General features: G+C 49.6%; 2 protein-coding genes across 4 annotated transcripts; both read left to right on the forward strand.

The window, feature by feature from the left end:
• The first annotated feature begins 4,617 nt into the window (after positions 1-4,617).
• On the forward strand, positions 4,618-33,415 carry Kpnb1 (karyopherin subunit beta 1). Its single transcript, XM_085829602.1, has 22 exons — positions 4,618-5,006; positions 5,105-5,163; positions 7,452-7,634; positions 10,485-10,685; positions 11,903-12,055; positions 13,777-13,836; positions 14,298-14,387; positions 15,371-15,481; positions 16,675-16,776; positions 19,318-19,542; positions 20,957-21,148; positions 22,658-22,788; positions 23,431-23,578; positions 23,791-23,862; positions 25,028-25,172; positions 26,613-26,695; positions 27,246-27,353; positions 27,617-27,760; positions 27,883-27,988; positions 28,713-28,827; positions 29,269-29,430; positions 30,443-33,415. Coding segments are annotated over exons 1-22 (2,631 nt in total). The 5' UTR covers positions 4,618-4,966; the 3' UTR covers positions 30,444-33,415.
• Positions 33,416-41,578: 8,163 nt separating this feature from the next.
• Tbkbp1 (TBK1 binding protein 1) lies at positions 41,579-56,926 on the forward strand. Of its 3 annotated transcripts, none has more exons than XM_029484140.2 (10): positions 41,579-41,629; positions 43,392-43,645; positions 43,941-44,063; positions 44,279-44,383; positions 45,389-45,569; positions 46,329-46,507; positions 46,601-46,662; positions 53,491-53,609; positions 53,779-54,491; positions 55,415-56,926. In XM_029484140.2, the coding sequence occupies exons 2-10, from the start codon at positions 43,421-43,423 to the stop codon at positions 55,541-55,543; spliced, it is 1,836 nt and encodes a 611-aa protein (XP_029340000.1). In that variant the 5' UTR covers positions 41,579-41,629; positions 43,392-43,420; the 3' UTR covers positions 55,544-56,926. The 3 variants fall into 3 exon arrangements, with proteins under 3 accessions (XP_029340000.1, XP_021032913.1, XP_085685729.1); XM_021177254.3 differs by lacking the exon at positions 41,579-41,629 and adding an exon at positions 42,262-43,023; XM_085829603.1 differs by lacking the exon at positions 41,579-41,629 and adding an exon at positions 42,262-43,023 and having other exon boundaries at positions 46,332-46,507.
• Positions 56,927-69,675: the final 12,749 nt, after the last annotated feature.

The raw sequence follows: 69,675 nt of genomic DNA on the forward strand, positions 1-69,675 counted from the left end.
CAGTGGAGGAAATGCTTTCTAAATGACAAGTTCTGTAAGGCAAAGATCACGTGCATCACTGTTTAAACAGTGCCTGGCACATAGTAGGTTTTCAGTGTGCTAATAGATAAAACAGACATGATTCAACGTGCAGCACATTCATGTGACTCACAAGAAAATGATTTGTCGGGCTGGTGAGATGGCTCAGTGGGTAAGAGCACCCGACTGCTCTTCCGAAGGTCCAGAGTTCAAATCCCAGCAACCACATGGTGGCTCACAACCATCCGTAACGAGATCTGGCGCCCTCTTCTGGAGTGTCTGAAGACAGCTACAGTGTACTTACATATAATAAATAAATAAATCTTTAAAAAAAAAAAAAAAAAGAGTACAATTTTTAAAAAAAAAAAAAAAAAAAAAAAAAAAAAAAAAAGAAAATGATTTGTCAAAGATGCCTTATAACTCGGGCCTGCCCGCCTCCCCCCCCCCCCCGCCCCCATCATTCATCTTAGCCCACAGGAATGTGTATTGAGGTACCTCCCACACTTCTGAGCCTCCCCTTGTCTAGAATTTTCTCATCCTTCTCTCTCCCTCAATACCGTATCCTTAATGGGTACATTCAACTACATTAATAGATTTGATGACTCCTTAAGTCTCCAGGCATTTTAAATGTATTTGGGAGGCCTGGGTGTGTAAAAGCCTTTGTAGCATTAGTATGAGGATCCTAGCTCAGATCTCTAGTGTGAGTCAACTGTAATCCCAGGGTTCCTGTGGGGAGGCGGGAAATGGAGGAGACAGAGGGCCAGTTAGTCCGGCATATGGGCTGACCTCTGGAGCAAGGAGTGACAGGAAGGAACCCGCCAGGTGGTAATTAAAGGCTCTGGGGTTACAAACCAAGGACCACTCAAGAACAGCTCAGTGAGCAGAGGCAAGAGGTGGGGCTAGAGAGGTTTGGGTCTTAAGTGTCTATTCCATGTGGATGGGTATTTTGCCTGCATGGATGTATGTGTGCCGGGAATCAAACTCCAAACCTCTGGAGGAGTCAGTGCTCTTAACTGCTAAGTCGTCTCTCCAGGTCTCGGAGGAGTGCTTTGTGTTTAAAGTCGGGTCTCTGCTTCTGAGAGCTGAAGATGGAAGAACATCTCTGCCCTGCTTCTCTGTAAGTCCTCTCAAGGCCCTACATTTCTCGGGAGAAGTGCTGTATGTAAAGATTAGTCTAGACAGGCAGGCAGTCCTTGGATGTCTTTTTGCAGCACCGAGAGACTGACAGGGAACCGTCCTGCTCGGCCACTTTGCTGTGGGCTCCTGGAGGGCTGGAAGGGACAGCAGTGAGCGCAGGGTTAGGCAGCATTCAGAGTAAAACTGAGAATCACGGGCTGAAGCGAGGGCTTAGTAGTTAAGTTCACCTGCTCTTCTTTTTAGAGGACAGAGGGTCGATCTCCAGAACACACATGGCGGCTCACAACCATTTGTAACTCCAGTTCCAAGGCGTCTAACACTCTCCACGATGGGACAGATGTTATGTGTGCTCAACCAGTGCTGCTTGCTAAGGTACATCCCCAGCCCTGTTAGCCCCATTTGACTGAAGTACATCTCACAGGCTATGGAGAGATGGGAACACAAACTCAAGCAGGTGCTTCCGCTATCTGTGCTCAGCACTTAATGCTGTGGTCAATGTGGTGTTGTGGGTATGCCTTTAATAGGAACTAGACAGCGCCATCTATAACTTTAGCTGAACAGCAAAAATACAATCCAGTTTGGTTTCACTAAGGATCTGACGCTCGATAGTAATTTTATTGCCACCCTGGTATCCTTTCGCCACCTCATGCCCTCTGACTGGTCCTATACAGACTGGTGCTGCGGCAGGGGTGTGCTCAGCAAATTGCAGGACATCAGTTTGTTTCCTGGAACCAAATTATGGGTCATCCTGCGTGGGCAATCTGTAAGAAAATGACAGGATTCTCAGGGATGTCGTCATGTCACTGAGTCTAACGTCTAGAAGAGGGCACTGGATCCCCTGGAACTGGAGTTAGAAGGCTGTAAACTGTCACGTGCGTGCTGGAAACTGAACCCAGATGCTCTGGAAAAGCAATTCGTGCTTTTAACCATAGAGACATCGCTCCAGTCCCTACTATTTGAGACAGGAATTCATGTAGCTCAGATCAGCCAAACATGACCTTGAACTTTCCTCCTGATCCTACATCTACTTCTCCAAGGCACACATCCCTGTGGACTGATAAAACTACTGAGGAATGCTAGTTAATGCACTAAGCAACCCTGATATACATTCCCAGCTTCCCTATCATTGACTTAAAGCCATACATACAGAGCAGTCCTCCTAGTTGAGAGCAAAAGGTTGGGGCTAGGGAGCTGGTAAGCCAGAGGAAATCACTAGGTAAATTACTGAAATACTGTATGAGGAATGATGGGCCTACATTTCTTTCTTTCTTACCAGGCTGGCCTCAAACTCAAAAATCTGCCTGCCTCTGCCTCCCAATGCTGGGATTAAAGGCATGCACTACCAAGCCTGGCTCTTTTTTTTTTTTTTTTTTTTTTTTAAAGATTTAATTATTATATGTGAGCACACCTTAGCTGTCTTCAGACACTCCAGAAGAGGGAGTCAGATCTCTTTACGGATGGTTGTGAGCCACCATGTGGTTGCTGGGATTTGAACTCAGGACCTTTGGAAAAGCAGTCAGTGCTCTTATCCGCTGAGCCATCTCTCCAGCCGGGCCTACATTTCTTGTTGCAAAACTTCAAGTTTCTATAGCATTAAGACTGCCTTTTGTCTTAAGAATCAAAGTTATGGAGGCACAGGACCAGCATGCTTCTGCATGTAGGTGTGTGCACATGCTTACAGTGAAGAGAGGGCACCATACGTAATTCCAGCACTCAGGACTCCAAGGAAGGGAGGCTACAGAAATATTGAAGCCAGTCTGAGATACATAGTGAGTTCTAGGCTAGAGATCCTGTCTGCAAGAGGCAAAACAGAATAAACTCACAAAAAAGAAAAATCGAATTACATTCTAATGAAAACATTACAATAGAACTCATTTCCTGGGCAATCTTGGTGGCCCACGCCTTTAAGCTCTGAAGGCAGAAGCAGGTGGGTCTCTGAGTTCAAGGCCAGCCTAATCTACAAAATGAGTTTCAGGGCAGCCAGGGCTACACAGAGAAACCACCTGGCTCCGTCCCCCCCCCCCCCAGGGGGAAACCCAACCCAACCAACAAATCACAGCCAAAGAAAAATTATGCTTGCATAGTAAACAAAAAAAATCTTTCTTAAAATCAGGATAAGATGTGGAAGTATTCAGAACATATGTATATATGAAGCCATTGAAAACATACATTACAGGCAGAAAATACACACAATAAAAAAACCCCACGAGGCTATGACTTTAAGTGTTTCAGAGACCACTAAATCCCAAGTTTCCAAAGTGTGGCTAGTGTAGGGCAATTTCTTTACACCTTAAAAACAATACAATTTACATGCTATTTGGACCCATATGCTCCTAATTCCCCCATGACTTGAAGTTCGGTATCCAAATGAGGGGAAGGGAATGTTAAGCAATTATATGCAACGTATTTTTATTTTGTTTGTTTTGTTTTTTAAACAAGATCTCGGACTGTAGTTCAGGCTTCGGGCTACTGAGATGGCAGGTGTGTCGCTACAGCTCGTCAATGCACACGTTCTTTATATAATACTATACAGATCTTGTAAACGAAGTCTGAACATCAAAGCTTTATGGGAACTGCTAAGTGGTCTAAGGACGCGCCTCCGCGAAAATTTGTTAACAGCCCAGGGCCCCGACGGGGGTTCCAAGGGCAATTAGGGGCGCCTGAAGCCAGCTCTGCTCGTGTCTGGAATGGGCTGTGTGACCTTGGACAGGCTCCACTCTCTCTGGGCTTCAGTTTGCAAATCCGCACGTTGGAAGGTGAACCACGTGGTTCTCACGGTCCGGCTCCGCACGGAGCGCGGCAGCAAGCCGACCTCACCATGAAGGCAGCTTCCTGTGGGCGCGGCGCAGGACTTTAACGGTCCCCGTCCCCGCCCCCTCCGAGGCCCGCGAAAGGCTCGCTTCCCGTACACCGCGGCGAGTCACCGCTCTCCGTAGCGCGCAGTCCGAGCCACTCGCGCGCGGCTCCGCCCCACCCCGGAGGCGTCCCGTCGTGCTCTGCGCCAGAGTCCTAAGGGCCAGGGCGCCTCCCGCCTTTCCGCGCGGCGGCGACCCCGAACTCCTCGCCTCAGTTCTCCCGGCGCCTCGTCCTATCAACGTCCAGGATCCCAGCCAATCCGGCGCGCCTGAGCCTTTACCTTCCGCCCACCCTCCTCCCCGCGCACAGCCGAGCTGAGCCCGAAGGCCTTTACCGGGCCAGCCCAATCAGCGGCGCGCTCTTACCTGCCCCACCCCAGAGCCCCTCCCCTCGACCAATAAGCACGCCCCATCCCGCTGCCCGCCCAGCCAACCGGGCCTTGAAGCCCACAGGCCAATGGGCGCGCGGCGGCCCTTCAACGCTAGCCATCCGGCCAATCGGGGGTTCCGCGTGGCCCCGGCCGTAGCCAATCGCTGGGCAGAGCGGTGCCGCCGCGGAGAGGTCCGGCAAGGATATCCCTCCGCCTCCCTCCCTCGATCTCTCTCCCTCCCTGCGATCCGCCTCTCACTCACTCACTGCCGCCCTTCCTTTCTCCCTCCGCCGCCCGAGCAGCAGCCGCGCTCCGAGCTGCCACCGGGGTCCCTCCCCCGCCGCCAGAGGAGCAGCTGCTGCCGCCTAGCACATTAGGAGGGCGGAAGGAAGGAAGGAGAGCGGGGAGGAAGGGGAGCCGGAGCGCCTGGCCAGAGGCAGCCGGTGAATGGGCTTGTGGTGACCCCCACCCCCCACCCCACCCTCCCTTCCCACCCGACCCCCAACCCCCATCCCCAGTCGGAGCCGCCGCCCGACAGGCCGGGCCGCTGTCTTGCGAGGAGTCCCCGCCGCCGTCACCTCCGCCATGGAGCTCATAACCATCCTCGAGAAGACCGTGTCTCCGGGTAGGACTCGGGGCCGGGGGGTCGGGCCGAGGTGACCGGGGTGGGGGAGGGGGTGGCCCCTCTGACCCCGCTGCCTCTCCCCCCATCTCTCCCGGCAGATCGGCTGGAGCTGGAAGCGGCGCAGAAGTTCCTCGAGCGTGCGGCCGTGGAGAATCTGGTGCGTGCCGCCCCGCCGCGCCCCATCCCGCCGCGTCCCCATCCCTGCGTGCGGCCCTTCCCGCCCTCCTGGAGGCCCAGGCCTCAGGAACCCACCCCGCCCCGGCTCGTCCCCCTTCCCCCCCGCCCGGCCCAACCTAACCCCGCCATCGGGAAGCCGGTGGGTGTGTCCCGCCCCGAGCCCCGCGTCTGGCCAATGGCGAGGCGCGACGGGGTGATCGCCGTCCAATCGCCACGCGGCCTGAGGGCGGCGGTGCTGCGGGAGGGAGAAAGAGGGAGGGAAGGGAAGTTAGGTTGCATGGCGCTGCGTGTTCAGCAAGGGTGGGGGTTGGGGAGCCGGGCCTAGGGGCCATGTGGAAGCTCTGCGCCCTGCCGCCTGCCTTGTACTGGCTGCGGCCGGCTTCTCCTTCCTGTCCCCTGGCTCCGAGGCTGTGTGCAACTACTTCCCAGAGCCCTACCCTTCCCCAGCTCCCTTGGTCTGTGCTCATGGCCACGCCTGGCACCCGACCACCTCTGGACCCATTGCCATAATTTTTTCTTTTTCTTGCCCATCATTATCCCATTCCTGGCCTAAGTGCACGTATGTTCTTTTTGGACTTAGGTTTTCAGAGAACTCATCTTTAGGGATCTCAATCTCATTTCTGAGATTGAGCCTATTCTCTGATAAATCACAAATGTAACCCTGTTTTTAATACTTTCGGATTTAAGAAGTACATTTGTGAAAAGAAAAAGTGACTGACTTTTGTATAGGAAAATGTGGGATTATTGAAGCAGCCTATTGCCAGAATGTTTCTCCTCCCCTTTCTGGGGGAAGGGGAAGGAAGGGTGGATGATATGGAAAGTCTCTTTAAAGGTAGGAAGTCTTAAAAAGTGAAAAAAACATTGTAACCAAATGTAGTTCTTTGTGATAGTTTTGCAAAATAGTAACATCCATACAGGGACAAATCTGATTTGTACTGACCACTTTTGGTAGAGAGGTAAGCGGCTTTGTGTTAGGGTTTTTTTATCTCACACCTTTCCAAGCATTTCCTTGTTAGTGTAGACTGAGAATTCTGCTCATAGTAAGTATATTCTTGGTTTTGCTTTTGCAACTTTGCAAGAAGCCCTTTTTCCTGCTCCTGACTCTTCAGTGGCAAGGAATAGAAATTGGAGAATTATCTTCTGAGCCTGTAGAGTTTGCTTACATTGAGAATTATCTCCTGTGTTTGAAGAGTTTGCTAACACTAAAAAAAGTGTCTACTTTGGCCTTCTATAACATCCTGATTGGACAGATCCCCCCCCCCCCCAACCTCCCACCGCCCTGTGTGTGCCTCTGGATGCTCAGAAAGAGGAAGGAGGGTGTTAGAGATGATTATCTTTTGGACCTGTATTTCAAAACATAGATTTTTGGATGATTCATTGTTAGTTCACATTAGGTCCAAAACACAATAGGCTCCCTGGTATGTTCGGCTTCTAAATAAAGCCAGTTTTTTTTTTTTTTTTTTTTTCTCTTTTTGGGGGTGGGGTGGGGAGTCAAGACAGGATTTCTCTATATAGCCCTAACTGTCCTGGAACTCACTTTCTGTAGACCAGACTGGTCTCCAACTCGGAAATCCACCTGCCTCTGCCTCTGCCTCCTAAGTGCTGGGATGAAACCAATTTCTCTTGACAATTCATCATTCATATTGTCATATTCTTTCAATTTCTGAAAACTAGTTATCACTTTGGCTTACAGATCCCTTTTGTTGAACATTCAGAACTAAAACACAGAGGACTAGGTCTTACATCTATGTTAGACATACATATATATGTTAGAAAAGATGCCTTATATGAGATCATAGGGCTGTCCTGATATTTTTGAACAAGATTTTTTTTTTTTTAAAGTATACTTTTCAAGTATTCTTTTCGTTGAGCAGATTTGCAGTACTGGACATTGTGGTACATGCTTGGAGAAAGTTGTCACTAGGATTGACGTGTCACCAGGTGTCGACTTGCCTTTAATTCTGGGGAGATATTTATTAGACTTGGGCTCAAAACATGTTCTTGATAGGAGGCATCTGTTTCTTCATGTAGCAGGTGACTTCATGTAGCAGGTGACTTGTCCTTGAAGTGGCTTTCGCTGCTTAGTCAGGCCTTAACTTTTTGAGCCCAAGGAAACCTCTTCAATGTTGAGTCTAGGCAGGTACCATTTCAAAGAGATACTTCCCCGTTTCCTGAGATACCTTGATTTGATCTAAATTTTGTGTGCTTCTCTAGTACTTTAAGCGCAGGGAAGTTGCTAATCCGCTTGCAAATGCATCTTTCCCGCAGCCCACGTTCCTTGTGGAACTGTCCAGAGTGCTGGCAAACCCCGGGAACAGTCAAGTCGCCAGAGTTGCAGCCGGCCTACAAATTAAGAACTCTCTGACATCGAAAGATCCAGATATCAAGGCACAATACCAGCAGAGGTGGCTCGCTATTGATGCTAATGCTCGACGGGAAGTCAAGAACTATGTAAGTTACTGTCCAATCCTTGCTGTCACATGGTCTAAGGAACAGCATTGTAGGGGAGTGTTCATTTGCATGGCGTAGAGCATGACAGGTTTCTGAGACTTTAACTTCAACTGAATGTAAAAATTTATTGTGATTAGTCTCTTGGCGTGGAAATGGGTGTTTGGTGTGATGTTGGGTTCAGCTAGCTAAAGTGACCTGCAGCAGCTTGGGAAACTTTAGTTGGGTCTCTTGATAGATTTCACTCCTGAAGTACTGGGGTTATAGGCATGTGCCGCCACACTGCACTCCGGTATAGTTTTGAGTGTGTAACAAGGTGTTAAGTAGCCCAATCCATCCTCGGTTTTATTAAAGGGTGACTATGAACTCCTAACCTTTCTGCACTTACTCTAAAAGGGGTCAGGTGTTTGCCACCGTGCCTGGATGTTCATAGATATCTTAAACATATTTTCTACTTTAAAAATGTGTGTTTATGTATGTTTTAGCAACTTTGGAAGCCAGAAGAGAGTGTTGGAGTTACACGCCATTGTGAGGATCAGACAAGGGTGCTGGGAACTGAGCTCATAGGTCCTTTGGGAGAGCAGGGAGGGTTACGCTGTTTTGCTCTCTCTCCAACACAGACAAACAGCTCCTTTTTGCTTTAGGGATGGCAGGTCCTGTTGTTTGCTGGTTTTTACGTGATAATGTGTAAAGTCAGGGAGATAAATAAGTAATTTTGAGTCAAACATAGAGCTTGAAGATTTGTCTGTCTATTTATGTTTCACTATGTAGTCTAGGCTGGCCCTAAACTCACAATCAAACTGCCTTTGCCTCCTGAGTCCTGGGTGTGTGCCTTGTCTTTTTATGTACTTGAAACCCGTTGTGGAAAACTTTCTTGAGGTCTCAGCATTGTGAGTGAGTTTTCTGCTTTTGCATTGTGGCTTTTTTATGATTTTGTTGTTGTTTTGTTGTTATTGTTGAATTAGAAAGCACAGGATTCAAACAGAGATAGGCTTGTCTTTTTCTTGTTTTAAGTACTAGTTACTTAGTGGTCTTTATGGATAGGGGCCAAAGGAAACTTGATAAATTAAATAGTCACAGTCATAATTTGTTCAGGGCATTAAGGTGGAAATGAGAGGAGTTTCTGTTTGTATTTAGGCAGGTCAAGATTATGGGCATCATAATTGCTGGATTTAGATTCTACTTTTAGGCAAATTAGTGTCCTTTGAGGCAGATGCTTCCCTAGCAGTGACCCTCCTCCCTTTTCCAGTCATCCTGTCTATTGCCTATCAGTTGGTACAGGTGCCTATGGAGGGAGGACAAAGGTGTAGGATCCATCCCCCTGGAGCTGGAGTTACAAGGAGTTGTGAGCTTCGTGACATGGGAGCCAAGCTTGAGTTCTCTGCAAATGGGGCATGCACTTTTAATGTCTGAGACATCTCTCCAGCCAAGCATAATATTTTAATCCCCACCTCCTTAGCTGTTGGACATAAATAAAATATTTTTCTCTTTTATTAGTTTTAATCATTTGAAGCTAGAGATCTCACATTGTTCCCAGGCAGGCTGGCTTCTACCCCACACACGGTAGTCCCTTTCCCTTGTTCCCGGTACTAGGTGTCTGCATCCTGGGCAGGGATTCAGTCAGATTGGGTAACTCCCTCCCATTCACCTTCTGAAGTTTTACAGAGCTTACCTCATTTGTCCTTTGTGATTTTCAGAAAGGAGCTTGTTCACAGAGGTAGCCCAGGCTAGCCTCCATCTTCTTGAGTGCTGAGCTTAGGTGGGAGCCAGGGTGTCCACCACTGTGCGCCTTTGACATCGTTTTATTGACAGCCATTCGAGCTCTGCTGTTCCTAGAGAGCAAAACTTTAAGATTGAAATTATTGTTATTAGGTGGAGGCTGGCAAAAAATGATATGCCATATAAGAGAGTGTTCATATTAGCTAATAACTGTACCACAGGGCACTAAGTGATCTGACCTAGTCAGCAGAGCTGGCCTGAATATCTACCTGCTCTTTTTTTTTTTTTTTTAGCCCAGTGTTCATGCCAGGAACAGTTAACTGTTTGCCTTTGAGTGAGCTCATGGTCTGACTTAGATGATCATGGTAATGGTTAACCCTGCACAAGCGGTGGCTTCCTCCTTTGTCCGAGGCTGTGCGATTGCCCTGTATAAATGCTGCATTTCTAGTGAGACATGCTTAGTGGCGGGTTTCCATTTGGCATCACTGACTACTTCTTGGTGATGGCTGAGAACACTGTTTTGGTTCCTAGGCATATAGAACTAGTCGCCTGAGAGTTCCGTTATATAATGGTTGGGGCTTAGATTTTGGTAACCTTTACTTGATGGTGTCACTTAACCCCAAGCCTTTTACATAAGTCAGTACTAGATTGTAGTGGACAGAAAGAAAGGAATTGTGTTTGTCGTTGGTGAGAAAATCACTTCCTTGAGTCAGAGTAGATTAATGTTCTTGGGATTTACATTCACCTGGGTGCTCCACAGCGACCCATCCCATAACCCTACCTTCCTGTCTAAAAACGGCAGTGAGCATGCTCTTATTACAAACACATGCCTGGAACACATATTTTGCCCTCATCTCTCCTGCCTTGCCTTTCAGGGCTGCTACTTTGTGACACGTGTTGAGTTTTGATGTGAGATGAGTTGGGAAGGAGTCTATATTTGGCTGCAAGCAGGAATGGTTTTGCTTTAAGGTTGTGGAGACTGCTGTTGCTACTTACCTAGTCTTTTTGTGGGGTGAGGAGAACAAAAGTCAGATACATGTCAAAGAAGTGGTTGTTGGTGGGTGAGATATACTCAAAGAATGTTACAAACTCATATTCTGTGTCATTTTCCCTCCTCCAAACTCGCCCCTCTAGGTTTTGCAGACGTTGGGCACAGAAACCTACCGGCCTAGTTCGGCCTCACAGTGTGTGGCTGGTATTGCTTGTGCAGAGATCCCAGTAAGCCAGTGGCCAGAGCTAATTCCTCAGCTGGTAGCCAATGTCACAAACCCCAACAGCACAGAGCATATGAAAGAGTCCACATTGGAAGCTATTGGTTACATTTGCCAAGATATAGTAAGTATTTGCCTATGGTTTCTAATCTGTGTGCTTTCATTCTTTAGTGTCACATGAGTAGTCCTGGGGTCTCCATTACAAGGCTGGAGCCCCGAGCTGCTGGCGTGCTTTATAGATAGGAAGGCTTACTTTGGACCTTCATTTCTTTTTTGGTTTTTCTTTTTTTTTTTTAAAGATTTATTTATTTGTTATATGTAAGTACACTGTAGCTGTCTTCAGACACTCCAGAAGAGGGAGTCAGATCTCGTTACAGATGGTTGTGAGCCACCATGTAGTTGCTGGGATTTGAACTCTGGACCTTTGGAAGAGCAGTCGGGTGCTCTTACCCACTGAGCCATCTCACCAGCCCCTCTTTTTTGGTTTTTCGAGACAGGGTTTCTCTGTATAGACCTGGCTGTCCTGGAACTCACCAGGCTGGCCTCGAACTCTGAAATCCTCCTGCCTCTGCCTCCCAAGTGCTGGGACTAAAGGCATGCACCACCACTGCCCCTCTAAACCTTTATCTCAAATTACTAATCATGTTCTGAAATAAGGAACTCAGAATGGGGCTGAGTTTGGGTATAGCTAAGGTAGAGTGTGTAGTATTCATGAGACCTTCTGATATGGTCTCCAGCACAAAAGCAAAAAGAAGGAACTCAGTGGAAATCAGAGATTGTTTTTATTGTCTTGAGATAGTCTTGTATTCCAGGCTGACCTTGAACTCCTGAGCTTTTTGCTTCCATTTCTCAAGAGCTGTTTTTAGGGGGTGTGGGCGGTAGCCATGAATATTCCCATGCCTTTTTATTTACTGTCTGGAGGCTAGTTTTCTCACCTCCAGTGTTAGGCACCAGAACCACAGGAGTCTTAGGTACAGCCCTCCTTGGACTGTTGCTGGTGAGGTTTACTCCTCTGTTCTCTGGTCAGCACTGACTTACTACACAGCCCATAACATTTGACCTGACCTTAGATGTCCTTAGTCATTCCATGCAGGTCTTTGGCTATTCTAAACTTTTATTTTTGGCACAGGTGGGGAAAGCTACCAGATTGCTGCTGTCTCTGTGTGCAGAGACAGGGGCTGATGAGTTTGGTTTGTGCCATTCTGGGGGTATTTTGCAGGTGCTTTGCAGAGCTATCCCAGTGAAACTGTAAGAAGAGGTTGTAGGCTCTCTTCAGTAGCTGTTAGCATTGGAAGGACAGCAGTGCGTTGCTGGGCCGTAACCTTTCTCTGCTTGTTTTAGGACCCAGAGCAGCTACAGGATAAGTCCAATGAGATCCTGACTGCCATAATCCAGGGGATGAGGAAGGAGGAGCCTAGTAACAATGTGAAGCTGGCTGCTACCAATGCACTCCTGAACTCACTGGAGTTCACCAAAGCAAACTTTGACAAAGAGGTATGTTTCTCTGACATCATAACCTGCTTAGAGTATTAGAAATAAAGACTTCAAAGATTGGTTTTGTCTTTAAGATCAGAATGCGTGCATCTCCAGTCTAGTGAGGTTTCTTGTGATGTGTGTCCAGGACTTGATGAAATGGCAGATTGGCCATGGTGACCTGTTTTAATGTGTTAGGTCAGTTATTCTGTTTGCTGGAGAGGCATTCATCATGTTTCATCTGCAGACTGACTTTATACCTACTGGCTAACTTCCCATTTCTCCAGTCTCCAGCTGCTAGCACCCACAATTCTACTTTCTGTTTCTGTGAATTTGATTACTCTGGATACCTCATGTAAATACAAAAATGGAATCAGGCCTCATTTGTAGAACTTTTGAGTTACTCTAATGTTTTGTGTGTGCGCATGGTGTGTGGGGAATGGTGCACATAGTTTAGCTGTCAGGGGACAGACAATGCATAACCTGTTTTCTCTGTTCCCCTTTATGTGGTTCCAGGGGTTGAGCTCGGTCATCAGGCTTGCACACCAAGTACCTTTACCCACTGAGCCATCCTACCAGTCTATGCTTGACTTTTCGTAGCTAGTTTTGTTTTTTGTTTTTTGTTTTTTTTAAGATTTATTTATTTATTTATTATATGTAAGTACACTATTGCTGTCCTCGGACACTCCAGAAGAGGGAGTCAGATCTCGTTACGAGATGGTTGTGAGCCACCATGTGGTTGCTGGGATTTGAACTCCTGACCTTCGGAAGAGCAGGCGGGTGCTCTTACCTACTGAGCCATCTCACCAGCCCTTTTGTTCTGTTTTTTACCTAGCAAAGTATCTTCAAAAGTTGTGCATGCATAGTTTTCTTCATAAAGCTCGATGGTGATGATAAATGATTTATATGTATGTATTGCATTTTGTATATCAAGTCATCCATTTTTGGGTTGCTTTCGCCTTTCGGATACTGTGAACAGTGCCCAGGGAAAATGAGCATGTGGATGTGTTTTGAAAGCTGACTTCAGTGCATTTTAGCCTATACTCAGAAGTGGGGTTACTGAGTCATATGGTCTGAAAATATTTTTGGATTTATGTTCATTGACACCTTGGATCAGTGTTTGTTGTTTCTTGGCCTTGGGTTGTGAGAGCTGGGACACCACAGCGAGCTACTTTGTGCATGTGTGGTTGGTTACTTTTTTTCTGTTTTGTATGAGACAGGCTCCGAATGCTGGGATTAAAGGTGTATGTCACCATGCCCAGATTCAAAGCAAACTAATTATAATTGGTTCAGAAATGGAATTTTCCTTTGAGATCACAGAGAGTTAACAGTGAAGTTAACTGTTCTGTTTGCTCTTTACCGTGTTTGATGTGAATTTGTCATTTCACAGAAAAAATTTGTCTCAGAAACCAAAGGTTCTGAATATCTTTAATTTTTTTATTTTGAGGTATAGAGTTCATTCTCTATAACCCTAGATGACCTAGAATCCGTTATAAAACCTGCTAGCCTGAAACTAAGGAGATTTCGAAACCTGCTTCTCCCGCCACACATACACTAATGTCAAAAATTACATTTAAGGAAAGTGCTTTTCCCACATGCAGGGTTTGTTTTTCCCCTTTTCACCAGCTGTTGTTAGCCTTGGGACAGTCTTGGTCTCTGTCTCTCTGGTGCCTTCCTTGTGGAGTCTTGAAGCTTCCTACATGGAGTTAATGGATTCCTATTGTTCTTTTCCTTCCCTGCAGTCTGAAAGGCACTTTATCATGCAAGTGGTCTGTGAAGCCACACAGTGTCCAGACACAAGGGTAAGTTTGTTGCTATTTGAAAATTCTCCCTGTCTTCCTAGGAAACACTCTTATCAGCCAGTTGGAGATTTAGGGGAATCATTGAATTAAACAAAGTTTGAGTAATCTTGCTAATGAAAGTTTTCTTCAACGTACGTAAGAGATACTATACTCCCTTAACGGTAGGGAAGGTTTTGACCGCCTTTGCTAATTTAGTGCCAGGAGTTGTTCAGTGACTCTCTCCATTGTAGACATTGATATCAACAGCATTGCTACTGCTGTGACCTAAACTTGACCCTGGAAGTTAGTGAAAGGAATGACTTGGTCTGGGTAGCACCAGTAGGTTTAACCCTTCTGTGGGTTTTCCTCATGGAACATGGAGGGGGCAGGTGACAAGTGTTACTCAGAGGTGCCTTTAGTCATTAAGGCTTCCTTTGCAGACAGTTTGCTTTCTTAGTAACTGTTGTATCTGTTCCTAAAAGGTAAGAGTGGCTGCTTTACAGAATCTAGTGAAGATAATGTCCTTGTATTACCAGTACATGGAGACATACATGGGTCCTGCCCTTTTTGCAGTAAGTATTTTATGTAATTTGAACTTGTAGTTAGTTGCTGGGCTCATTATTTTTAATTACTATTTTGTAATTCTGTGGGTTTTTAGAAACTTAATATTATGAAGTCAAGAAAATTACTTGAGTATGGGTGTTAAGGCTTGTTGTTTATTTTTGTGAGACAATGTTTCACACCATACATAGTTCCAGTTGGTCTGGAGCTCACTATATAGTCCAGAGTGGCCTCAAACTCAACAATCCTCTTTAGGGCTGGAATTATAGGTGTGAGTCCCATGATGAATGTTAATTTAACTTTATATGCCAAGAAGATGTCTGCTTTCTTTGGCATTATATATATGTCTACCACTAACACTCCAAAAAGGGCCCCTGTAACCCTGGCTGTCCTGGAGTTTGCTCTGTAGACTAGGCTAGCCTTGAACTCTGTAGACTAGGCTAGCCAGGCTGCCTCTGCCTCCTGAGTGCCGAGTAGTGCTAGGATTGTTGTAATTAGAGGTGTGCATTCAGCTGTTATAAGATATTTTAAATGATATTTTACAAGGTTTTTTGTATTTTGTATTCAACTACTACACAAATTGCTTTATTTATTTTTTAGAATTACCTATTTTACGTATATGAGGACATTGTTGCTGTCTTTAGACACACCAGAAGAGGGCATCGCATCCCATTACAGATAATTGTGAGCCTTCATGTGGTTGCTGGGAATTGAACTCTCAGGATCTCTGAAAGGGCAGTCAGTGCTCTTAACCACTGAGCCTACAAATTGTATTTTTTTTTAATCTTTTTGTTTTGTTTTGTTTGTTTTTCTTTTTTAGAGGCAGGGTTTCTCTGTAGCCCTGACTGTCTTGGAACTCTCTCTGTAGACCAGACCTGCCTCTGCCTCCCAAGTGCTGGGATTAAAGGCGTGCGCCACCTCCGCCCGGCTGTAGTTTTAATCTTGAATGTCTGGTTAAAAAGGTGTCTGACTTGGTGTCTTTCTTTCCCTCCAGATCACAATTGAAGCAATGAAGAGTGACATTGATGAGGTGGCTCTCCAAGGGATAGAGTTCTGGTCCAATGTCTGTGATGAGGAAATGGATTTGGCCATTGAGGCTTCAGAGGTGAGCCTGGGGTGAGCCTCTCTGAGAAGAGCTGCCGTCGTGTCGGGACTTGACACATCTCCTGGCGGGGTTCTGTTCTGACTGGGTGACTGTAGAGATTGTTTTTCTGCTTACCAGATTCCCTTAGTAATGAGACAATTCATGTTTTTGCAAGTTTCAGGTATTTATACTGGTAGTTCTGCTGTGAACACAAGGGGGCAGCAAATTGTCAGCTTGTTGAAGTGGCAGCAGGGAATTGTTTCCTTAGTACAGGACCAAGATGTGTAATTGACAACTTCCCAGCTCTGGAGAAGTCAGATATGGGGACAGGGCGTCTCTGGCTTGGGACCTTGAGCAGCTTCATCTTGTGGAACCCTTGTGTATCTCGTGAGCCAAAAGAACACTATATATCATACACATTTCCCGTGTGTTTAGAAACTATAGAACAGCCTCAGGTGTTCCTATCCATCTTGCTTTTGGTTTTTTGGGTGTTTTTGAGAACTTATTTCATAGGACTTGGGGCTTGCTGGCGGGGCTGGTGGCCAGTGAGCCTAGGACTCTACTGTCTCGGCACTGTAGTGCTAGGATTATGAACTTGCAAACCACAGCCAGTTGTTTTCTGTTTTGTTTTTGAAACAGGGTCTGACTATGTAGCTCTAGTTGTCCTAGAGCTCATGTATCCCACTGCCTGTCAAGTGCTGTTGAAAGCACGCACCACTGTGTCGGGCAGCACAGTTTTCTCATGTGGGGTCTGGACAGGAAACTTTGCAAACATTTTACTAGACTGGGTTCTCTTTCTAGCACTAGATGTCAGGTTATTAATAGTTTTCTTTCTTTCTAATGTTTTCAGGGATGACCCTGAATTTCTGATTCTCTGTCTCCCATCTCCTAAGTATGGATCATCTCCCACTGACTTATGCAGTGTTGGGGATTAAACCACAGGCTTTGCACACGCAAGATAAGCACTGTAGCAACTGCGCTTCATCCCCAGTCTAAGAATGTAATTCTAAAAGTAGACATGGTCCTTTAATATACACGAATGTAATGCATAGATCTGCATATATGTACTACATAATGCTGAAGTTGATCAAAGTACAGGCACCAGCTCCAAATACCACAGCGAACACAACCATGGCATTATATACCTGCTGAAGTTCTCACTGTAGGTTGCAGCATTCATAATAACAGCTTGTGTACTTTGTGTTTCTCCTTAGGCAGCAGAACAAGGACGGCCCCCGGAGCACACCAGCAAGTTTTACGCCAAGGGAGCACTGCAGTACTTGGTGCCCATCCTCACACAGACACTGACTAAACAGGTGAGCCTCTGGACTGCTTGGTTCTGTAGGGAACAGCTTCCATGCATGACGTTGGCGCCATCTGTTGTGGATGACTCGACTCAGAACTAGCTGAGCTGAGCCACTGAGTTGTGCCTGAGTGTCTCAAACATTTTGGTTGTGAACAAACCTTGCATTGCTCTGATTTCATGAATGCTATAGCATTTATACTCTGGGACATGTGTTTTGTGTAAGTTCCAATAAAGATAGGTTGTGGGTAGTAGCAGGAAGCTTGCCTGGCATGCACCTGTTACCCTCTGCTTCAAAGAAGAAAAAGGAAAAATAGAATTGATATGCTACCTATAGGGCCCTTAGAAGCCTATTTTAGTATCTGCAATAGCTTCATGAAATCATTGGATTTATGTATGTATTTTTAAAAACGAATAAAGTTGGACACATCCAAAAAGGACTCTTAACCCATGGAAAATACTGTTAGGGGCTGGGAATTTGAGCTCAGTGGCAGAGTGCTTACCCATCATCATGTATGAAGCCCTGGCGTTAGGTCTTCAGGGCCACCTAAAACAGGGTTATGTGCCTGTGCTCCTAACACTCAGGATCTGGAGGTAGGAGGATCAGAAATTCAAATTCACTTGGCTACCTAGTGAGATGTGTCAAAAGAACCCTGGGACCTAGTCCGGAGCCTTCCCGGTCAGTTATTACTCATCACAGTGGCTAAGTGTGATGGCTCGGGTTAAGAATGAGCACTGGACTCAAGTAGCTACAGCTGCCAGCTCCAGGAAGACCTGTGTTTCCGGCCTGCCTTCACAGACACATGCATGCACTCATGTATCCATACACATATTTTTAACACATTCATTCATATTTGTAAACAAGAGCAAGTTGTCTTTTTGTTCTATTTTCTTAAGACAGAATTTCTCTGAGAAGCCTTTGCTTTCCTGGAATTCTGTAGACCAGACTGGCCTAAAATTCACAAAGATCTCTGCCTCCCGAGTACTGGGATTAAAGGCACACAGCATCATTGCCTAAGAACAATACTTTTTAAAGGTTCATTACAAAATCAAAATCAAAGCTGTCTTGAAGATCTAAGTGATGGGTACATACATTCTTAGGTTTTTTTTGTTTTGTTTAAGCTTTTTGGTTTGTTTTTTGGTTTTTCGAGACAGGTTTTCTCTGTGTAGCCCTGGCTGTCCTGGAACTCACTTTGTAGACCAGGCTGGCCTCAAACTCAGAGATTCGCCTGCCTCTGCCTCCCAAGTGCTGGGATTAAAGGCATGTACCATCACGCCTGGCTTGTTTAAGCTTTTTGAGGCAGGGTTTCTCTGTGTATCCCTGACTGTCCTGGAACTCCACTTGTACCCCAGGCTGACCTGGAGCACAGAGATCCACCTGCCTCTGCCTCCTGAGTGCTGGGGCTAAAGGCAGCCAGAGGTCTCAGGAGCACTGGATTTTATACCACTGCTCTCCTCACTTTATTCATTGCATTGTTTCCTGGTATCATGGCCTCGCAGTGTCCTGTGTGACTCTGAGCTGTGAAGTATTCTGTGCGGGAATGTATGTTTCTCTGTGCATATCAGTCTCAGAGTTTGTTAGGAATATTCAAAGTTTAATAGCTTTGATCCTTTTTTTTTTTAATGTATGTCTCTGTGTTGCTTCCGTATGTCTGTACACCATTTGTGTGGCTGCTATTCTTGGAGGCCTAGAGAGGGTATCAGGCCTGGAGCTAGCTATTGAAGACAAGCCCCTCTACATCTTGACCCCTCTACATCTCTCCAGCATCTGCAATGCTTACCAGGAATGCCTTTACTTTTGAATATATTCGCTATATTTTTTCCTCTTGAACAGACTTTTTTTTTCTTTCTTTTTTGAGATAGAGTTGTATGTATCACAGGCAAACTTGATATATACTTTGACCCTTTTTCCACCTACCAGTGTTGGAGTTACAGGGGTGTTGTAGCATGACTGCTGTATGTATTGTTGACAACCAGTCTCAGGCTTTGCAAGCCCTCCACCAAGAGCTACATTCCCACCTGCTGTTGGTTTGAGACAGGACCGTTGTACACCTGATTAGTCTCAAACTAAGATAGTCCTCTTTCCTCAGGCCCTTACGTATTACTGTTAGAGGTGTGCTCCACCAGCCTGGGCATTCTTATAGGTAGTGGAGGTTTCTTAATTCTCATTGTACATGATAAATGGATTCTTCCATCTGTTTCTTGGGGTGACATAGGTTGTGCTGTGATGAAATGTGAAAAAAGTTTTTTGTCTTGTTTTTTTTTTTAAATCAGTGTTTTATATTTTATTTCCTGATTAAGTTCTAATGATACTTGGGAATATATAGCAAGCCTTCTAAGTGAATTCATTGCAAGAAAAGCTTACTTAGGCCGGGAGCGGTGGCGCATGCCTTTAATCCCAGTGCTTGGGAGGCAGAGGCAAGTGGATTTCTGAGTTCGAGGACAGCCAGGGCTATACAGAGAAACCCTGTCTCGAAAAACCAAAAAAAAAAAAAAAGAGAGAGAGAGAAAAGAAAAGAAAGAAAAGCTTACGTAGTGCCACATCTCTCATCAGGATGAAAACGATGACGACGATGACTGGAACCCTTGCAAAGCGGCCGGGGTGTGCCTCATGCTCCTGTCCACCTGCTGTGAAGATGACATTGTGCCCCACGTCCTCCCCTTTATTAAAGAGCACATCAAGAACCCTGACTGGCGGTACCGGGACGCAGCAGTGATGGCTTTTGGCAGTATCTTGGAAGGGCCAGAGCCTAATCAACTTAAACCATTAGTCATACAGGTAAAGCCTGGGGAAGTTTTAGATTTGAAATGGAATGGGGGTGGGGAGTGCGCACATGTAATATATGTGCAACTCTAAATAATCACAAAGATTTCCAAATAATTGGTTTGTAGCACAGCCCTAAAAACCAAAATCACACATTCTTGTGGAGATGAACAGGTCAGTTGCTCAAGGGTGCCACCCTTAACTGGATAATAGTGAGACTATTCTGTGCTTAGTATAGTTTCTTGTCATTAATGGTGAACTATAGAACTTGTAAGATTTAGTCATGACCAAGAAAAGGCTTTACCTTGTAAGTCTCTTAACGTAGCACTGTTTTCTGTCATTTTTGGAGAACAGGATATGGAGCTCTTACTATGAAGATTGTCTTACCAGGATTTTTTCTTTCTTTTTTAATGCTACATTGTAAGCATTTTCCTGTTGCTTTTGGAGTGGACAGTCTCCACATATATCCCAGGGCAGCCTACTGCCTCAGCCTGTGAGTGCTGCCATATCCACTAGCTCTGAGCTCCAGGGCTCACAACGAACGTCTTTGGGCTTCACTCAGCCTTCCAAGCAAATGGGAATTATACTGTGCAGTGCTTAGCCGTTTACTCTGTGTTTGTTTGTTTGTTTAGGGTCCTGTGTGTCGGGCCTTAAATCCACTATGTTGGTGACGCTGGCCTTGAACTCCACAGATTTTTCTGCTTCCTTTACCCAAGTGTTGTGTAGATAGGCTCCCCCCTTCCCCCCATTTCCATAATTTATAATGGTATTATTCTAGTCTTTGAATACAATTTACATTATGTAATGTAGTCTTTCTTATGGAAATATTTTTATTTTGCTGGTATAAATGACAGAAGAGCTCACAGTTATTTAATTTTGTGCATAAAGAAATGAGTCTGTCAGGATAGAAGCCAGTGCCACTGTGATTACTTCTTTTTTTTTTTAATTTAAGATGTATTTATTTATTTATATGTAAGTACACTGTAGCTGTCTTCAGACACTCCAGAAGAGGGAGTCAGAGAGGGAGTCAGATCTCCTTACGGATGGTTGTGAGCCACCATGTGGTTGCTGGGATTTGAACTCCGGACCTTCGGAAGAGCACTCGGGTGCTCTTACCCACCGAGCCATCTCTCCAGCCCCGATTACTTCTTGTCTTTACCTATTTTCAAAATATATTTGTCATATTCTGAGTTAAGATCCTTCTATCATTATATGGGGCCAGGGACTGTTACTATTTCACATGAGGTCTTTGTAACTCAGGCTGGCATCAAAACTGCTACATACATAATACTTACTAGCAAAGGGTGCCCTTCCCTGCCCTTATATCCCGAGTGCTGCAATTACAGGCATGTGCCAAGTGCCCGTGGAGTATTTCTTCTGAATGACAGTCATTATGAATTCCTTTTGTTTTGCTTTATTGTATTTACAGGCTATGCCCACCCTAATAGAACTTATGAAAGACCCCAGTGTAGTTGTTCGAGACACAACAGCGTGGACTGTGGGCAGGATCTGTGAGCTGCTGCCTGAAGCCGCCATCAACGATGTCTACTTGGCACCCCTTTTACAGTGTCTGATTGAGGGCCTCAGTGCTGAGCCCAGGGTGGCTTCAAATGTGTGCTGGGTAAGGGCTTTTCTTCCTGATGAAGGCAGGAGCTTGTCCTTAGCCATTAGGAGGTGTGGGAGGGAAAGGTTACCTATCTCATTGAAAGGCCATGCTCTGAGTTCTGTCTCCTAATGTCTTGAGAAGCCAGAGGGAACTGTACTCCGATGGGTTCCCAGAGCACTTGGAGCAGTCATGACTGCACCTGCTTTACTCCTATGCTTGCTTTTAGATGAAAAGCTTTGTTTAAATGGGGTTTTTTGTTTTGTTTTGTTTTTATAACAAGGAAAAAGACAGGGATGAAAGCCAAAGGAGGTAGGCAGCCTCTGTGCTGACTCTCTGTAGGCTCTGTAACTTACTGGGGATATAGTGTGGGAAAGGAGGAGTGGGGCTAAAATCCTGTCGTCTGTGTTTGTTTGAGACAGTTTTTCTATATAGCCCCGACTGTCTTAGAACTCAGTCTGTAGATCACAGAGATCTGCCTGCTTCTGCTTCCATCACCCGGCTAAAATCCTTTTTTAAGAGTATAAGAAAAGGAAATGGTAGGCCTTAGTAAAAGAATTCTGCCACTTAGAGAGCTGGGCAGATGACTAGGCATCCACAAATACTTGTATATGAGGTATATGAGTGTTTTGTCTGAATGCATTTATCCCTTGTATCTGGCTGGTTCCTGCAGTGGTTCAACCCCTGGAACTGGAATTATGTGTAGTTGTAAGCCAACTGTGGGTGCTGGGGACTAAATGTGGATCCTCTCTGCAGGACAGCAAGTGTGCTCTCCCATAATTAAATTTTCATCATCTTCATTATTATTTATTTGGAGACAGGGTCTCACTATCTAGCCCAGAAATTATGAGTGAATGCTTATTATGTATACATGTTTTTAAAGTTTATTAGCACGGCTACATCCATGTAGAATTATAATAATCTTAGTCAAATAAATACATGACCAGTTCCTAATGGATTCCCAGGCATGGAGTCTCCAGTGGTTTCCCTGGTAGACTACATTGCACTGGGAGTTGTCTCAAGAACCTGTTGGGAAGTAGAGCCTCTTGTTTTTCCCTCCATCAGATCTACTGAAGTTGGCGTTAGAACCAGTTGTGAACTGTCTGATGTGAGTGCTGAGAAATGAACTTCTTTTCTCAGTGACCTTTTTTCTTCAAAACAGGTAGCTCTGGCGACTAGGCTGCCTCTCCCCACTCCCCCAAAACGCCGAGATCCACCTGCCTTTGCCTCTCAAAGCTCGGGGATTAAAGGCAAGCATCATCACTGTCTGATCCCTTAAAGTGTCTTAAAGAGGGTTGGGGATGAGAGAGTCCTGTAGTGGGGTTCTCTTAAGACTAATTAAGCTGTGCGTGGTGGTGCACACCTTTAATCCCAGCACTTGGGAGGCAGAGGCAGGCGGATTTCTGAGTTCGAGGCAGCCTGGTCTACAGAGTGAGTTCCAGGACAGCCACGGATACACAGAGAAACCCTGTCTCGAAAAACAAAAAACAAACAAAAAAAGACTAATATTAAATCTCTACATTCCAGGCCTTTTCCAGTCTGGCTGAAGCTGCGTATGAAGCCGCAGATGTAGCTGATGATCAAGAAGAACCAGCCACCTATTGTCTGTCTTCTTCCTTTGAACTTATAGTTCAGAAGCTATTGGAGACCACCGACAGGTAACTGATATCCACTGGAGCCAGTGTTGCACACCTCACTGCTGCTGGCTGGAGAGTTAGACAGTGGGACCACAGACAGGAAGCCTGCTCTCTTCAGAACTGATGCGAGGGCTTGGTTACCACGAGAGAGAGAGAGCTAGGGAGGGGGGTATGTATCTAAACTAACACTGGTTCCCATGATTTTTTTTTTTTTTAATGGTTTTTCGAGACAGGGTTTTTCTGTATAGCTCTGGCTATCCTAGAACTCACTTTGTAGACCAGGCTGGCCTTGAACTCAGAAATCCGTCTGCCTCTGCCTCCCAAGTGCTGGGATTAAAGGTGTGCTCCACCATGCCCTGCAGTTCCCATGATTTTTGTTTCTTTGGTTTGCTGGTTGGTTTTTTTGTTTTTTGAGATAGGGTTCCTCTATGTAGCCCTGGCTATACTGGAACTCATGCTGGTCCCAAAGGGGTTGAAGGTGTGCACCACCACACCCAGCTAATAACCATTTTTGCGTCCTATTTACAGTTATTGTGGTAGGTAATGTCTCTGAACTGCATTCCCAACCTCTGGTGTTGTTTTTGGGAAACTGTTGTCTGCTTTATGAGCTCCTCTATCCCTTCTTGGTTGAGGCCTGACGACTTTTGCATTGCATCCTTGTAGACCCGATGGACACCAGAATAACCTGAGAAGTTCTGCATATGAGTCTCTCATGGAAATCGTAAAAAACAGTGCCAAGGATTGTTACCCTGCGGTGCAGAAGACCACCCTGGTCATTATGGAACGACTGCAGCAGGTGCTTCAGATGGAGGTGAGACGACTGCAGAGTGTTTTATCCTGGGCAAGGTGGCAAAGCTTAGGATGCAGTCAAAGTGGTTTTGCCCTTGACCATGGTCAAAGGTTTAATCACCATCACCCAAAACCAAAAAGCTCTCAGTGTACTGCTCGCTGTTACAGTGCAGAGGCTCAGCTGACATCAGCAGTGGAGGTTTCACTAGAACACTGTTTTTTCTTTTCCTTCAGTCCCATATCCAGAGCACATCCGACAGAATCCAGTTCAATGACCTCCAGTCTCTACTCTGCGCAACTCTTCAGGTATGATGGCATCATCTCTCTCCTTTTGCTTTTTTACATGTGTGGGTGTTTTGCCTACATGTCTGTCTGTGCCCCATGTCCGTGGGGTTGCCCAAGAAGCCAGAAAAGGATACTGAGTCTCTTAACACTGGAGATACAAATGGTTGTAAGCTACCTTGTAGGTGCTGGGAATTGAAGCCAGGTCCTCTGGAAGAGCAGGCGGTGCTCTTAAGAACTGAGCCTTCTCTAGTCCTTAGCCTCCTCAGTACCATAAAGGAGCAGCATCGTTTGATTATTGTTGAAGACTCATGGGCACACAGCTCTAAAGTAGTGAGGTCATTCTGACTGGGGCTGTCCGCCCTCGGACTGAAGGGAAATTACTTTTTTGTCTATCCTGAAAGGTCTAATCTGTCGTTTGTGGTGATGGAAATGCCCCAGAATATTCTCTTCTATCTGTGCACTTTTCATGTGTGGACAGCTCTTACCTGGATTTGTCTGGCTGGAGCTGGGTCTCATAAGGCTTATTTAGTTAAAAGTATGGCGCTGGGGCTAAGGTTGTAACACACAGGTCAGGAGGCTTAAATTTGGTCATCTTTTGAAACCATCTCTGATGGGGCATTTATAGTGCTTTTATTCAGGACAGTCTAAATAGTTACTGGGAAAACCGAAATAAAATGCCACTTTCTGCTTATTCCTTTTCTATCAGCAAAAGGAGAACATGGGGACTTCTGAGACATAAGTAGCCCCTGGATGTTATTATTCAGTAACACTCAGCTGTTGACTTAGCTATGAACTCCTCTTCCTGAGTGCTGGGATTAAAGGCATGCACTCAGCTCTGGCTTCCTGGCTCAGATGTCATATTTTGAAGCATGATGTTACAGCTTTCTCAACAGACTAAAGATAGAGATGATCCTGTTACTTTAGATGATGCAAACTCAAGAACGGTTTTCATAAGGTCTGTGGACATCGAAGGAGTTGGGGTGTACAAGGCTGTCAGGCACAGTGAATTGGAGAGTAGAGAGGTGATTGCAATTAACGTTGGGTTGCAGCTGATTGGATGTGTCTTGCAGAAAATGTCATTTGGCATTATCAAAATAATAGTGAGGGACTTAATTTTTTATTTTATTTTTTTAGAGAAATGTGTAGATTTTCAGTGAACAGATCCCAATTCTTGTCCATTTCATAGAATGTTCTCCGGAAAGTGCAGCATCAAGATGCTCTGCAGATCTCTGATGTGGTCATGGCCTCCCTGTTAAGGATGTTCCAAAGCACAGCTGGGTCTGGGGGAGTGCAAGAAGATGCCCTGATGGCAGTTAGCACACTGGTGGAAGGTCAGTGAGCAAGCGTTCTATCAGGTTTCTTTTTCCTTGAACAGCAACTTGCTTTTTTATTAAGGTTTTCTCTTGTTGAGGGCTGAGGAAACAGGAGTACTCCAGTTTCATTCCTGCCTTTGATACCTTTGAGTGTGGACTGTAATGCTTTGGATATGGGCTGATTGGTCATGGGGCTTGGTATTGTACAGATGAACCTGAATCTTAGTAATTTCTTTTTTTCTTCTTCTGTCCTCCTCTTTCTCCTCCTCCTCCTCCTCCTCCTCCTCCTCCTCCTTCTAGTATTTTTTTTTCTAAGATTTATTTATTTTATGTAGAGAGTACACTATAGCTGTCTTCAGACACACCTAAAGAGGGCATCAGATCCCATTACGGGTGGTTGTGAACCACCATGTGGTTGCTGGGAATTGAACTCCAGACCTGGAAGAGTAGCCTGTGCTCTTAATCGCTAAGCCATCTCTCCAGCCCTATTATTATTATTATTATTATTATTATTATTATTATTATTATTATTATTTATTTTAATTATAACTTTGTCTGAGCATACAGAATTGCTTTGATTAAGGCATCTGAAGCATATTAAAAGAACACATTGTAACTCTGGAATGCTTGATCAGAGGTGACTAGTACTAAGGCCATTATTTAAGGACCACTTTTCTGAGGACCAGTCCTGTTTCTGGAATAAAGAGCCTGTGTCCACCACTAGGGGTAACCACATTCCTGTACTTCTATACAGATTTTGAGTTCTGGTGGCACCTCAGCTATGGAATGAGGCCTCAAAATAACAAAGCGTGCTAGAAGTGTCTGAATGGCAACGAGTGCTTGCTGCTCTTACAGAGAACCAGAGTTTTGAGTCCAGCACCCAGATGCGGTGGCTTACAAATACCTGTGTCTTCCTCTGTAGCCTCCAGACACAAAACACTAGAGTGCTGGGTGGGTTGAGTGAGTTCCACTCCTGTTGCTGTGGACTAGGCTTTGCCTGCCTGTCTCCATTCTCTCTGTGCTGTGGATTGAGCCCAGGGCCTTGCCTATCTTAGACAAGTACTAGACCATGGGGTTACACCTGACTTTCTGCTACTTTTTCCTGGCTGTGGCTTGTTACGTCCGTGCTGCAGTTGAGTAGAGGACCTTGTTTTGAGGCTGGCTTCCAGTGGAGGGAGGAGGGGGCATGAAGCAGTGTTGCTGGCTCTCTCAGATAGCCTTTCCTTGACATCCATGCTAACTTTTGGTCTTTTAGCTACAGTAAAATCTCATTCTGAGGAGCATTGGCATTTTCTCTAAGGCATTTGAATTTGGCCCTTCCAGCAGTTATGAATCTTGGCTAACATGAGACAATTTGAATGCCTTCCCTATAGAAATACTAACACTTGGCCAACTTTTTGAGCACTGACTCTTGAGTTCTTTGACTCACATTATGTCCTGTGCTTGTTCCATTGACAGTGTTGGGTGGTGAATTCCTCAAGTACATGGAGGCCTTTAAACCATTCCTGGGCATTGGACTGAAAAATTATGCTGAGTACCAGGTAGGATATGCTCTTCAGAACAGTCTCTGTGGGCTTTGTTTGTTCTATATTGTTGAGACTGAGATCTGGAGCTTGGTGCCTGCTGATATAGACGCTGAGCTGTACCCCACAGCCCAGACTCCTGTGCTGTCACAGAGTGGAAGAGCACAGACAGTCAGGTCCAAGCCCAGTGGGCCTCCTTTTGCATTATTTGTAGCCTTACTGCCTGCACTGGCGGTAGCCTGTGAAAAGACCGTGGGTCTGCCAGATAGAGGGTACAAGACGACTGCCTGCATGGTCCTGATTACAGGGCAGCTGCCGGGTTATGTGATGACTGCCCTAAAGAGCAGCACTGTTTCCATGTTCTGCCACCACCATCCTTTCCTGTGGCACTCACAACGCTACTGCTCTTGCTGAATCTGGTTAAAGCTACATAATCTCCACAAGGGAAGGATGTTTTATTTTATTTATTTGATGTTTTCATCTTTGATTCTGGTTCACATAATTATGAGAGAGCTGTCTTGCTGGCAGCCTCTTCTGTTGGGATGATCGCTCCCTTGGTTCTTTGCAGGTATGTTTGGCAGCTGTTGGCTTAGTTGGAGACTTGTGCCGAGCCCTGCAGTCTAACATCTTACCTTTCTGTGACGAGGTGATGCAGCTGCTCCTGGAGAACTTGGGGGTAAGCATTTTGCAGTCTTTGAAGGGGTTATCAGTCCATGGTAAGGGCCTGTAGGTCCCTAGAGCACTTATCTGCTAGCTTGTGAAGAATAGAATTATTTTCATAGACAGATCCAAAGTTACAAAGTTAGTTAAAGGAATATGTTCTAAATACATGATTTCTCTATCCAGCAGTAACTCATTTTTTTTCTCTCAAGTTTCTTGCATCTTCAACCAGATAAGATTTGGTGTTTCTAAGTGTCCTTTTTCTTTTTTCCTTGTTAGAATGAGAATGTCCACAGGTCTGTGAAGCCACAGATTCTGTCTGTGTTTGGTGATATTGCTCTTGCCATTGGTGGAGAGTTTAAAAAATACTTAGAGGTTGTATTGAATACTCTACAGCAGGCCTCCCAAGCCCAGGTTGACAAGGTAAGCTTGGAACTGTCCTGATGAGCTTCAAAGACCACTTTGAATAGAAGTCTGAGAAGACTTTATAGGTGTACCTCCTAAAATGGCCAATATGACCGAGGTTTTGTTCTTTTCTCTTCCAGTCAGACTTTGACATGGTGGATTATCTGAATGAGCTAAGAGAAAGCTGCTTGGAAGCTTATACGGGAATCGTCCAGGGATTGAAGGGGGATCAGGAAAACGTACACCGTTGAGTATATAGCCCAGCTCCCAAAATCCACTGACCAGGGTGCACAGGGCCAGTGAGCTGCATCTACCTTTGAAGCTCATTGGTGAACTAGTACCTGCTACATATGGGGAGAGAGAATAATTGCCCTAATGAAGAGAGTGGTTTGGGGGAGGTGATATATAGACATTGTATTTCTGCATCCTTCTACTTTGCTATGTTTTTTTTTTTTTTCTTATGGGGCGGGGTTGTAGGGGATCAAACCCAGGGCTACATGGTATGGTAGCAAAGCTCTACCTGAATCATGCTTCTAGCTTGCTTGCTTTAGGATTTAATGAGGCCACTAGGGAAAGGGCAGAAGTGTCAGTATTCTCTGCCGATTGCAGGCAGCAGGTGTTGAGCAGCTAAAGCCCTGAGTGGAGGTTGTTCATTCTGTGTCCCACTCGTGGGATGCAACTCCGTGTTGTGGGAATACTTCCCCACTGTGTGTAAGGCTTGTATCTGTTCCATTCGTCAGTACCACAAAAAGGTCTTATGTTCTACGTGATCACAGAAGGGGGCGTATTTATCTCCTCTGCATTTGAAGGATATCCTTCTAAACTAAAAAATAAGTTTTGTTAACGCGGTGTTTATTTGGTTATCCAGTTGGAACCTTTCCATTGGGGTAGAGTGACAGGGCCATATTGAAAAGAGACAGAGTCCTGTCTGACATGGACAGTTTAATCAGACCTCCTCTTTCCTTTATAGCGGATGTGATGCTGGTACAGCCCAGAGTAGAATTTATTTTGTCTTTTATTGATCACATTGCTGGAGATGAGGATCATACAGACGGAGTGGTAGCCTGTGCTGCTGGACTGATAGGGTGAGCTATTCTTTTTCCATGTGGGTCCTGGGGATTTAACAGCAGACAGCTTTACCCACTGAGCCCGTGCCACCGTGTAGCTCTTCTGGGACCCTGAGGCTATATTGGGACATAGCTTTACAGCTTCAAGGCCTACCTACTGCAATTTCCGTTGTTTTTTTTTTTTTTTTTTTTTTTTTTTTTCCCTTCATCTTTGAGAAGGTCCTGCTCTGTGGCCTGTGTTAACATTGAATTCATGATCCTTGTCAGCTTCTTCCTTGATTTCTGACATACAGGGTTGTGCCATCACACTCAGTGAGCTACAGCCTTGGGCAAGTCTTGAACTCAATTGATTGCAGAAATCTCTTACAATTTTTAAGAAGCGAATGGATGCTAAGAAACATAGAGTTGCCTCAGCCTGGTGTGGCCAGGAAGTCATTCGTGGGTGTTTGTTTTGCACAGGGACTTGTGTACAGCCTTCGGGAAGGATGTACTGAAGTTAGTAGAAGCTAGGCCAATGATCCATGAACTATTAACTGAAGGGCGGAGATCGAAGACTAACAAAGCAAAGACCCTCGCTACGTGGGCAACCAAGGAACTGAGGAAACTGAAGAACCAGGCTTGGTAAGCTCTTGTCTGCACTCTCAGGTCTCAGGAGGGTTTATGTTCTATAGGATTTTGGGGGGGGGGTGTGTGACTCTTTATTATTTTTTTTTCCGTTCACTATTTATTTATTTATTTAGGTATTTTCTTCATTTACATTTCCAGTGTTATCCCAAAAGTCCCCCATACCCTCTCACCCTCTATAGGATTTCTAATACTAGCAGCCTACTGGTATTTTGGCTACACACTTTTTTGTACCTGTGTCTGAGCAGGCAGCCAGACACAGCCAGACAAATATTTCTTTTTTTTTTTTTTTTAAAGATTTATTTATTTATTATATGTAAGTACACTGTAGCTGTCTTCAGACACTCCAGAAGAGGGCACCAGATCTCATTACGGATGGTTGTGAGCCACCATGTGGTTGCTGGGATTTGAACTCTGGACCTTCAGAAGAGCAGTCGGGTGCTCTTACCCACTGAGCCATCTCACCAGCCCCAGACAAATATTTCTAAGCCAAATATTTGAGTCCTTGTGTTGAAGGACAACACAACTCACTGACCAGAACACTGAAAATACTTTGGAACCTAATAAAATGTTCCCATATTTGTTCTCTTTTTGCTCTTCCATGTCCTTTTTTATTTGTGCAGAGTGGAGGGTCTTTTTGTAATCTGCTAGCCTAGATACTGCTTTGTAGATAAGACTGGCCTCAAACTCAGACCCACCTGCCTTTGTGTCTCCCTCTTGGGTGCTGGGTTTAAAGGCGTGCACCTCCGTGTATGTATGGCCTTGCGTGACCATTTATTTGCTTGGTTTCTGGAAATTGAACTCAGGATATCACAAATTCAAGTAAGCACATTTACCACTGAGCTACACTATATGCTTATATATGGCAGCAGGTATACGGAACAACGGAAGAGAAGAAAATTATCTTTAAGACTTGATAAGGTCCCATTTTTAACTTTGGGCTACTTGGTTGTAGGAGTTGGGGGTACACATGACCTCAGAGTTGACCTCTTCATCCTTTTGTTTTTAGATCTGGTACCATTGGGATGATGACCTGAGACCCCTACTGGAAATCTCCAATCTTTTGACAAAACCCGGAAGTGAGGAGTGTGCACGGATGCGGAATGATTGGGATGAGAGGATGAGTGAGTGAGGCTTGAAAACACCACACTGAAAATCCTGCCACAGCCAGCAGCAGCAGCAGCGCTGTTAGTGAGCTAAGTAAGCACTGACTTTGTAGAAAACAGAACATCAGCCATCTTGGAACAGAGAAACAACGGATTTACTTACTTATTAAAAACAAAAAGCTGTCTCTTCCCAGGGAAGGCTAGAACTAGCTTTCCTGTCTTGGCCGGTGCCGAATGGGTGACTGATTTGGCAGAGGGGGACCTGGGTTCACCTGTGGGGCTGTGTTGTGAAAGGCAGCCTGGCCCCTGCTACTGAGGAGAAAGATGGAGCCCGGGTCTTGAGCCCACCTTCACTGTACCGTTGCACTTGGTACTGTCTATGTGCCCTTGAGAAGGCGCGTGGGGGATTTCACTGTCTGAGAATGAGTGTGTGTGAGTGAGGCGGTACCCACATTCTCAACTTCAAGTCATTGCAGTTTCTTTTTCCCAAAAAACAAAGGGGTTTGATGTTGCATTTCATAAACTAACTGAAGTTCTGGCTACTGATGCAGCACAAGAGAAGTGGTTTTTTTTAAAAATGAGGAAAGACGCTGTTTAGGTTTGGTTTGGTTTCATTTTAATTATTCTAGGGAAAACACTGACGAATGGTCAGAGCTCCTGTCCTGATCTTTTCATCAAGGCGCCTTTCCTATACTATGGTTCAGCTGTGAATGTAGCTATGGGGGGAGGGGGGAGAAAGAAAACTCTGGAGTTAGAGGATAGAGAAAAGTACAGTTGTTACAAATAAAATGCAGACTTCAAAGACAGAAAAAGCCACAACCCAAACCAAAATTTAAATGCTTGAAATTGGCATCATAAACAAGCTCTCTCCTGACTTGTATTGTGGCAGTCGGATGCCCCCAGAAAACTGTGCCAAAGAGTCTAGAAAGCAAATGTACAATAAAAGTAAACACACTCAAAACCGCACACTTCAGGGAACTATTCTGAATTGCAAATGACGAAAATTTCATGTTGAACAATCTGATAAAATAACCATTTGGAAACTGCTTGGCCTTCTGTCCCTTTCTTTGACTGACTGCAATGCGGTATTGGTCTCTTGCTGCACTTCAAACCAACTAACCACTAAGACAGTGTGTGTGTATATCCGTACACACAGCATACACACACACTAAATACAACTGTTGTGATGAAAATGGCACCAGGAAAAAGGCTCTATTTTTCCACTGAAGTTGAAGATTAGTAAAATGGTGTCAGACGGTTACCCTGCTCGCACGCTTTAGTATTTTTTTAAAGTGTGGTGTGCTGTGATTATAATAAATCAGAATTATTTTCCCTTTTACAAGGGAACAAGGCACCCTGAATTTTAGAGTCTTTCAGCAATAAGAAAGCATTTCAGTATGCTGGCCCTCTTGGCTTGTGCAGATAGTAGGAGATTAGCTGGCGTTTTGAATATGCTGCTTTAAAATACAGTAGACACCAAGGAAGTTTTTATTGCTTCCTGGTAGTGTGGAAGAAACACAAGACCCTCATTCCCACTTCTATTTCCATTGTAGTCAAAGGTATTGGCTTAGGTTTCTCCCGTGCTCCTTTCATCCCCTCCCTGCCTGAGCCTGTTCCTAAGTGGGACTGGCTCCGTTTGCCTGTCCATAAGAAATGCAGCGTCTGTAGTAGCTCTTTACAGGGTATCAGATATTGTGCCTTTTGGTGCCAGGTTCAGAGTCAAAGTGCCGATCTGATCTGTGAACCAGTGTACAAAAAAAGTATTTGAAGGAGAAATGCTCCATTATGAGCAAAGCAATCACTAGGAGTCCAAGCCCTAGTGAGGAGAGGCCCAGGCCTCTGAATGCCTTGTTTCCATCTTAGCTGTTTTTTCAGATTTACTAACCATTCCTGATTCTAGATAGGGTTGGAACAGGGCTTAGGGAAGGGGGCAGAAATATTGGGGGAAAGGAAAAAACAATCTGATCATTCCTCAGTGCTACCCATTTCTGTCCTGTGTGGGCTGCTTAGCGAGACAGCGGGGGGATAAAGTACACCGAGAACCCTGATGAAAACAAGACCTTGCGTGTGTTTTGTCGTGTTCTGTTCCAGGGAAGCAGTTGACAAGTGCTGTTACTAATCCTTTCTCCCAGATGCATTCAGTGCTGGAGAGGAGGAAATGGGCTGATTGGATTGTGGTCTTGGTGCCTTGCTGTTCTATTCTGCACTGGTTACGCATTTTAATCCTCTTTTAGTTACCTTCAGCTACTGTTTTCTATGGTTTGGGTGTCTGTCCTTAATCAGTTGGTACCACTTAAGGCAACTGAATGCGAAATGCGTTCTGTCCACTCACTGTCTGGGCCTTCCCCACCCTGAGGCTTGGCACATTCCTTCAAGAATGTAGTTACCGTCTGCTTGGGAAGATGTCAGTGCAAATGTGAAGAAAATGGGCATCGGATAGACTTGGGTTTGCCACAAGTGGCATCTGCCTGCACCAATTACATTGGTTAACTTTTGCTTTTCATTTTTCTCAGTTACCCCCAGTCCTCCCTCTCTGTTGAAATGTTGAAGATTTAGCTGTCAGAGGCAACTGTGATCCTGCCTTAGGGTCTGGAGAAGTGGAGGGACTTGCTCAGTATGGTGTTCTAATGTTCAGAACCAAGCAGTCTCCTCACTCTTACTATTTTAAGATGTGTGTAGTTTGACTTTAGAAGAAGTCCAAATTCCATCCACTTTGATAGCATCAATCTGTAATTGGCATTCAGAATGCCCTTGGCATGCCAGTCTGTGAAGGCATTAAAGACCTGTTAAAACACTTGAGCCCAACTTTATTAACCAAAACTGATACCACCACCTTTATCTTCTGAATAAAGTCCGCTTTATTTTTATTTTCAACATTTTGCTGCTTCGTTCTTTGTTTCAGATGTCACTGCTGTGTCAGTGAGGTGTGGTTTGGGAGAAGGTGGAGAGAGTGTGTATGTGTGTGTGTGTGCACCCTGCTGGGAAGCAGGGTGATGTGGAGAGGCTGTCCTCTGTCTAAGACCCCAGTGTCAGGAGCCCACCTTCCTGTTTACTTGGCCTGCAACAAGGACCAGTTTCTCTTTCCTGAATCTTGTATTTAAACTGCATCTTTTCCTCCCTCCTTTTGACTAACAGTGATACCTGCTGACTTAACTGTCCTCTTTTAAAGTGACTTGCATGTGGTCCTCCATACTGCATACTCCATAAGGAAGCTCTAACACCTAGCCGGTATATACTACTCTCCAGATGTCATAATCAAAAGTAGGAATTGGAGTGGCTGTGTGCAGGAGGAGCAGCTGTGTCTTAAGATTGTGACGATTACTGTACGAGAGCAACTTGTCACAAGCCACAGCCATTGGCCACAAGCCAGGTGTGCTTTCAGTTGAGACTGCTGTCCAGGAAGTTCTTGACTACAGTGGGACAGTCACTTGAATGGTCCCCACTCAACCTGAAATGAAAACCAGCATCCTAACTGTCACACCAGCCTTCCTGTCTTCTCAGTGTGAGGAGCAGAGTAAGGTGACAGGGAGCCAGAATGTGGGACCACCCTGAAGACTTCACCTGCATCATAGCTGTTGGTAGCTGCTTTTTTCCAAGCACCATCTAAATGTGTCTTAAACTTGTTTACTCATTGGTTGTTGGCTTTTTTATCATGTAAATTTGCTAATGTAGTTTTATATTTTTCTACTTTCTCTGTAGGCTGGAACTCAGGCAGGCCTTGAACTCAGAAGATTCACCTGCCTCTGTCTCCCAAGTGCTGGGATCAAAGGTGTGTGCTAATATTAATATGCTCACCCCTCTGAATAGCCTCTTAACCCTGAGTAAAGTGGAGCAGTGACAGCAGGGTTGGTCAGTGTTCAGGCATCACCAGTATGGCTGATTGTTGTACTCATTTGTTTGCATTTAATGCACTCCTAAGTCAAAAGTCTCAACTCTTCCACATAGAATCATTCCAGTTTCAACTTGAGATTATACATGTCATAAAATGTCAGGCCATGTTATAATGAAGGTATTATTTTAATCCCATTTTACAGCTGAGAACATCAGGAGCTAAGAACTTTGTCGGCTTCCCAGTTGCCCCCCAGACTCTGTGTACTAAATATGGGTATTTTTCAAATCCAATCCCAAGGCTTTTTATAGTCTTAATTCTGCAGTGAGAATTATTTTATACCTTTGACAACCACTTTTTGTGTTAGGGCAACAAGATGTCTCAGTGGGGTCAAAGCACTTGCTACATTAAACCCGACAGCCTGAGGTCATTCAGCTAGATGCCGTGATGGAAGGAGAGAATCCATTCCTCTGACCTGCGCGCGCACACATACACAGTCAAATAATACAGTAAGATCAATGTTGTGTAAGTTGTTAATGGTGTGATGCAGGACCTACTACAGTGCTGGGTTGATTTTGGCATCTGGAGTGCTATGATTACAGATGTGTGTTATCATGAGCTGGAAACTACAAATGTGGGTCTCTTATTAAGACTCGCAGGGCTGGAGAGATGGCTGTTTTTTTCCCAGAGGACCTGGGTTGAATTCTCAGCACCTGAACGGTGGCTCACAATCATCTGTAACTCAATTCTCAGAGGCTTGGACGCCCTCTTGGCACCAGGTGCACACGGAGTGCACAGCCATACTTGTAGGCAAAACGCTCATATAAAACTTTAAAATCTTCTCTTGCTGCATATGTAAGTGCATACCTTTAATCCCTGGACTCAGGAGGCAGAGACAAATCTGTGAGTCCAACTCCCAACTCTACATAGTTCTAAGACAGCCAGGGTGACCTAGTGAGGTGCAGTCTCCTAGAAACAAAAAGATGATCTCTGTGTGTACATGTGCCAGGCTGCATGTATTTACGTGCACCACAAGCATGCAGATATGCATGCAGATACCTTGAGGAAGCTAGAGAACTTCATATCTCCTGTAAGTGGTTTCAGAGGATTGTGGGTGGCTAATACTGCCTTGGGAACTGACTATCATCCTGCCTCAAGCCAGGCAAAGAGCTATTGCACACAGTATAACTGCCAAACTCAATTCACTAGGGGTGCCGAAGCGGGCTCAACCATCTCTACTTCTGCTCCACTTCCCCTCTGAGGCAGAAGCATCTTGAAATAGTCTATGGTGCCTGGTAGGCAGAAAGGCCAGAGGGCTGCTGAGTAAGCGGCACTTCGTAACTCTCCCAGCCCCGCCTGCGGATTCTGCACAGTGCAGCCCAGCCCGGAAACCTGTGAGGCCTGCCTGGGCTACCATTCTTCTCCAAGTGCTCCTTGGCCGCATGTATCCTGAAGCTGAGCTGTCTTCATGCATTTCAGCTCTCCCTACAGTCCTGAGGTCTGGATGCAGACCTCAGGCCTGTCCTAATCCTGAGGATGAGAGACTCACACTGGGTAACTTCTCCATAGCAATGGCAGTCCATGATCTTTACTGAGTACCACCCTCTAGTGAGACAGACCTTTAAAAAACATATTTATGTATATGAGTACAGGCACACCAGAAGAGGGCATCAGATCTCATTACAGATGGTTATGAGCTAACGTGTGGGTGCTAGGAGTTAACTTAGGACCTCTGGAAGAGCAATCACTGAGCCATCTCCCCAGTTTCCCAAATAGCTCTTTTTATTCTTCAGTTTCTTTGTAAAACATTTCATTGAGAGAGAAAGCATAGGAATTTCACAAGACTTTGAACATAAATTAGAGAGCCAATCAATCAAATGATGAATATCAGACCCTAAAGGCACTGAGGATACATAGTAAGCTGAGCTAAGCCCCCAGATCCATTTCCTGTTGGGCTCATATTAATGGGCAATTAACACAAGGTATTCAATCACTTAATAAAACTTTCTTTTTGGTTTTTCTAGGCAGGGTATCTCTATGTAGCCCTAGCTGTCCTGGAACTCACTCTTACTCTAGACCAGGCTGGCCTTGAGTTTACAGAGAACCATCTGCCTCTGTCTCCTGAGCACTGGGATTAAAGCCCTACACTGCCACTACCCAGCTTAGCTATCTCTCATTTTTAAATTTTCTTTTTAAGAAGTTGAAGTATTTTTAACTTAAGTGTGTTCATGTTTTGCCTGTGAGTGTGTCTGTGTGCTGAATGCTTGTCTGATGCCCAGGGAGACCATGAGAGAGCACTGGCCTCCTGAGACTGCAGTTACAGATGGTTGTGAACTACTGGGGGAGTCCAGGGAATGAGATCTGGGGTTGCTTGGTTTGTTTGTTTTTAAGATTTAATTATTTCATGTGGTTGCTGTTTTCAGATCCACCAGAAGAGGGCATCAGATCCCATTACAGATGGTTGTGAGCCACCTGTGGCTGCTGGGAATTGAACTCAGGACCTCTAGAAGAGCAGTCAGTGCTCTTAACTGCTGAGTCATTTCTCCAGCCCAAAACCTGGATCTTTTTGTTTGTTTGTTTGTTTTTGTTTTTTTCGAGACAGGGTTTCTCTGTGTAGCCCTGGCTGTCCTGGAACTCACGTTGTAGACCAGGCTGGCCTTGAACTCAGAAATCTGCCTGCCTCTGCCTCCCAAGTGCTGGGATTATTAAAGGCGTGCACCACCACGCCTGGCAAAACCTGGATCTTAATGGAAGAACAAATGTTCATAATCACTGATTTATCTCTCTAACCCTGCCTTTTACTTTTAGATTTTTACTGTATGTATGTGTGTGTGTGTATGTATGTATGTGTGTGTGTATGTAGGTATGTATGTGTGTGTGTGTATGTGTGTGTATGTATGTGTGCATGTGTACCACATGATTATTTTTATGTGTACCATATACATGGTTGGTGCTGGGGAAAGCCAGAAGAGGGTGTTGGATTCCCTGGAACTGGAGTTAGAAGCACCATGTGAGTGCTGGAAACTGGTCCTGGTCCTCTGAAGAACAGCCAGTGCTCTTAATGGATAAACCATCTTCCAGCCCCTATCTTTGCACGGTCCCTATTTTCATTTAACATGCCCAGGCTCATTTGAATCTTTGTTAAGTAATCCAGGCATTTTTTTTCTTTAAGATGTATTTATGTATGTATTTTATAGATATGAATGTCTTGCCTGTATGTATATCTGCACACCAGAAGAGGGCATTGGATCCTATGGGACTACAGTTACAGATGGTTGTGAGCCATCGTGTGGGTGCTAGGAATTGAACACAGGACCTCTAGAAGAGCAACAGTGCTTTTAATGGCCTCTGCGTTTCTCGAAATCCTGCCAGGCAGGTTTTCAACTCTTTTCTTGCCTTAGCCTCCTGACTGTTGGATTATAGATACTATAATCTAGTATGTCCAGATTTAATTTTTTGTTATTTCAGACGTAACAAGGGTGTCTGTCAGTCGGGGGCTGGAGAGATGGCTCAGTGGTTAAGAGCACTGACTGCTCTACTAGAGGTCCTGAGTTCAAATCCCAGCAACCACATGGTGACTCACAACCATCTGTAATGGTGATCTGATGCCCCCTTTTGGTGTGTCTGATGACAGGTACAGTATACTCATAAAATAAATAAATCATAAAAGGAAGAATGGGTGTCAGCCACCCAGGCTGGGCTTCAATTCATAATCCTCCAGTCTCAGCCTCCCAAGTAGTTGGGGTTAGTAGCACACACCACTGGAGTAATTTTGTTTGGGGTGCTGGAGATGTGCTCAGTGGTCAGGCAGTTGCCTAGCATGCACAAACGCTCAGGTTTGTCCCCGCGACATGGACATGAATAACTGACTTTGGATAAAAATAAACATTGTTTTTGAGAAAATGAGACAGTTGTGAAACAGCTCTACAAAATATCACGTCTCCCCTGAAAACCCGGTCCCAGAGGCCATGGCTGCTCTGCGGTGCTGCACAATCTCTGAGAAAAAAAAGAGTGTGAAGTCAGTGCAGGAATGACTTCCCCCACTGCCTCACCTCTGTCCACAGGGCCCAGCAGCTACCCATAATGGCCCATGATGAGGTTCCACAGTGTCCCTGACTTCCTGAGGCTTGGAAGTGTGGCATCAAAGGTGGCACTGTCACATACATCTAATCAATTTTGCCCGCCAGCTATTTGAGTCCTCTGGTTTTGATTCAGCCTAATGCCGCTTCCTCCTCCGTTTCAGGCAAGAATGGGACAGGAAAGACAAGAGTTTCTGCAGAGCAGGAGGCGTGGGAGTGGGAGAAAGGCTCTCCTCATGGGTTCCAGGGGGGTTACTTGTCAGAGCTCTGCTTCAGCAGTGTCTCCCTCTCTTGCCATACCAGAGAAGGCCAGTTAGGAAGGTTTCATAGGCTGACTAGTGCCCAACACAGCTCCCTCCTCTATGTTAGCTCCCCCCTTTAACCTTTCCACTCCCCTGATTCCCTCCTGTCCCCTCCAGAAGAGGAGCCTAGCTGGTTTCATGGTTCTTAGAAGGACTTAGAGCAAACCCAGCTCTCTCAGAGAAGCGAAGTAACTGAAGTCGCGTAGTTTCATTCCTCTATTCACTCAGTTCTTCAGGACATGCTTTTTAATCCTCCAGGATTCACCTCCAAGGTCATGTCATCTATGGCTCTTCCTAGACAACCCTGAAGCCATGCCTTGCTTCCTGCTCCCTTGCCCCAGCACCTTCCATCCACACTCAGGAAGAGCCCTGTCACTGACTGCTCTCTTAGCCCTTGCTTTTTGAGACTTTACCACATAGCCCAGCGACTCCCAATATTAGATTTACAGACGGAGGTCATCACACTCCACTTCCTTTAATCTGACTGCTTCTGCTTCCCAGGCGCTGAGATCAAAAGTAAACACCACCATACCCAGCCTCCAGCTTTTTACTTTTATTTTCCCAAGACAGGGTTTCTCTGTGTAGCCCAGGCTATCCTGGAACTCACTCTGTAGCCCAGGCTAGCCTTGTACTCAGAGACCTACCTACTTCTGTCTCCCAAATGCTAGGATTACAGGCTTGTACCTGGCCAACTTGTTTTAATTATCAATTCCTTTTTTTTTTTTTTCTATTCTACCAGATTTTAAATTTCATGAGAGCAAAAAAGAGCACACTTCTTATTTTCAGTGTCCAGCATGTCATGGATGTGAGAGATTTTTGTTAAAAGTCAGACAATCCTCTCCCTGAAGTTAGCTGAAACAGGAAGACTGCTTTTCATTTGATGCCACAGAGTGAAACTATGTCTCAAAACATGCCCCCAAATAATTTTATTTTATTGAACAATGTGGTGATCATGGTCTGGGATGAGCTCTTGTCCTCAGAACTGTCTGACATGAACAAGAACTAGAAACAGAATATGCTGGAATCAGGGCCAGACTTAGGGGCAGGTTTTCAGGTTTCATCTAATTCTTTGGGGCTTTTGCCCCCCAGCCACCTAGAGCCCAGGATAGAACCACCTGGCTCTAGGGCACCAGGTGACTCACTGAGGCCTGCACTGTGAGCAGCCAGCAGCTGCAGGCAGGGGCTGACTCATCCCGGAGAGTGTACTCAGAGGTCCCTCGACCCACTCACTGTCTTTTCCAGCAAGGGATGACTTGCCATGGCCATGTCTGTGCTCACGGGAATTGTGGAGACAACTCCACACCTGGCCTGGCCTCCAGTCTTGCATGGTTCCTGAGAAATTCTGGGACCTGAACGAAAAGGACACCTACCTTGTCCTTGGGTCTCCTGAACCGGACGACCTGTGTTCCAATCAGCTTGTCTTCATATCTACAGAATAGATGGGTCATCCTATATGGTCTAAGAAAGTTCGTGCCTGCTTGGCCAGCAAATAGCTGACCGGCCTCTGTGTTCTGGACTATAAAAGGGAACAGGCCAGCAGGAGGCCAAGCCAGTGAGAATCCCCTCCTTTGAAGAGTGTCCAAGACTGGGGCTGGTCATCCTGTGAGGAACAGCTTACCCAGCCTAGCATGTTTCTCTACAGTGGAGAAGATGACAACTGCCCTTGTTTCTCAAAGCTCCCCCGGAACAAGAGACCTTTTCTTTCATCCTTCCCTTTTCAGAAGCACTCTGCTAGAAGCCAGAAAGGTGGACTCGGCTTCCATGGAATCTTCCTAGCTAAGTACTGACCCCCACCAGAGCCCCTTCCCTAGCCTATGCCTGGCCTGCAGAGTTTGCATCTCCCTCCCTTAACAAGGCAAGGGCCCTCAGCTTTGCTCTGGCGATCTCCCAGCAGAGTCAGGCTGGCTTTGCCTCTGTCCACGGTTCTTAATCCACCGGGGAACGAAAATGACTCATTAACATCTCCCCGACACTCGCAGGGCACCTTGGCGTCTGATCCCTATTCTTTCCCCCTTGGGTGGCCTGTCCGGAACGATCTCCTGTCTAAGTCAGAGGTGAAGTAACTTGCCCAAGGTCACACACAGTGGGAACGTGGCAAAAAGACTTATCTTCTGCCTGGCAGTTTGGCAGGTACTCAAATCTTTGTGTAAAGGGCGAGGTATGATGTTTCTTCATCTTTCTGGCCTCTGGGAGCGTCTTTAAAGGGCTTGGGAGGGCTGTCCGTCTTCCCAAATGAACATTTTATCTCCTTAGTTCACGCTCACTTTCAAAGTTAGATTTAACGCTAATGTCTCTGTGTTCAAATAGATAGATCACTTCGATGCCCCTTCCTACGAGAGCAAAGAGTACATAGTCTAGTGAGGTTTCTTCTCCGAAGACCAATAAAAATATTTCCCCCAAATAAACAGCTCCACTTCTTTCCAAAATGTGCAACCCCAAGTCCTGCCCCGAGGCGCCCCAGCACACAGTCCGCAGACACTGCGCCGGTCGGCGGGGAGGGGAGGCCGCACGGCGGGGAGCTGGTGGGCGCCCGGCGCGCTGCCAGCCTCAGCCGGGCCGCACCGCGGGGGCCGCCGCCCCTCGCCACGTGGTGGTGGCAACCGTGGGGTCCCGGGCGCCGGTCCAGCTGGAGAGACCCGGAGCAGCCGGGGAGGAGGAGGCGGAGGAGACGGCAGCGGCGGCGGCGGCGGAGGAGGAGCGGGGCGGGCGAGCGGGAGGGAGGGGGCCGGGAGGGGAGGGGAGGGGGTGGGGAGAGACCCGGCGGCGGCGGCAGGGCGCGGAGCGGCGCGCGGTGCCAGGGGGTGGGGGCGCTGGGGCCCGTCAGGGGAGGGAGCCGGCGGAGGGGTGCGCTGCGACTGCGAGCAGGAGCCCGCGGCAGCCGTGAGTGCGGGCCGGGGCCCGGGCTGCGGGAGGGGGAGGGGCGCGGCGGGCCGGGGCGGCTTGGGGCGCGGGAGGCCGGGGCCCGGGCGCGGGTGGGCGGGCGCTGCGCCCGGGAGCGGAGTGGGGAAGGGTCCTGCGCCGCTGCCCGCAGCCTCCGGCCGGCCGGGCGGCCGCCGCTCAGTAGCCCGCCCGGAGCCCGGCCGCGGTGGGGGAGGGGGCTGCGCGGTCTCGGCCCCACGGAGGGGAGGGGCGACAATTTCTGTCCGCCGAGCCCGAGGGGGTTTAAAGAGCCGCTCTTAAAGGGGCCGCCGGAGGGGCCAGGCGGGGACGGGCGCCCCCTCCCCAGTAGCCTGCGCGGGCGCTCGGCGCGCGGCCCCAGGATGCGGAGGAAGGCAGCTCGGGTCGCACGGCCGGGGTGTGTGGGGACACGGAGTCCTCGAGAGTGGGGGTGATGGCCGGAGATCGTGGGCAGGCATGGGGGTGGGGTGTGTAGTGAGCGCTGGTCGGCAGAGTAGGGGGAGGGGGTGGCGTGGGCAAGAGAGGGTTAAAGGTGGGGCCAGCCCTTCAAACACGCGCACTCGCTCCTTACTCAGACCTGTCACACGCGTCTGTCGCTCCGGCACTTAGCCGAGGCTGGGGGAGGGGGGTGGGGGCCCGAGGCCTGCACTGTCGGAACTCGCGCCTTCGGACCGAGCCCCCTCGCCGGAGCGCACACACGCTCCAGGGCGCGCACACACCTCGGACATTCCCATAGTGCCTCACGTGACACTCGGCCCGAACGTGCCCACCCTACCCATACGCTCACGCACGCGTGTTCACACGCGCGCGCGCGCGCACACACACAAACACACACACACACACACACACACAACCTCTGGTCTCTCCCGAACTCCGCTCTGACCCGGGTCCTCCGCCCCGCAAAAGCGCTCATTGACGGCGGCACACCTACACTCATTCACAGACACACACTCCCCCCCACATGGCAGCCACAGCCACACATTCATAAACAAGGGCCCGGAGATGTACACACGCACCCCCTCGCTGCCTACTCGTTTTGGGAGCCCTGAGTCATTCCTGCCCCCTTCCCAGGGCTCCTCATTTCCCTGAGTGCAGGCACAATAGGACAAGCTGGAGTCTCCCTTAATGGTCTCTGGTTTTCCTAGGCCCCCTTGCCCAGTTTGCTACCTCTGACACTCAGCCAAGGACTTCCTGTAGGTCTGCGCCTGGACGGTTGCCACAGCCCCGGTGCACTTGGGGAGGCACTTCCTTTTCCTGAACTCTGGGATCCTGCGGGAGGAAGTTGGGCGGGGGCCGCAGAGGCCAGGCTGCCTAGCGGGTCTGGCCTTAGGAGCAGGCGACAGAGGCCTGGGATGGGAATCTTGGCGGCTGTCGAGGTACTTGGGGAAAAGGGAGGTCTGGGGAGGAGACCAAGCCGAGTAGTCTAGGCAGGTTCTGGGCTATGCCAATGCTGGGACAGCAGCCCTCCCATCTGTCCACAGGTCTCTCCTCCCTGCCCCTGATCCTTGGCACTGTTTATCAGTTGTCCCCCGACTCCACTCATGACGTCTATCTGGTTCCATTTCCTTCTATAAGCAGTCACAGCAGAGGATAGGGCAGAAACTTGAGAGAGGAGAGAGAGAGTTAGTTGTGAGATCTGTGTCTTGGCTGAAGCTTTCCAGCTACCACAGGTTCCTCAGACCAGCATGGACGAGTTGGGAACAAAGAGCAGGTGGTCCTCTTGATTCTGTTCCTGCACTCTCAGGAGGCCCAGGGTGGGCTGAAGCCCTTACCATGGAGTCCATGTTTGAAGATGACATCAGCATCCTGACCCAAGAGGCCTTGGGGCCCAGTGAGGTGTGGCTGGATGGTCCTGGAGACCCGTCCCTGGGAGGGGACATGTGTTCTGCCTCCCACTTTGCCCTCATCACAGCCTACGGAGACATCAAGGAAAGGCTAGGAGGTCTGGAGAGGGAGAATGCCACCCTCCGCCGTCGCCTCAAAGTCTATGAGATCAAGGTCAGAACCTAGATGTGATGGCGAGCTGAGCCGTGTAGTTGCCTGCAAGGGCAGGAGGGTCCCAGGAGGTGGCCAGCACTGGAGGCTGCCTGGTCCCTGAAGAAGTGGCTGCCTTGGGTATGAGGACCTCTGCTCCTGCAGCCAATCTCAGGGGTGAAGGAGGAGCCCAGCTTTGGAGTGGTGGGTCCCATTGGAGGGGGCGGGGAGAGGCGTCTGTGAAGCTGGCAGTGGGGTTGGGGGACAGAGCGGTCCTGGGATGGGAAGCCAGGCTTCTCAGAGGATGACCCTCCCACAGTATCCGCTGATCACTGATTTTGGAGAGGAGCATGGCTTCCCTCTGTATGAACTCAAGGATGGCTCCCTGCTGGAGGTGGAGAAGGTCAGTCTGCAGCAACGACTCAACCAATTCCAACACGAGGTAAGCCCTTGCTTCACTTCCCAGCCAACCCCTGCTCCCTTAGCCTCCTACTTCCCTCACTTTGCCCTCAACCCCGGCATGCCCTCCTCTGCCTTCCCTAATCAGCTTCAGCGCTTCCTGTTTCTATTGGGAATAGGGTTGGGGAGGTTGGGAGCCCCCTCTGCTCCCTGTCAAGGCTGGCTCTGACCCTGGCACGCCTCTCCGGGCCTACGCAGTTGCAGAAGAGTAAGGAGCAGGAGGAACAGCTCGGGGAGATGATCCAGGCTTACGAGAAACTGTGCGTGGAGAAAAGCGACTTGGAGACAGAGCTGGGGGAGATGGTGAGGCCCAGAGAGCGGGGGTGAGGTATCTGACGTGGTGTGATTCTCTACACGCATTCCAACCCGATGAGTGTGTGCTGCCTGTGTGTCACAGCTCCCTGTATCCACTCGTCCCTGTCTGTGAATGCCTGCTTTGCCATGTGAATGAGACAGTATTATCCAGGTCATGAGTGACTCTGTACCCTGAGCTAGGATGCTGTGTGTGTGTGTGTGTGTGTATTTGGCTCTCATGCTGCATCAACCCTGTACCTATAGTATAGTGTCTGGGAGAGGGTATGAGTGACAGGAGAGGTGCCAGAGCTCTTGATAGTCCCAGCAAAGCATGATGAGAGTCGCCATGTGGCCGTTTGTGTGTGGGCAGGTGGCAGTATCAGGAGATAAGGTCTCTGCCAACTCCTGTGCTGTGACCTTGATCAAGTTATTTAGTTCTCACCCCTCATCTGAAAAGCAGAGAAAACGGTAAGCGATCTCACTAAGCTGCTATGACAGCAACGGGACATTTGTGTAAAACGGTTTTCCTTTTATAGTCAGGAACGTTTGCTTGGTAGTCGCAGCGTGCCAGGCACTGTTCATATCCCTCTACACACATTTACTCATTTTAGCTCTCACAACAATCAAAGAGGTAGGCGTGGTACTGCTATCCCCATTTTATACAGGAGGTAGACAAAGCTTAGAAGTGCTTAAGTCCTGTACGCAAATGCAAGTTTGGGTTTGGGGTGACTGGACCTGGAGCCCAGTGTTGGCATAAATGTCTCTGTGTGATAAGACCCAGAGGAGGTTTGGCTCTGACCTTGCCGGCACCAGTAGCCAGAAACATCTGCATTGCAGGAGCTGGGAGAGGAGCCCTCACATCTGTGACCACTTGTAGTGTGAGTGTGGGACACTCCAGCTGTCTGTGCTCCAGTCTGGAGAGTGATGACTACCCAGCCTGGGGGACTCTTGGGTTTGGGAGACCACAGGGCTCCCTGGCTCTCTATAAACCCTTGCCCTCTGTCTTCCCTGCAGCGGGCCCTGGTAGAGACTCACCTCCGGCAGATCTGTGGTCTGGAGAAACAGCTGCAGCAACAGCAGGGCCTCCGGGACGCAGCTTTCTCCAGCTTGAGCCCCCCAGCTGTCCCCGCCACAGCCTGTCCTGACTTGGACCTGCACTATCTGGCTCTGAGAGGGGGACCTGCCTTGGGTCATGGTGAGATCTCAGTGACTCCTACCTTCCTGTTCTCCATGTCTCTAACTGTAACTCCCATTTCAGTGTGACTGGACACCTCTGGCTTGCCGAAAACTTCGTTGCAATATGCTTCTTTTTTTTCTTTTCTTTCTGTTTTTTTCCTTTCTTTTTTTCTATTTGTTTGTTTGTTTGTTTGTTTAAAGATACACAGCCCCAATTGGTCTGGTATTTACTGTGTGTGCTAGGCTATCCCTGAACTTGGAGCAATACTCCTTATTCTGTCTCCCCAGTGCTGGGATTACAATCATGTAATACCACACCAGGCTGGTATCTTCAGAATCTTAAATTTATTCATAATTATTCCCTTCTCCTCTCCAACCGTTCCTCCTCCCCTGCTACTTTTCACAAGTTCTCCCACTGACATCCCCTGGCCGTCCAGATCGTGCAATTCTTGGGTGTGCCAGCAGAGGGCGCCCCCACTCAGTCCCCCTAGGCTGTCATGGGTAGAGGCCCCCAAGGATGTTCCTGACTGCTGGTTCTAATCTGAGACACCTTCTAGAGCCCACCCTTGTTTCTCCTCCGGCCTCCCTGATTGAATCTACAACAAGCCCATTCTTAGTGCCCTTGTAATAGTAGCTGCTCCTTCCTTCGTTGTTTGTCTTTCTGGCTCCTCTCAGTACCCTGGGCCGAGTCCCTGCCCATACCGGTTTCACTTTGTGCGGATCTGGGAGTCAGTTGGGGCAGCTAGAGCCTACCCGACATCATCTTGTCCCCTGACAGCAGGTTGGCCTGGCCCTACCAGTATAAGTGTGAGCGAGCTGGAGAGGAGGCGCCTGGAAGAGGCCCTGGAGGCTGCTCAGGGGGAGGCTCGGGGGGCTCAGCTCCGGGAGGAGCAACTCCAGGCGGAATGCGAGCGACTTCAGGGAGAGCTGAAGCAGCTGCAGGAGACCCGGGCCCAGGTAAAGGGTGCTGTGGAGCTGCACAGAGTAGCCGAGGAGGGAGGGGTCTGGGCAGAGGTGAGGCTGGCTCTGACCTCTTGCTTCTCTCCTCAGGATCTGGCTTCCAACCAGTCGGAATGTGACATGGCTTGGGTAAAGAGAGTTGGGGATGATCAGTAAGTCACAACTAGCCCTTGCCCTCTCGACCCCATATGCTAGGGGACTATCCCAGGGCTCCATCGTCTGCCCTCCGTCTGTCCACATGATTTCAGTGACCTCTCTTCCTAGGTCTTGGGGTGTGGCGCCGGGGTTGCTTACCACTCTGCCCCTGTCACAGGAAACGGGGAGGGGCTCTGAAGTAGTCTGAATCTGGACCAGGCCCATCTCTTCTCACCCTGTGGGGTGGGAGATGTACTCAGTGGTGGCACTGCGCCCTGTTCTGTGTTCTCTATACTGAGTTTGTTGTATACTAGAAACAAAACTTCGTGGGTCAGGTCACCCACTCTGACTTGTGAGGAGGGAGGTAGTCTCCCTCATTTAGGATCTGACCTGCCTTGTCTGTTTATTTAAAGGGAGGAGTCCTTGAGATGGGTAGAGGGTAGCTGTGTCTGTGGGGAGCGTGACAGTGGGGCCTTGGGATGTGCTGAGCAGCACGGGAGGTGAGTGCCCACGGAGCCCGTGACTTTCACGGCCACCCGGCCCAGTGCTTATCCTCACCCACTCTGAGAAACTGCTTAAACTTCCTTGTGCTTAGTTCCTCTCCCGGAGATGAGGCAGGTGATACAGGCTTCACACATTCCTTCCCAGAGAACACTGAGGCTCAGAGAGGGAGGATACAGGCTTCACACATTCCTTACCAGAGAACACTGGAGGAGCTAACCTTCCCTCACACAGCATAACCAGTTCCCAGGATCCCAAGGGCCCTCCCTCCCTTCCAACAGGTTTCCTCAGGATCCTCTCTGCTCCTGGCCAGCCAGGGGTACCCCTTGCTTCCTCCCACTTGCAGGGTGAGGGCCTGGGTGGAGCTGTGACAACCGAGAGGGTGAGAACCCAGTGTGTGGGACTGATGAGGGAGACCCCTCCCTCAGCTAGGCTTCTGTGGGGGTTGGGAGGGAGCTTGGTGGAAAGGGTCCACCCTAGCTTGTGACTGGGGCTCGGGGACCACTGAGGTCCCTATGTTCAAACCTGGAACACACACATACCGACATAGTGTAGATACTTGCTCATCCCAGAAGTTATGCCAAAGGCACCACTAGGAGTCAGTGGTTTCAGCCCCTTCTCGTAGTGAAAGTTACACACACACACACACACACACACGCACACGCACACGCACACGCACACTCACACGCACACGCGCACACACACACACACGAATGCATGCTTAATGGAATTCACAGGGCTGACATACCAGCTTTGATCCCAGTAACTCTGGTCTGGGTTGGGGAAAGGCCTGGCCTTTGTCTCTCTGGACCCTGGGCAGTCAGTTATTCCTGTCAGATGTGAGGGGTGGGGTGGGGTGAAGTAAAACTTGGGAAGGGGCAGGAAGGGGAGGATCCTCAGGGAACAGGGATGCCTGTGCAAGGGACACCATCTCAGAAGGTGTTTCCAAAGCTCTGTCAGTCACATTGCTTGTTCTGGATAAAACTAGTCCCTTCCCTCCCAACCTGAGGGAGCTGGTTGAGGCAATTCTCCCATGGTGTGCTGGGCTCCCCCTAGGCTTGTGTGTGGCTCCTTTGATCATAGCCCCCTGGATCTCTGTCAGCCTAGCAGGCCCTGCCTGCTCATTCCTTCCCTTTAGCCTATGCGCTTCTGGACAGCGTGACAGGATCAGTTCTCAAAGGAAGTCCTTACTCTCCTGGCAGCTTTATTTTCTTATTAATTCAGTCTTTTTGGTACTAGGTAATTCCCTGGGGCTCCCGCCCATCCTCCCACCTAAAGATGGCTCAGCCACCTCTTTCGGCTCCCAGGATCAGCAACTCTCCTCTTCCATTTACTTCCGCTGACTCCGTATCAAGTGGGAATTTTATTGATGGGCTTTCCTGGGAGTGAAATGCTGGTACCAAATTACCTAGAGAAGGGGGGCAGCTCCTGAGTTCAGCCTGCCTCTCGGTATAAATCTTCCTATCTTGAAAGGTACCTTCCTTCTCAGCTTATTTGCTGGGGCAGCCAAGGGATCACAGTGAGCCTCTTTCCACCAATGCCTGTAGGAGCCCCGTCCTGGTGCTGTCTGTGCTTAGGAGTAGGCTGTGGAGACGGCAGGCAGTTCCTTGTTCTCAGCTCCTGGCCCACAAACTCTAACCCCCAGTGATTCCCAGCAAGCAGGACTGACGCCAGGCCAGACACACCAGGCTGGCAGCCTCTTGCCTGTGGGTAAGAGTCTAGTGGAGAGCTTGCTGCCTGGTGGTCATAGCCCAGCCCAGGGGAGCCAAATGGCCACAGAGGAAGGCAGGGAGGAGGGAGCAGTGGAGTTCACTGAACTTGTGAGGATTTTCAGGGAGGGAAGGACCCAGGAAGGTCCCAGTCAAGATGACATGTGGAGGATGCCCCGTCCCCTCCCCCCTCCCCTCCAGGCCTGTGGATTCCTGGGTGGGGCTGCTGAAAGGATGGCAAATGCTGGGGAACACAGGCATTTTAGGGAGGGCTCCAATTAGATGGTGTCTCTGGAAGTCAGGTGAGGTCTTGGTGGTGAGGGGCCCAGTGAAAAGATGAGGTTCACTATGGGTCATGAGGGGGAAATAGTGAATTACAGCCCTTTCTTTCTTCCTAATGTGGGGGGCTCAAGGTTGCAACCTGGGGCCTTTTCCGCCCACTCCTCCCACCCCTCTCTCTCCACCCACAAGCCTCTGCGTGGGCTGTGGTTAGTGGTGGGGAAGTGTGAACTCAGAAGAGAGGATGGAAACTCTGCACAGAGGTCAAGGGCAGTGTGGGGTGGGTCAGGGCGGAAGTCGGAGACCCCCATGTACCCTGAGCTTAGCCTCCTGCCCCCAGAGCCAGTAAGCCCAGGGCCCCCTCCTCCAGGCTTCTCCCCCTCCCTACTTCCTTTCCTTTAGGTCTCCTTAGGCCTGATACCCAGAGCACAAAGAACTAACCTCTTAGCACTTGCAGCCACAGGGCACCCTGAGGGTGGGCAGGGGCTCTGCTGGTCTGGCGGACTGTGGGTTTGGAAGGGCATTTCCACCCTGTGCACAGCTGCCGGCTGGGCCCAGAGCTGAGAGCGGCCCCTGTCATCCTTCTCCCTGTAGAGACATGCACACCTTATCGCTTATCACTGAGCGGTTTTTGTTGTTCTTTGTCAGAGAGTTTTGGTTTGGTTTTTGTTTTTTAAGACAGAGGTTCACATAGTTTTGAACTTGTTAGAGAGCTGAGGATGCCCTGCTAATCCTTGCTCCCCCGGGTCTCCCTCCCAAGCTCAAACAATGTTACAGAGTGTGCTACCAACTGAGGTTTTTATTTATTTATTTTATTTTATTTTATTTTATTCATTTATTTATTTTGGGACAGGGTCATACTATGTATCTCTGGCAATACTGAAACTCACTCTGTAGACGAGGCTGGACTGGAACTCTCAGAGATGCGCCTGCCTCTGCGTGTGCGCGTGTGCGGGATTAAAGGCGTGTGCCACTATAGCCAGGGCTTTTGTCTTTTTTTTTTTTTTTTTTTTTTGAGACAGTATGTCACCATGTAGCCTTGGCTGGCCTTTAACTAATGGTGGTCCTCCTTTTTCTTCTTCCCAAGTGCTCGGATTATAGACATGAGCTACTACATCCAGCATACTAAATCTTAACCCAGTACCTTAAAGGCCAAACCCTTAACGTGGCTTTTCTCACCCACACCTTTCTGTCTAGACTGGACCCGAGGTGAGGTGCTATCCCTACAAAGCTTTATCTTACTCTCCTAAACACGAGGCACTAAGAAATTGAGGAACCAGGAATGGGCAGTCCAGGCAGGTCCCAGCTTAGAGTGACCAGGCTCACTGTTTGACTGCTCAGGTGGATCTGCAGGTAGGAAGGCTTTTATAAGAGGGTGACCATGTGATTTGTTGACCAAATTGCATCACTTTTGAAAGTGAAAGGGGACATTGTTAATTATGCAACTAGTGTGAACAGGGACAGGCCTGGGCAAACTAGGAAGCCTGGCTCCTGCCACACTGTGAGCTACTCAGTCCCACGGTATCAGGGAAGCTTTTGGGCACCTAGCCACCTCACTCTGCCTGGGAGAGAGAGGCTGCCCTGAAGAGCTCAGGTCTGGGGACCACAAGTCTTAGCTGGTCGAGGAGCATGAGGGCTCAAGGCTCTGGAAAGGAAGTGGTGGAGCACTGGCTTGTTGCAAAGCGACTTCCTCCTCCGCCAGCCCACAACCTCAAGTCCGCTCCACGGCCTGGTGCCTGTGGTCCCCTCCCTGAGGGTCTGGCAGGCGGGAAGACTGATGCTGGGTGTGCCTGTGGGTGGGTGGAAAGTTTGGCCCCTAAATTCCCCTGCTGGGCGGGGTGGCTGGGGCGTCCCGTTGAGGGGCAGCCATGGGTAAAGATGGAAGGATTGGGAGGGCTGGGAATGCTGTCTCTGCTTCTCTCACAGGCCTGCATCCAGGGATGGTTCTGACCACAGGGCAGACCTTTCTCTGGCCTCCCTCTCCTCTCCTCACACACCTGATTCTGTCCCCAGCCCTTACACTGCACTGTACCTGATTTTTACCCCAATTTCTTATCCTGACCCTTAACTGTACCCATAGCCATGACCACAGAAGAACTACTAGCCCCATATGTAGCTGGACCCTCCCCGTGGCTCTCATCCCGTCTTTAACCCAGTCTCATGACTTGGCTGCACTCTGGCCCTACGGAATCCACCCTGTACTGACTCAGGGAGGCTGAGGGAGGCTGTGTGGCTCAGAAGCTGCTCTGCGGCAGAGAGGTTTGGGAGTGGGCGCTCAGGTCTTAGGTGCTTCCTTAGTGACAGTGAAGACAAATGCCCTCAGAAGGGGTTTTGAGATCCCCGGACTACTGGAGGGAAGGATGAATGAAATGTTAAAAAAGAGAGGGAGCCCCTCTCCTGCCAGCTCTGCTGCTGGTTCGCCAGCTTCTCTAAAGACACCAGCCTAATGGACTGAGGTGCCGAGAGCAAGTGTTTGAGCCACTGCTCTGCGGGCACCAGGATCTGCCCCGTCTTTGTGTGCCTGTCAGCCTTCTTCACTCTTCCCAGAGTACAGCACTTCTCTCAGCACCTGGGCCTCTTCCTCCTCCTGTTCCCTTCTGCTTTCTCCCTTTGTTTCTCTTACTTCCATGAGGTTTGGGAGCCTATAGCCTGGACGTAGGAATCTGGGAGACCTGTGCTCCTATCCGAGCTTTAAGGACATGGCCAAGTGGGTTTACCTCTGTGTACCTCTTTTCTTACCTGTGAGGTGGATTGGCTTCGAGTAGGTTGTGAAGACAAGTGAAGTTCCCAGCATGGAGCCTGGCTCCCGATCAGTGATCATCACCCAGGGCTTCGTGCGCTGTTGCTCACATGACCTGTTTCTCCCCCAAGCCATGACTGTGAAAAGCCTCTCAGGTGTGGCCAGGAAGTCAGGAAGCGGGGTGTGTATTCAGACGCACGTGTGAGGCTCTGCGTTGTGTTGTCAAGTTGAGATTTTTTTTTTCCACTGAATTGGCAGTGTTTTCAGTGAGTCACTCTAGTATGCAACCATCGGTGTGTGAGGAGAGAGAAGCCAAAGAAAGGGCATGTCCCACAGGCCTGTGGGGTGTCAGGAGGAGGCCAGAGCATGTCAGTCTGTCCAGGGTCTCAGAAGTCTTTGTGAGGCTGGGCTGGGGCTCTTAGAGGATATATTAGCTTGCTCGGGGCCCAGTGTCATCTTGGAGAGGGTTTGAGCTCTCTGAGCCAGGAGCTTCTTCAGTTTCTTGTAGCTCCAATTGTTTTCCACTCCAAGGAGAATGCCAGGCACTGGGCTGTGGAAACTAGGGTGGCTCCTGACAAGGGAGCCAGCAGGGGAGCAAGGGGCCTGGGGAACTGAATGTGACAGGTGAGATCTCCCAGGCAGGGTGTGAAGGAGCCGACCTGTATCTGTCACCTGAGATGCAGCAGGGAAGGTGGATGAGGCTAGCAACTGCTTTATGAGCAGACCTGACACTCCACAACTGTACTGTCCCGAGCCCCCTGGCTCCCCTGCTGTGTGCGAAGCATGATCCTGCCCGCCCCTCCCCAGAAGCCCCCAGCCTGACTAGGAACACACAGCTCCTGCCCTCGGATTGCTTTCAGTCTAAAAACTGAGACTTCCCTGGAGGAGTCCCCAGTCTGGTGTGGGACACACCTGGACTTCCTGGCCTGATAGGAAGACATCACGCCTTCATAGACTTGTGAGATGAAGCAGAGGATGCATCTTACAACCATGGGACCTGAGATATGGTGGGTTGGTGGCCATGGAGCCTGAAACTGGGCTCCCAAGATGACGGATACAGAGGCCTTGTTTTCCCTAAGAAGTGGGCTTAACTCCCAGAGTCCTTACTGTAATTGGATTCAAAGTAGTTTTACACCATGTCCCCAGATTATAGAGAATGCCAGTCCCGGAGCCTAGTCTGAGCAGCCTAACCCTGAACCTGATCTGTAACCCAGGCTGTCTGTCAGTCCTTCTACTCCCGCATCTGCCCCCTGAGCAGCAGAGATCCTGTCACCAGGGGCCTGTGCTAATATGTGTGTTGTGTGAATTCAGTATGGCTTTCTTAGGAATCGCAATTTCTGCAACAATTAGAAAAACATTCACACATACCTGTCTGAGCTATGGTCAGCCCCCAAATGGGATTCAGTTCAGGGACCCCTTGGTATCTCTCTATTCCACATCCTTGCCCTAGGCAGGGCTCCCTAGAAGAGGCGGCTGTGGCGGTGGATCTTAAAGCACAGAGGATCCCTGCAGCTGGGCTAGGTGTGGACGCTGTATGGCCGAACAGGTTCTTTTCTACAGCCAAGGCTGAAGAACCACATCCCTTTTCTTCCTCACCCCTTGCCCTCTGACCTCAGGGTGAACTTGGCGCTGGCCTACACAGAACTGACAGAGGAGCTGGGTCGGCTTCGGGAGCTGAGTTCCCTGCAGGGGAGGATCTTGAGGACTTTGCTGCAGGAACAGGCCCGCAATGCAGGTGAGCCGGGCAGGTCCCTGGTGTGGGAACAGGGGTGCTGGGCCCAGGAGTCATCTTCCACTCCCTGGGTGGGCATTGCTTTTGTAAGCCCTCTGGCTCCGTGGACATTGCCATTGTAAGCCCTCTGGCTCGCCTCTTCACGCAGTCTGTCCTGCTTTGTCTTTCCCAGGCCAAAGGCACTCACCGCTCTCGCAACGTCACTCCCCGGCCCCTGCGTGCCCCTCACCCTCCCCGCCTGCCCGACCGCCGCCCTGTGCCCCGTGCCAGTCCCCCGCTGCACAGCGCCGTTCGCCCGTGCCCCCGTGCCCTTCGCCCCAGCAGCGCCGCTCGCCCGCCTCGCCGTCCTGCCCGTCACCAGTCCCACAGCGCCGCTCGCCCGTGCCGCCGTCGTGCCAGTCGCCCAGTCCTCAGCGCCGCTCGCCTGTGCCACCCAGCTGCCCGGCCCCGCAGCCCCGGCCGCCGCCACCACCGGGGGAGAGGACGCTGGCCGAGCGTGCCTACGCCAAGCCGCCCAGCCACCACGCCAAGGCCGGCTTCCAGGGCCGCCGCAGCTACTCGGAGCTGGCGGAGGGGGCGGCCTACGCTGGTGCCTCCCCCGCCTGGCTGCAGGCGGAGGCTGCCACACTTCCCAAGCCCCGCGCCTATGGCGGCGAGCTCTACGGCAGGCCGCTCAGCCCGCGCCGAGCCTTCGAGGGCATCCGCCTGCGCTTTGAGAAGCAGCCATCTGAGGAAGAGGAGTGGGCTATGCCGGCCAGCCCGCCCAGTCCCGAAGCGGGCACCATCCGCTGCGCCTCATTCTGTGCGGGCTTCCCCATCCCAGAGTCGCCTGCGGCCACCGCCTATGCCCACGCTGAGCACGCACAGTCCTGGCCATCCATCAACGTGAGTAGTGTACCGCTTCCCTCAGCCTGGGTGATTGAGATGCAGAGCAGAGAGCCTGCCCTCTCTCTGGGGTCTCACCTCATTGCTTATCTTCACACATAGTAGGCAGGGACGACCCTGCAAACACATCCTAGTTTAGCCTTTCCCTCCCTCCTTTTCCAGTTGGTAGGAATGAGTCCCCACCCCCACCTGTACTATTAAAAGTGTGGTCCTCAAAGTGACAGTACTGGCTTTGATTCCGACTCCACTGCGCAGTGTCTGAAGGACCCCCTTCAAGTTCTCTCCGTTGTCTCCTCGGTAAAAGGAAGATGCTGCTGCTATTGTCTTAGGTTTTTAGGAAGAGGCAATGGACCTAAGTGTTCCTCAGCATGTGTGGCTCAAGCACACTGTTGTTGGTGAGCGAAGGATGGGCTTCTAAAAGGGACAGAAGAACATGGACCCCCTTAGGGACAGGCCTACCAGTTCAGTTCCCTCCTCGAAGCCTCAGAGCCTGGGCTCCTTTCTGTCTGTCGGCATGGTAACCCATTTCAGGGCCCTAGACTTTCACTAAATCAGTGAGTTTCCTGAATGTCTCAGCTACCCCTTGCCACTTGGAAGGACTAAAATCGGGGTTGTATGTGGCTTAAGTTAACTGTGTTTCAGTCACTCCAGAAGCATGTCCAGGAGTGCCTTAAGTAGCCGAGCAGTGACTCTTATCTGCTTTCCCAGCCCTGTGGGCAGGGCAGTAACCCCTGAGCTGCTGACTGCAGTGGATGCTGAGGATGGCGCTGGAGAAAGGATAGCCAGACTCCTACATGCCTGCTGCAACCCTCCCTGATAGCCGCAGCTCTCCGTGATAGCTGCAGCCCTCCTTGATAGGAGTCCTAGGAAAGGGCAGGTGGTATGTGAGACCGACTCTAAGTGCCTTCATTTTCTTCCCACAGCTACTGATGGAGACGGTGGGCTCTGATATCCGCAGCTGCCCCCTCTGCCAGCTGGGTTTCCCTGTTGGGTACCCAGATGATGCCCTCATCAAACACATAGACTCCCACCTTGAGAACAGCAAGATCTAGGGCACCTCTCCCACAATTGGCTGTTTCTCTGTTCTCTCTCTCTCTCTCATCGCCCCCCCAAACACTCACTTTGAATGCTGCATGAATCTCGTGGGGGGCCCCTGCCCCTTGCGGTCCCCAGATACCTCCACTAGCTACCGAGTCAATGTGTGTGCCGTCTTCCCTGGTCTAGGCACCACTCAGCTCTGGCTCTTTCCTGGAGGTCGACCAAGGCTTTCCCCATCTTCCTGGTTTCCACTGGGGAGTGGGGATCTGGTCTGGGATGAGGAGGATATACCCGCCACCTCTCTCTGCCTTTCTGTTCTTCAACAGGGTTGTCTCCAAGAGGAAGTCTAGTGCTCAGGGGAGGGAGAGGAGGAGGTGTCAAGAGCTCTGGGAGCCCCTTCCCAAATGTCTGTCTTTCCTGGGCTGCGTTCTTCCAGGAAAGACCTCTTGATAGGGTCTCAGAGCCTGCCCTGCACACCGATGCCAGCCCTTCTATCTCATGACCGACCAGCTTGGGGCTCGTGGTACTGGGGAAGGAGGCATCTTATTTCTTGTTAGTCACTGCAGGCCAGCTCTGTTCTCCCCCTCTGCCCACCCCGGGAAACCAGGAAGGTGGCAGAGGGGTGGGAGGACCCTGCAGGCCTTGGATGATCCAGCCCAAAGGGGCTGCCTTGAGGCTGGGACTCCTGGGCCATTACCCTCAATCCAGGGGACTGTCTGCCAGCCTCACAGGCCTGGGCTCTTCAGGAGCCCCTGGCACTAAGGTGCGGATCACCAAGGCAGATGCCTCCCCCCATCACCCCCACTGCAGCTCCTGACACCACAGGTTCCCCAGAGCCCAAGTGTGACTCAGCCTGTGTTTGCTGGGTAGGTGTCATCAGCCCCTCCCTCCCAGGCCAGAACCTGAGATTGGGCCCAGGGTGCTGTGGAGATTAATTTCAAAAGAGCTAACCCCTTTCCCATACCTACCCACCCAACCCTATATTCCCTCTGTGAAATCTACCTCAGAGTCCTCCCCTCAGAAAGACAGGGGAGTGGGAGGCTGGGGCCCCAGGCTGAGGTGGGAGCCTCCTGAGGGAGTCTGCTGCCCACTATGAATCCACCCCTCACTTGAGCCTCCCTGGGGCCTCGGCCAGCCGATGGCAGTGAACGCCACTGTCCATCGAATGTGCCATTCTGATCCAAATCTTCCAGGCCCCCTCCCCACACCCCTCCTTCCTCTGTGAAGGGGGTGAGGGGTATGTCAGCAGGGAAGGGGCCAAGGACTCCAGAGACATGTCATTGTACCCTGAGTGTTCCCCAGGGAGGGGACATGGGGAAGGGGGCCTGTAGAGGGGAGAGAGGGCCAAGTGCTCTCTAAACAAGTTGAAAGTCCAAATAAAACTTGCCTGTTCCATCTGTGTGCGCTCAGGCTGTGCTTCCGTGGGCGGGACGGGGCCTTGGCCCTCACTTGGAAGGTCTTGGAAACCACTGGGGAGCTGGGGCTGGCGAGCACGGTCAGATCTGGGGCTGGCTGGTGGCCACAGGTGGCACATGTCCTCACTGAGGACAGGTTTGAAGCAGGCTCTTGAGTTTTTCCCCTCAGCATGTCTGACCAGCAGAGGTTCTAGAGCTCTGGGCCACCTCAATGGCTTAGTAGTAGCCCTTATTTTTCTCAGATAACTTCTGAATGCTAGGAGGCAAGCTGGAACAGCACAGAAGGAACCTGTGTTCCAGGTCCTCATGAGTCTAAGACTACTAGGACAGGGCAAGGCTTTAGGCTCAACTGCTACCTCAAACACCCCGAACCGGGAGGTCAGGGCTGGGTCACGAACTCATGACTTTTGCCCCAGCCTTGGTTGTGCCCTCTATGTGGAATAAAAAAAAAAGAGTCTGAGTTTTTTATGAGTTATTTTTTCATTAACTCTATCATCTCCACGTGACTTTTTCTCTTTTTTTCCAAATGACCATTTCTAAATAGAAAACGGACTTGGGAAGGGCTGTGGGTATGACTTAGTGGTATGGCTTTTGCCCAGCATGTACAAAATCCCTGGGTTGAATCTCTGGAACTGGAGAGAAATTATAGGACATGGAGGTCTGCATTCATCAGTAACTTGAGGTTCAGCTCTAGCTATGGTGGCTGTCCCTCCACATTCTGCAGGAGAGCCAACCTCTCCAACCTCTGTGTGGAAATAAGCAGCTGCTGCCTGAGGCCTGAGTGCCAGAGAAGGCAGAGCGGCTTGCGGATGTGGCTCACAGCCCCGAGAAAGGAGATTCTAGAACACCTTAGTGGTCCCCTGGCTCTGGAAGCACTGGCTCGTGCGACACAGAGACTTAGGGATGGTCCAGGAACACAGAAGACTAGGGAAACCCTGAGCCTTGAGGAAAGAGGCCCGGAGAGGTTAGGAGATGAGAATGAGCCCACACATGGGCACAGGCAGACGGGGTGACCTGAACATAGTCCCTGGGTGGGGCCGAAGTGGGAGTGGGCCCAGGTGTCCTGCCTGGACATTCTCCTGTCATGGGGGTAAAGATAGCGCGGGGACATTGGATGCAGACTCTGGCAGCTTGTCTCCCTGATTTCTAGGGACTGGGGAAAGGCTCAGGTACAGGGCAGAATGTTGCTGGGGGCTGGAAGAGAAGGCAGGCAGAGGAGGGAAAAGGCAGCATGTCATGTCTCCATCTGTCTCCATCTAGGTCCCCTCCATAGCACAGACTTCCATCTGACACTCCTGAAAGGAAGGGGCTGGGAGCCTCTGCGACCCTCGTCCCTCCCACCTCTCAAGCAGGACTGTGATCACAGAGGACATTTGCTATGGATTGTTCTCTGGAGCCCAGAGGGCAATGGGGACTGAGAATTGCAGGCTTCAGGGACCAGGAGGTTGACATTTCTAGGCTCCTGGAAATGAAGTGGAAGGTTGGAACAACTTTCTCTTGAGTAGGGTAGAGCAGAGACCCCTGAGAGGCTAGAAGCGACTCCTGTGGATCCACTTGCTCTCCTCAGCACAGGCCGAGCCACTCAGGGCATCTCTGTCCAACAGCATCTCCAGTTCTGGCTCCATCCCCCAAATTTCCCCATCTGGAGGTCTCATGTCATCAGACTCTTGCCTCTGTCCTAGGCCCATGTGTTGGCTGTGTCAGGTGATCTGCTGAGGAGGGTGCCAGTTCTTTGTGGCCTCTGCTGAGAGGAAACTGATAGGCAATAACGGGAGGGGCGTATGGATGAGTGGGCTGTGTTAATGAGAAACACCTCACCCAGCTGATGAAGACAGGGGGTGGAGTTCTTACTCCCTGACATCTTTATAAGGCAGGGGGCCAGGACCTTTCTCTTTCAGCAAGAATGAAAACAGAGCAACTTTGGTCACCACAGAGAGAATGGAGGTCATGGATGAGACATTAAGAGCAAAGGAAGGGCGGAGGGCAAAGGGCAAATGTGAGAAGTGGGACAAGGTGACTAGCCAGGGACAGAGAATGGGGAGACAGGAAACCTCCCAGCATTCCATTCTTTTTCCTGCCTCTGTGTCCACTCCTGTGACTTGTGAGATTTTCAGTGATCCAGAGAGCTAGTTGCTCCTGGCCACCCACGAGTTCCCACCAGATCTAATTCCATCCGCCGGGAGAGTTCTAAGCCAGTTCTGAGTGTTAGAAAGCCACTGGCCCTGCCCAGGAGCAGCCTGAGAGGGCCGCTCTGACTTGAGGTACTGGTCCGTGGCACACACTAGAGTCTATGCAATGGCCAGGACACAGCAGGGCTGAGGGCAGGCAAGGTAGGCACAGTGAAGGACTTGGTGTCCACTCTGTGCCCACACTGTCTTCAAGGCAAAAGCAGATCTCTCTCTCTCTCTCTCTCTCTCTCTCTCTCTCTCTCTCTCTCTCTCTCTGGATGCAACCTCTTCCTACAGCTTTGGCCACTCACCCAGCCACTTTGGCCAAGGGCAGAGCCACTAGGTGCTCTTCATAGATGTTCCAGACTGCTATGTGAATGTAGGCACAGGGGAAGGCAGGGAGGAGCTGGGGGACAGGACAGGATGGGTGTCACCAGCACCTCCAGCGCTTCTTCATTTGCATTGCCACCGACACCCTACTTGACCAAGAAAATGGAGCCAGAAATAACAGGGAGGGGGAGTGGGTCCCTTGGGGGATGACTGAGGGGGCTCAACTCTCCCACGGTGCGGGAGACAGGAGGTCAGCATTACAGCTGGCCCTGGGGAGAAGTGTGCCCACTGTTGCTCATCCACCCTCAGACTCAGCAGACACCCCATCCCACCCTCTCCATGCCCTCAGCCCCACACTCTCTAGCACTACCCCACTCCTGAGGTTACTCCACATCCCTACCCAGTGAACCCTGTCTCTGAAATCCCTCTTGCTACTGTGAAGACCCCAGCCCTACCAGCTGGGAAGTGGCCCCTGTCCATGTTCCCCAGTCCGGAGTCTGCCTCCTCCATCAGACTGAATCTTTCCCAGATCCTGAGCCTGGACTCCATGTCTGTCCATGAGCAAAGCAAGAGACCATTCCACACAGGAAACAAATTGGCCAATATCAGCAGAACACATGCTTAGAACCTATGGCAGGTGATAGAGAAACCAGAGACCAGTGTGAAGTCTCAGCGCCTAGGACAGACAGTGTAGTACCCTCACAGAGGAATCTTTCCTCCAGGGACTCCCAGTTCAAAAGGAGCCCATCTTTATTTAAATAAGTTCTCCATGTTGAGCCATAGAGGGAAGGATCAGGGCCACTCCTGTTAGCCTTGCACATGGTAGGAAGAACTCTACTACCAAACTCCTGACCCAGCCAGCCATTTTTCTTTCCTCAACTTAGAGACTGTGGCTTAAACCCTCACAAACACATTCTATGCTCAAACTCTCACATTAAGTTTACTTCTGCCCCCATAGGGCAGCCTCAGCAGAGGGTGGGAGCACAGGAGACAGTGGTTAAGTAGAGTGGGCTACAGCCAGTAAGTTCTCTTCCCAGCAAGGGGTCCTGGGACTCCGGATGGTGAAAAGGGGAGGTGGGAGGGCACAGGCAGGGAAACGAGGTCGCGAGAGACAGCAGGGAGAGCTGTGAACTCGCGGTAGGGAGTGAACAGTGAGCTGAGAACTCCCTTCACTCCCCCCCCACAAGAGATGCTATTTTGGGGGGAGAGAATATATGCAGTGCAGGGGCAGGGGGGGAGGCTGCCAGCTTCCCCAGGGGTCAGCCAGCTGCGTGCTGCTTCTAACTCTCCCAGCCATCTTTCTTGGCCTCAGTACATTCCCTTACCTCTTTCTCCCTTAAGTCTTCTTGTTCCTGACTTGAGATGGAGAGAAATGGGCTAAGAGATTCAGAGCTAGCCTTCTTTGACTACCTTCCTTGGAGGTCCCTGTGGCCTCTGTCAGAGGGAAAAGCCTCTCTTATCCTTGTATCCTCTGTCGAACATGTAGAGGGTACTGGGGAACAGAAGCAAAGCAAAGTGCATCAGGCTGAATGCTCTGGGTTATCCTAATGTCTTCCAAAGGCACTCTGGAGCCCTCTTCCCTCTCGGCATCAAACATAGGCCTTGGGTGGGTGTTCAGGGAAGCTACTGTCTAGAAGCCACAGGCCTCTCTGGGGAAGCCAATCTTGTTCCTAGGCCTCCGGGAGCTAGATGGAGTGTGCTATCAAGAAGCAAAGCCACTGCTTGGCACAATGGGGAAATTCTTGCACCCCAGCTCAGCTCTCAAGGGCCCTGACTCATTTTGGGATGAAGGCTCTAATGCCCTGTGGGTTTCTGTGGTGGCTTGGGGCAAAGAGAGGAAAAAGCAAGCAGATAGAGTGTGGCTGGAGACTTTTGTTTTCATTTTTAGAGTTTGGTTGTTTATCTCCCCAAAGGTATGGATTTGCCCGAAGAAGGTTGGCTGGGGATGATGAGAAAGCCCATCTCCTAACTCAGGACCAGTTGCAATAGAAGGAACTTGGGGGTAGACTTTAGAAAGAATAAAGGAATACAGACAGCAACCAGAAGGATGCTAGCCCTCACCCGGATGGGCCGCAGTGGCTTGCTTCCTCCCTCTAAAGCTGGCCTGGCACCTGCATGGTCAGGCACAAAGGGAACACAGCAGGCATCAGAGTCTGAAGGCTCTAGACAGGAGGGATGATGGTGAGTCCAGCACAGCGATGTCCCCAGGCCCTACCACAAGTAAGGGACATTAGTTAGAAGGCCATGGGACCAGAAGATCTGTCATCGCAAGTCCTCCCATGCTGGGTTCTTGTCTTCAGGCCTTTCCTCTTCTAGCTATGCAGTCCAAAGTGATGGAGACAGTGGCTCCTTGGTGCTCTGGAGCAAGAGGGTCTGCAGGGCTATTTGGCAGCCAGATAGCACTCTAAAAATAGGACCTGATGATGGATCCATGCACCCCAGAAAAGGAGCTAAGGAGCTCAATCGGCCAAGACTCCTGCTTTAAGCCCATTGAAGGAGGAGCACTACCCCCCCCCCTTCCTGGAGCCCTTGACCTGTGGGTGTGACAGAAGCTGATCTCTCCTTCCCCCACAGATAGCAAAAGCAACTGTGGATGGGAGGTGAGGGGGAGGATGAGGAGATGGTGTGAAGGAGATAGCCTTCCCCAGTATGGGTGAGGGCAAGAGAGAGGCTAGTGTCCCCTGTGCTGGTCTTTGTGGCATGTCCTGCGCACAGGCTCTGTTTCATATTCGGAGCACCAGCACGCCTTGCCTGCCTCAGTACCCCCCTGCCTCCCAGAGACCCCAGTGTATGCAGCTCTCCAGGAGTTCTCTGTGCTTAGAAACTCCCCCCCCCCCCCGCCGTGCGTGTGTGTGTGTGTGTGTGTGTGTGTGTGTGTGTGTCCCTGTCCCTCGTGATGGTCACAAATGGGTTGCTTCCCTTTGATGTCGAGGTAGAAGCTCTAGACTCATCTTGTCACACTTCAGCTGTGAGTACCCCGAACAGACCCAGTTACACACACACACACACACATTCACACGTGCACACATGCATGCACTCATGCACTGGGGCACTCCTTCCAGGACACCCATGTGCAAGACACATTTCCTCTTGTGCATGTGGCATACACACAGCCTCTCACCCAATTGGATCACTGCGACACGTGGGTATACCTCAAGTATCACAGGAACGTCAGAAAGAGTGTGTGCACACGAACACGTGTGGCACTCTTGGGTTTGAGGCTGGCCCCATCATCCAGTGGTGTGCCGATAAACATTTAGTAATCAGCTCTCCATCTGATCCATGACTCAGATGGTGGGAAGAGTCACACATCTGTGTTCTTGCTGTGTGAGGGCCACCTGCAGTCACCACTCCAGTGTCCTTAATAGAAGCCACATGACTATGGGAGCTGGAAGCCCCTGAGAGTGCTGAACTTGGGCAGCAGTGGTTTATCAGGGCCAGCTTTTCCTGGGAGTTGGGGTTACCCCCTTCACAAGCTTCATTTATCCCCTATTCTATGAACCTCACTCTCCTTCTGTTTCTCTTCTTCTCCTGCACCCCTTGGGCCACCAGGGATAGCTGATATTCATACGTGTCTCTTTTACCTTGCTTCCTTCTACCATGGCCCAGGCCACCAGTGACCCCAGGACGGCTTCCAGCAGAAAGGCTCTGGGGTGCTGTTTGTTGCCAAACCGCTATGTCTGGGCTGCAACTGTCTCTCAAGCACCTCGTTCCTTCTCACTCACCTTCTAGGTCACAGGGCCACATGTCTGGCCTGCCCTGGAAAGCTGAGGGAAGCGGGAGAGAACCTTCATTTGGCAGAATGATCTGAGGGTGAGGCTGTCCCTGCTGGGGTGTGACAGAGCTGTGTCTCAGCCTCCCTCGTAGCACGGAGAGAGGAAGAAACTGGACTAGGTGATGCTGATCTATTTTCCAGAGCCGACATACTGACATTCTGTACTTCTAGATTTTTCTAGACTCTGCTCAGGAGGAAATTTTCTTAGAATTCTTTCTCTTTCCCTGTAGGCCATAAGGAGGTAACAAAGTGTTTGGGGAGCATTTGAGAATTCCTGACAAGATGGTGGGAGAGGAGAATGAAGGAGAAAGAGAAGAGAGTGGAAATGAAGAAACGAACACAAAAAGAGCAAAGAGAAGAAAGGAGAGAACGGAAAAGGAAAATGTAAGGGGGAAGGGAAGAGAGCCGAGGAGGGGGGAGGGAGGGGTGTTGGCTCTTCCAGCTTTCAGAAAACAGAGTTCTCAGATGTATGGGAAGGGGAGCAGGGGATGGGAGGGAAAGCTTTGCTAAAGTCACAGCCCATCCTGACTGTGTGATCTTGAGCTGGGGACACTTCAGTACTGAGCCTCAGTTGCACAGCCCTCTCCTCTGCCCAAGGACAAGCGCTTCACTCTGCCTTCTGAAAACTGAAACCACAAAATTGGCTTGTGGTTGAGTGCATATCAGTCAACGCTATTCAGCTTGGCTTCCCAAGATGACTAAAGGGGTTAAGAACCCCTCTGGTTAGACCCCCAGATCTTCAGGTTTCCTCTGGGGCATTTAAGAGATCCTGAGATCCTGACACCATCTGGCTGTTGGTAGCAACATTCCTAACTTCCTAGTCCTGTAGCTTAGAGTAGGGAGGGTGTGGCCAAAGAATATCAGGGTCCCGAGAGAAGGACAAATCTCCACCTGCCTGTCTGTCTCTGCTGCAGTTCTCAAGGATCAGTCCCTGATGGGGGCAGGGCCGGATAGGGTGGATTCTCTGTCTAGGGCCCAAGTACTAGGCAAGCACCAGGCTAGCGCTGAAGTTTAGGACCAGGCCCTTAGGGTGGAATTCCCCTAAGCCTCTGTAGCTAGCTGTGTTACCTGGACAGACCCTTCCCCTCTCTTGGGAAGTTCTGCTGATGGTCTTTCAGGTAGGAGGGGTGCAGGTGGCAGAAGCCAGGGTCCTCATGCCCAGTCCCCACAGCGGTTGAAGCCCTATGAGTGGTCCAAAGTTCTGATTTTCCAGGGCCACCTGTCTGCAAGCTGATCCTGAGTTCAGGGGAGGTGGGTGGAGAGACAGAGACACTCTCCTTTTTTCTTTTGGAACTCTTGGCCTCTTTTCCGGCCTCCTTGGGGTGCAATGCTGGGAGCATGAAGGAAGGAAGTAACATTTCTGTATTCTGTAAGGACATCTGTTTAGTAAAGTTGCCATTTCCATTGAGAAGAGCCATCTAAAAGCACGACTTAACATTGGCTAAGCAAACACAGCCAGCAGACGAATCCAGACCCCAGCGGGGATCAGGAGGTTGCTCTCCAGGCCTTACTGACAGAGTGCCTGCCCTGCCCCTGCGGAGGCTCCCTGAAGCAGTTGATTCTAGTTGATCTGAAGGGTCTCCACCCAGATTTCGGGGGTCCTCTGAGCCTGCCTAGTTCCCATATCCCCTTCTTGATATAAAGAGCTTCTGATGACTCTGTCTGAGCTGAACGTTGGTGTGTCTGTCTTGCTAGGAAGAAGAGGGTTCTGCCTTCCCCTGGAACCCGAGCCCACAGTCCCCTCCAGAGCCCTGGGCTCTGCCTTCCCCTGGAACCCAAGCCCACAGTCCCCTCCAGCTCCCCGGGGCTGTTCTCTTTTTGACTGTCCACCGGTCTCAGTTTCCCATTCTCACTCTACTTTCCTGCTTTCATTCTTTCTCCGTCTTTCTTTCTATTTCAGCCTCCTTACGCTAAACCTCAGGCCTTCCTAGCTGGACCCCTGCTTCTTCCCTTAGGAGTGGGACACTCCAGACTTTCATGCCCTCATCTAGGGAATGGGGTCTGCCTCTGACGCTTGGGGGTGATGTATGGAGCCTTGGAACAACGGGAAGGTCCGCAGGATATAATCTGTGACTTGCACCCTTCCATTTAAGTGCTGGTGCCCTGCCCTCTCACTCCACGTCCCCCCACCCCCCACCTCCCATTGGGAAGAAGAGTCAGAATTCTGAGATGGGAAGTACCCACTTCTTATCAATCCCTGCAGCCTGGCACCTGGGAGGCAGGACAATCAGGCGTTCAAGCCCAGCCTCTGTTACACAGCATGTTCGAGTCCAGCTGGAGCTACGTGAGATTTGTCTCAACAAAACAAATTGCCTTCCAAATTTCTCCCTCCGGAGTGAGTGAGTTAGGAGTTGGCGGACACTTTTAACATCCCTATACAAGGGGGAGGGGCACTCCCTGTATTGGGAGGGATTTTATGGATGTAGGAAGGGACCCGGAACCTATGTATGAACCTATGTCTTGCGTCACTCGATGACGTTAGTTAGTTAGTGTGCTAGTTCCCTCTTCCGCTCCGCCCTCCTTACGGGAGCTCCTCCCCCACAGCCAGACTCCTTTAGTTAATGGCGCAAAAGCACCGGGCTCTTAGAAGGGGGTGGGTAGCTACGCTGAGGAGGGGGCAGGAGAGGGACAGGAAGGCAGGTAGGCCCACCCCCGCCAGTGCCCATGCCCCCCGAGTCCCGCCTCCCCGTGGCTGACTTTTCCCAGCTTCGAGGAAACACCTCCTTTTAGCGGAAAGCGAGATGGTGTGGGGAAGCACTGACTCTCGGGCACAGGCGTGAGCCTGATTTTCCAGTCCGGGAGGGGCGGAGAGAGATGGCACTGGGGACGCCCAGGCTAGGGGGTTGACTCAAAGCCAGAACCACAGAGCTCCTTCACTGTACTGTCGTCGGAGAACAAGAAGCCACCAGGTTTATAAGAAACTGCGATTCATCTCTGTCCTCTTACACCCCTAAGTAATGAATTAAAGCTAGACTCGAGGAAGAACCTGTAGTCCGTGGGCAAGAAAAAGACTCTGTCTCAGGATCTTGCTCGAAGTCTTGTGTATTAAAGGAAAACGGCATGTTAAGGGTATCTGGACCCTTGACCTCCCCATATGTTGTCAATCCCCCAAACAACAGTTCTCTCTTTTAAAAATTTATTTATTTATGTATATGAGTGCTCTGTCTTCCTGTTTATCTGCATGCAGAGGAGGGCATAGATCCCATCAGATCATTGTGAGCCACCATGTGGTTGCTGGGATTTGAACACAGGACCTCTGGAAGACCAACCAATCCTCTTAACCACTGAGCCATCTCTCCAGCCCCCTAACAATAGTTCTTAAGTTCCAGTTTGTCCGCAGGCTACTTCTGCTGCTTCAGTGGGGACATTCAGACCCCCCTACCTCCCACCCCAGAATGGCAGTCCTTTGGCAGAGAGAGAAACAGAGCAGCTGGTTCTGCTTCTTAATTGTTGGCTCACAGGTCCCGGGGGGAAAAGCAAAGGGAGAAGGGTTTGGAAGGGTTTGGCCAGCAGGGCAGGGTAAGGTGTCCCAGCCTTAGAGAATGTAGCGCCACCCACAGGGCCCATGGGATCATCCATTCCCAAGGGCTGTCCAGACCTGTCCCAGACCTTTCCATTCTAAGGCAAGCACATGCCTGCCCAGATAGTGGGTTCAGCAGCCAAGAGCAGACATCTCAGGGGGACCAATACCCCCCCCCCCCCGCTTCCCACTCCTGCTCCAAGAAGCCAGGACTCCAGGGTCTTTCCTGTCAGGACCCAGCTTCCTGCCTTCTCACCCTGCTCAGCCTGATCTCAGCTGTGTGACTGTGCCCATCTCCAGCCCTGCCGTCCCTCAGCTCATAAAGGTGATGGAGTTGCTGAGTATCTGGGTCCAATTCTGCAGGGTCAGCAGGCAGGAAGAATGGCAGGAGGAGTGGAGGGGCTGCCAGGTGATCTAGGAAGGGTTTAGAGGCTTGCCTTGCCACAAAAGCACTCAGAGCCAAGGTGGAATTGGAAAAGACACCTGGAAAAAGGAGAGAAGAATCCAGGAAACAAACAACTGTGTTGAGGACATGGTGCCGACTTCCTCCCTGAACCTTGATTCTAAAGTCTTATTCTGGAACCCAGACTGGCCTGGAAATCAAGGCCATCCTCCAGCCTCAGGCTCCTCAGTGCTGGAATTACAAGCCTGTACCACCACCCTTAGCATGACCATCAGTATCTCATTTGTAGAATGAAATAGAAACAATGTCATCTTCACGCGCGCGGTACACACACACACACACACACCCGGGGGGGGGACACACAAAGGCCCCATGAGCAAGATTCAGAGTCCCAGAGATGCCTGTCACTGCATTACCAGCTGTGTGACCTTGAGAACGTCTGTACCTTCTCTGTGCCTCTGTTTCCTTTCCTCCATCTGTGAAGAATACAGAGTGGTCCCTGCCCAACTCAAATATAAGGAGTACAGGTTTGGCAGCAGGGACAAGCAGAAAAACTGGGGGTTTGTCTCCAAAATCACTGAGAAAGGGATTAGAGAAAGCAGAAGCCAAATGGGGTGATATGTCCAGGGTAGCAGGTGTTCCGAGGCCCCAGAGCCCAGGCCAGTGCACACAGGCACAGATATTTCCCCCTGCAGAGCAAGGAAATGGACTGGTATTTCAACTTCCAGCTATTGCTTCAGATGCTAAGAACTTCCCTGACCCTGATGCTAACCTCCCCTCCCTGACCCACAGTGTCAGAATCTGGTGCTGGTGACAGGAAAAAAACAGGCGGGTATTAGGGGAGGGAGGGAGGTGTATGTGTGGGAACTAATAGGCTGCCTCACCAGCCACCCCACCCCCAGCCATTTCTAGGTCCTGCACAGAATGCCAGCTGCCCATGGCCCTGGCGGGAGGAGGTTTCCACGGTGCCTTGTGATACACACTGGGTCGCTGAGAGGGGTGAACTATAGACATCAGGCCTCAGGGAGATCACAGACTTGTGTGTCAGAGCGAATCTGCATCTGGGGTGATAAATGGGGTTAATCTCAAGGTCAGATCTAGCCAATCCATTTTCATGCCAACTTGGCCCTGGGTGCCCTGCATGGTGGCAGCTGAGACTCGGATGTCCCCTTTACTAGAGATGGTGCCTTGCCTGGCTCTTCTCCCCACTATGGTTATCGGTTTCCAATCATTACCTTTATTTCTATTCCATTACCTAGAGATCTAAGGACCCTGAACGGTCCTTACTGTTCGCAGTTTCAGGGGACTCAGAAAAGAAATGGGATTGAGAGTGAAGGCTCATGGGAAAGGATGTCCAGCCTCAGGGAGGGGCGGAGCCCTAAACCATCAGGCATCTCAGATAGATACACAAACCAGACTCTCAGCCTCTTTGCTCTGCTCCCTGGGGTTCATCACACTGCCCTATGCTCCCGGGACTCACCTCAGGCTCTGCCTTTTACAGGCTGTGACTGTTACCATGTTCATAGGAAGAGAGGGGACTAGGAAAGCTCTAAGAATAAGCTGGAGGCACAAAGTAGACTCCAGCAGGACTCAGAGTCGCTAAGGTGATAGAGAGGAGGCAGTTTGGAGAGGCAAGAAATGGGGTGAGTTGGCTAGCTGTCTTTGCAGCGGTTAACCAGAGACTAGAGAGTGAGAAGGACTTCCATACAGGGTCTCTGGTGTTGGAGTGCAGGGAGTGCAATGTGGCTAGGGTGGGGTGGGTGAAGGAAGATCTGTGCTGTCCTTCCTTTAAGGAGGAATGTGTCCAGAGGGGACTGAAAGCAGAATTCCAAACAACTCGTGAACAGGGCCAGGCCAGCATCTTCTTGTCCCCAGTCCAGCTCCCCCCCTCTCAAGCCCCCCTCACCCGCACCTCTGGAAGCCCTCCTCAGCACCCCCACTCCACCAAAGCCCACAGCCCTGGGGAAGCTGTGTGGCCTTGTCACCACGGACCCAGAGTCTTGCCGGCTGTGGCTTCTTCCTTCTGACCTATTTTTTAATCATTTGATAAGATTCCCCCTCCCAAACCAAACCCCGGCCCCCGGGCCCGTCAGCTCCACCGCGTGTCAAAACCACCCTTGTCAGTTTGCGTTGGTTTCTTAGTTCAGTAGCCCCTCCCCTCAGGGCCTGAGAGCGAAGGCTAATTACCCAGCTGCTGAGTGCATCCCCCCACCCCACCCCACCCCCGCTACTCCACCCCCAGCCCCAACAGAGGGGGCCCTGGAGGCCTGCTGCTAGAAGAAGCTGGGGCCTCCTTTCCCTCCTATTGCAGGGCAGGAAGTCCTTCCTGCTGTCTAACCTCCATTCTTTTCTCTGTCCTGCCCCTAGTGGTGCTGAATGGCAAGTGCAAGGACTGATAGTCTAGACTGGAAGGGACTTTGAGGCATCTCCTTTAAGGAAAGTAAAAGTCCCAGACTCCTGACCTGGACTTAGAGATGTCCTCCTGGGTCTCACAGAATTGTAGGGATGGTCTCTGCCAAGGGTCTCAATTACAGG

The sequence above is a fragment of the Mus caroli genome, unplaced genomic scaffold (genome assembly GCF_978045245.1).
Source record: "Mus caroli unplaced genomic scaffold, Mus_caroli_1 scaffold_13, whole genome shotgun sequence".
NCBI classification, from domain to species: Eukaryota; Metazoa; Chordata; class Mammalia; order Rodentia; family Muridae; genus Mus; species Mus caroli.

What these genes read in the sequence shown, in the direction of transcription:
- Kpnb1 (XM_085829602.1), top strand. Translation starts at nt 4,967, where the DNA reads ATGGAGCTCATAACCATCCTCGAGAAGACCGTGTCTCCGG. An exon ending in AAGCAAACTTTGACAAAGAG is followed by an intron (nt 12,056 to 13,776) that starts GTATGTTTCTCT and finishes CCTTCCCTGCAG; the next exon opens with TCTGAAAGGCACTTTATCAT. An exon ending in TTAAACCATTAGTCATACAG is followed by an intron (nt 19,543 to 20,956) that starts GTAAAGCCTGGG and finishes TTGTATTTACAG; the next exon opens with GCTATGCCCACCCTAATAGA.
- Tbkbp1 (XM_029484140.2), top strand. Translation starts at nt 43,421, where the DNA reads ATGGAGTCCATGTTTGAAGATGACATCAGCATCCTGACCCAAGAGGCC. An exon ending in TGCAGGAGACCCGGGCCCAG is followed by an intron (nt 46,508 to 46,600) that starts GTAAAGGGTGCT and finishes TTCTCTCCTCAG; the next exon opens with GATCTGGCTTCCAACCAGTC. An exon ending in GGAACAGGCCCGCAATGCAG is followed by an intron (nt 53,610 to 53,778) that starts GTGAGCCGGGCA and finishes TGTCTTTCCCAG; the next exon opens with GCCAAAGGCACTCACCGCTC.